This window comes from Vigna angularis, chromosome 10 (genome assembly GCF_016808095.1).
Source record: "Vigna angularis cultivar LongXiaoDou No.4 chromosome 10, ASM1680809v1, whole genome shotgun sequence".
NCBI lineage: Eukaryota > Viridiplantae > Streptophyta > Magnoliopsida > Fabales > Fabaceae > Vigna > Vigna angularis.
In genome coordinates, this window is record NC_068979.1 from 28,236,831 (window position 1) to 28,308,919 (window position 72,089).

A 72,089-nucleotide genomic window follows, 5' to 3' on the forward strand; every position below is an offset into this window, starting at 1 on the left:
CTTTTTGTAGTAATGTTTATAATTTTATAATTTCGTAAATTCAAATTTTCATAATTTTACAATTTCATATGAAATTATAAAATCATAAAAATATAAAATCATAAAATTATTAAATTATAAAATTATGAAGTTATTAAGTTATTAAATTTTAAAATATAGAGTTATAAAATCATTAAACCTCAAAAATATCTAAGTTTAAAATTAAGATAAAAGATTTAAAAATTTTATGGACAACATTTCATTTATTCAATACAGAAAAAAGTTTTCCAAAATTGCAGCTCTACGTGGTGATTCAGATTGCATGCTGCAACTCTGCTTGCTTCTTCATATCCCTGCAAATTGTAGAAAAACATATACCAAAGAATAAATATTTATGCAAAATTTAGAGGAAAAAAAAAGAGTGTAGATCGAAAGATGTAAAAGTAACCGACATGCAACGAGGAACGCGACATGCTGAGTCTCTACAATTCCTTGAGTGTAAAGCTATTGCCTGCCAAACCTTCTTACAATGTTGACATCCTCCAGAAACTCGAACAGTACACCTACTTGCATGAGAAAACAACTTTCTTATTTTAAGGCAGTTGGGGTACGTGCATGGTTGAGTTTGAGTTGAATGACACTGTGATGCGTGCTTTATAACATCCAGCAGTTCCTGCAACTGCATAGTAAGGTTGGCTCAGCAATCATGCATTCATGCATATTATATCATAAGAACGGAAAATAAAACTGAGGTTCACTCATACCACTGCTGTATTCTGCTTTAATTTTTCACTCCCAGTAGAAGATAGTGCGGCTGAACAAGTTTCACTCAACGTGTGTGCATGGCATTTGGAACCTCTGGCGATATGGCATGCAGAACAGACAGTGAACTCCGGGCAATTCCCACATTTCCAGTAACACTTGCTAACAATGGGTTTACAGCAAACTTGGCAAATTATTCCAATAGGCTTGCTCAAAAAATGGAGGATCATCATTGAGGAATACTTGGCTCGACGAAGTGAATCAAACTGAAACCTATTCCTTTGGCAAAAGCTAAGAAAGTTATATCTGGTATCAAATAACCCATTATTAAAGATGATATCTTTCTCCTTAGTTGTATCACGAAGTATGCGTCCCGTAAGGACCTGGAACACACAATTCAAACATGTACGGTGTCTCAAAAACTCACCAAGGGTTGATGAGAAAATCATATGAACATTTCTTAAAGTCTAGGAAGTACCTCACAAAGTTTGTGCTTCTCGCCTTTCACAGAAGTGTGTGAATCAGCAGTGTGACATCTGCAATGTTCACATGAAAAGCAAATGACATAAGCACTTTTGTTTCTTATCCTGCTACCAAATATAAAGCCAGAAAGCTTAGCATACGCAAGACATAAAATCTAGGGGGAAGAAGACAGCACAGAGAAGACCCTGAACAATAAAGCTATAATAAGTAATATAATTCAAGTTGTGGAAGCAGTATTTATACATAATCCTAGTTTGTATATTGTATTTAAATAAACCTACTAGAAAAGTAGTTCGAAATAATTGAAAAAAACTTGGACAAATTATAAGAATAGTGAGTTACTCGTTAAAAAAGGGAAAACATAATAGTAAGAATGTATAAGTGGTAGAATGATAACAGTATAGTCTAAAAGTATATACGTAGGGGGCAATGTTTATATTTATAGCAAGCTGTTCAATGAGTGAATTAAGCATTAACACTTGTTTACAAGAACATAAACGACATAAAAAAATATGCAAAGTCCGTATTCTGGAGAAGAAAAGTGTTTTTCTATATCAAATTTTCAAATTCAATCATATATAGAACCCATTTATATGGGTGAAAGGGGAAAAGCTGTTCAAATATTTGATGTTTAAGGGATCTTCACCTTTCACACTCCTGAAATATCTTGCACTCCTTGCAAAACCATCGCTTCCCACACTCTATCACTTTATGGCAGTGGATGCAAACATACTGAAGTTGAACTACAATAAAATCTTCCTTGAAAGGTGATATGGTTTGTCTCAGCTGGTTATAGGGTGGTAAAAAGAAAAGGAAGAAAGATCAAATACCAGCAAATAAATATGGGTCAACATTTCATTCAAACATGTATAAAAGCATATATTCCACTGGATAAGATTCATTTACGTAAATATAGAACAATGCAACAGGGAAAGTGCGGGACTAAGGGTACCTTTGTTTCAGTAAGAAAAGTAAATAACTAATAGTCTGACATGATATCTATCTGTGTTCATGAAGAACAGCTTCCTGTTAGAAACTTACCTTCTGCATCACTAGAATATCTTTGGCAGTTTCTTTAGAAAGATTTACCAATCCCATCGACTTCAAAGATCTGTTTGGTATTAATTTCAGCATCTTTTCACGGTTTCCTGCAGTATGCTGTTCAATCTGGCTGGCTTTATCCATAGCAGCATCAGACCAGAAGTCTCCGTCAAAGTAAGGCAAACGAGCAGCTGTTACCTTGGATTCACATTTTCCAGTAGGAAGAAAGAAATGATCGTATAGGTTAGATAAACCAACAACAATATCCTCTTCAACAGCTTTTCTTAGAGCTGAATGATACCTGCATGATTAAACAAACAATATATATATATATATAGTGCTAATTTTCCAGAGACAGTTTTACAGTGATTACATGAAAACTAAAAACAGATAAGGAGAAAAAAAGACGTACCAATGTCGTAGTTGATTTTTCTTCGGAGTTTTTTGAGATTCAGGATGACAGTAGAATATATAATCATCTCCCTTTATAGGTGGGCAGGACCATATGTAACAAGTTGTAAAACCTCTTTTCTTGCAAAAATCAAGATATCCAATCTGCGGACAAAAAAGCAAAACATGAATGGAAAAATTGATTGTTTAAAGTGCTAACCATATTAATTGATATAATAAACACGGGGATTTACAAAGATAAAATGCAAGTAATTAGAAACAAAATTTGAAAACACATACCAATATTTCATGGTAAACAAAGGTACGGAGAGATTCTCTAGCCGAGATATGTATTTCGGGTCTAAAATACTTAACCGAATCGAGATATGAAATATATATAGAACGCTGATTTGGATAGCCGCATTCTGAGCCGAACTCTTGAGCATACATTGCAAAGAGGCACACATCCACTCCATCAATCTTTTGAAACAGAAGAATAACCTGAACCAGAAGCAAATGCTGCAATTTTGGAATAGAACAATGTAATTAAAAGTAAATATATTCATTGATTAACCTGTTTATTTACTTTTGAAGCATAAGAAAACTCTGCAGGATAATTATCCTCCTCAAAGATATCGAGAAATTGTTTCTTCACTTCAATATGTTTGTCCACAGATAGCACAACCCTAACAGAAAGATTGTCTGCTACAAAAACCTAGTATTTTGATTGGCACGTGACAAATCAGAAAATATGAACTTTCTAAATTAATATCTAATTTTTTTAAAGGGAAGTAGGATGAAGTAATTGATAAAGATCAATAATAAATATTATCTGTTAAGAAGTAGACTTAAATATGCATCGTCTTATTTTTAGTCGGACTTACAATATGTATGCTTTTTGGGCTGAAGAATAGCTACTATAGTATAAACTGTACCAGAGTTCTTTTAAGGATACAGATTAATAATTTACATCGCATTTACAGTTTACGTGTTTACATAAGATTAAAAAAATGTTAAACAAATTGGGCAAACATAGCTAATTAAAATTCGTTTCTTGAAAAATCTTACGTACCTCTGGATTTTTATTCCTTTCAATTTGACCGAGACGCTTCAAAAGCCTCCCTTCTATGTGGTCACCTAGCATGGTTCTCGGCAAGTCTTTAGCATCATAGGGTACACGCACATCATTTCTATTTTCGTTTAGGCAGCATAAAAGGCAAAGATATTCAGCACTGTTGTCCAAATCTCTTGTATTGTTATAGAGTGCGCATATGTGATGCTGCCAACTTTTGCATTTACTGCATTGAACCCACTGGAAGAAACAATGGTAATCAAAAGTGAGTTTAAAGTTATCTACATTCAGATGAATATAGTACAAAGATATTATTAAATTTACCGCTTCTTCACATTCTCTATCATTTTTATTTTTGATAAGATCGGTCTTGGAAACAGTTGTCCCGTTGAATGTGATGATCCCACCTCGGGTATTCTTATAGCATGTTGTACAAAAGCAATTCTGCGTGTCCTCTTCTTCTCTTCTATAGTAATAACATGCATTACGCCTGATGCTGGTGCCGCAACAAAAGCAGTAAATTGGCTTAGGGTCAAAGTACAGTGTTGCCATTGAACACAAATGGCATTTGTAGATATCATTTTCTCCTGATTCTCTGTTCGTTATATCCTATTAAAAAAAAGGGTTAGTATATGCTTGAAAAAAAATCCAAAAGCAAGCTTGTCAATTCTATAAGAAATTCACAGATACTCGTAAGAGTATGGGAAGAGATCAGAGTAATCAAAACACAATAGAACATGTATAATGACCTTATTATTATCTTGCTGTCTGAGACTTCTAATGTGTTCCTTTATTCCACTTCTTGTTAAAGATTCAGTTGTTGAGGAAACAGTTGGATCTGTGAACTCCTTTTTCTTTTCTTGAGATTTTGGTTCAATGACTTTTTCAATAGCATTGGACTCATATTGGTTGAATCTCCTCCTGTCTTGTATGTCCTCTGTATTTGTAGCCATAGATTTTTCACAAACAGTTTTCATATTATAATCAGATCCACTATAGTTAACTATCACATCATGATCTTTTGTTAGTTGCTCTGAATTTAACAGCTTATACACTTGTGTACCTTCATATAAAATTGGTTTGTTCTGAAGAGGCTGTCCAAATGTATTATTCATTAAATCATCTTTTATCCAAGTATTGCTTTCAGATATGGGATTTGTAATTTGTTCCACCTTGCACTCAGTTTCAGAATCCACTTTTCTTCCTTTAGTTAGTGGTTGCTCTGAATTTAACATGTTATAAGCTTGTGTACCTTCATATAAAATAGGTTCCTCCTCAAGAGGCTGTCCAAATGTACCGTTCATTAAATTATCTTTTATCCCAGTATGGCTTTCAGATACTAGGTTTATAATTTGTTCCACCTTGTACCCAGTTTCAGAATCCACTTTTCTTCTTTTGGTTAGTGATTTTCCTGAATTTAACAAATGGTAAGCTTGTGTACCACATAAAATTGCTTCGTTCTGAGGTTGTCCAAATGTATCATTCAATAAATTATCTTTTATCCAAATATCGCTTTCAGATACTGGGTTTGTAATTTGTTCCACCTTGTACACAGTTTCAGAATCCACTGTTCTTTTGGTTAGTGGTTGCATGACTTCAGAAGGACAATAAAAAAAATGATTAGATACTTCTGAAAATTCAAATCATACATCATATAAAGTTAGTAGTTTTGGAAAAGGTAAAACAAAAACAAAACATGATAGTAAAAACAAAATTTGAAGTACCAACCAAATGACTTGGAGTTAGCTTCCAAATGGCTTCCCCCAACCAAAGCAACAGGAAATTCAGGAAGCACATCCAAATCAGTGCATTTTGGGATTGAAGACAGCCCTCTTTTTGGTAAGTCATGTTTCTTATCTTCAGTAACTACACCAGTTGCATTAATGCAAGGAGGGAGCACTCTCTGAAAAGCATGTCCGGGTGGTTTTCCATTAGACAAAGAATGCGAAGATGGTAACATGTTAGATGTGAAAGAAATAATATTGTCTGCTTGACAACGTTTGTTTGCACGAAACATGACGACTTTTGTCTTCAAGCGCTGAATCAATGTCTTCCTATTCCTATACTCCTCCTGTTACGTCAAACATTTAAAAAAAAAAACTTATCAAATATCCTGAATACTTAAATAAGAAAATTTAGGCAAAATTTGTATTTTATCCTCTCATTGCCTACTAATAAATGGAAAACTAACATGCTTAGACAGTTTCAAAACATACCAGTGAAGCAGCATCCATAAATAGTTCGCTTTCCAGAATATTTGCAATACCAAATGACTTTATCCGCTCCCAATGCATTATGGTTATTAAAATTTCAAAACTAAGTAAAATTTAGGTAGTATCAACTCAAAACTAAGTCAGCACTAATATCTTCAGCTTCTTTTTATCTTATCGGAGTAAATTTTATAAAGCTTGAGTTAATGTAAAAACTTACATGTCATTTCTAATACTATTACGGTGGTGGCTGATTTCAGGATGTTTACACCAGACTTGATTCTTTATATTATATTGATGTCTTAAATCCAAATCTTCATGCAAAGGAAGGTTTAAGACTAAGGATGAAGAATATTCTGGATTACATTTGCTGGAATTTCTGACATTGGAATCTTTGACATACATCATCTTGCTTTATTAAAAACGGTTTATTCTACAACAACTATAAGCCATTATAAACTATCAGTGAGTGTTAGAAATAAAGTCTAAGTTTTGATATAATATCTTTACTTAAAAAAACATAGGGAAAACAATTAAAATACTCTAAGGACCACCACCAAATAAAAAAAAATGAATTCTTTTATTAAGTGTAGCAATTATAGAATTAGCATTGCATAATCATGAAATGCAAAAGATTCCAAACAAGTAAATGGAGGAAAAAATATTATTGGCTCACATCTAAATCAACAAATGTCATGCAAAATCTAACAGAAATAACCACAAACTAAGGTTAAAAGTTTTGAGAAATCTAAAATTAAATTAAAAATAAAATACTTTATTCACGATTTTATTTAAAATTTATTTTTTAATTATTCTAAATTGTAAGTTCTAAATCCTAAAGCTCTCAATTAGTATTCTAAATTCTACACCATTCTAAATTCTAAACCCTAAATATCGGTCCATATATTTTATTTATAATAAAAAATACCTTTTTAAAATCAAGATAATTAAACCAACTAATATTATAATCAACCCAAGCAAAGCACAAATTAATTATAAAATTCAATTGTTGGTTTTATTTGTTTAATTTCAATGTCGAAAAGAAGAAACTACTTGAAAAGGAAATTAGGATTTGGAAAAAAGCAAAGCACCAAGGCTTGATTACAAAAAAAATAAAATAAAAATAAATAGATAAAAGAAGAAAAAAAAACCAAAAGTAGAACAAAAATAATAAATTATAGAACAATGATAAAGAGAGAGAAAAGAAAAACCTTATAATGAATCAGTAGTCCATCGTACCTTTCGGGACAAAAAGTCTTCTATTTTTTCTGTGTTATAGAATGTAATTGGATGAGAGTGAAAATGTGGATGAGAGTGAAAATGAATGAATAGAAAAAGAAGATCTATTTAAGATTAGGAAAGACCACATAATTAAAATCATTTAATTTCTAAATGAATATTTATATAAATTTTTTGAAATTTTAAAAAATATATAAATTTTACCTTTCATTATATAATTAATTAACACACTAATTACAATTAAATAAAGTAAATGATAATTAATTAATTTTGTAAATTTTTGAAATTTAAAAAATATAAAACTGTTATATTTTAGGTTTAATACAAATTTTGGTCCCTAATTTTGTTAGGTGTGTTCAAAGTGGTCCTCCTATATTTGAGTTGTTCAAAGTGGTCCCGTGATTTGTAAGAATGATTCAAGTTTGTCTTTTTTTTGCTGATGGCGGTAAGAACGCTAACTTGTCCAGTTTTGAAATACTCGTGACTTGACAATAAAAGTTTTTATTTCACTTTTTATATTTTTCTCTTAATAGATTTACATCTTTTTCTTCGATCGGTCTACCACTATTACCGCAACAACCACCATCTCCCTTGAACCACCACCATGTCGGCCACCACGAAAGCTTCATCTTTGCTCTCTCTCCTGCAACTACGAATCTGAAACAACAAACCATACTTAAATCACAACAACCAATAACCTCGTTCCAGAACCACCTTTGCGAATTCCTTTCTCCTCGGGATCTGCAAGAACGAGAGAAACCTTCGTTCAAACCTCCATGGCCACGATTCAACCTACAAGAAACCACCACAAAATCCAAATTGAGAACGTGAAACCCTAATCGCGATCATCCTCTTCTCGCGAACAACAACCAAGCCACAACAGTGTCACCACCGTGAAATGCCTTGCTCCTCTTCGCTTTCGTCACGAATCATAAAATCGCAACCTCAATCTCCTCCTTATTCAACCTCAATCACGCTACCTGCACAAAAAACCCTAAAATCCTAAATTAGAAAACCAAAAATCCTAAATCAGAAAACCCTAAACAAAAAATATGTAAATCAAAACTATATAAGTATGAACTATATAAAACTATAAGAGTTATTGAAATTAAAAACATGTCTAATATGTAAATCAACAATAAAAAAGTGTGTAATAAAAATATTGAAATTAAATAAAATTGTAATAGTTATAGAAATTAAGAATATGTCAACTATATAAATATATGTCACAAAAAATAGTTAGTTATATTTTTAATATTGAGATAAAAAAATAAAATTATAAATATTAAAAATTAAGGTTAAATAATTTTTTGTTTTTTTATTTTTTAGTAAAAATTAGAATTAGTTAATTTTTAAAACTTTAATCAATTTAATTTAGTTTAATCAAATTTTATTAAATTGATTTAACGTTTCAATAATGAAATAACTAATATCAAGTAAACATGTGTCAAAAGTTATAACCAATTCAAATGTTATTATGAAACAAAATTAAAATGTCAAATAATATTAACAAAATTGGATTAAAATGATTAAATTTACATATGTTTCTAAATATGAGGAACTTGATCCAAAATTTTGAATAATAATTAATTCTATTTTTTTAAATTAATAAAATCAAAAATATATTTAACCTTAAAAATTATATTTATATAATAAATAATAGTTAGTTGTATTTTTAATATTGAAGTAAATATAATAAATTACCAATAAGAAAAAGTATATAAGTATTAAAATTAAACAAAACTGTAACAGCTATTTCAATTACAAATATGAGTTCTATATAAAACTGTAGAAAAATATATCTATAATAAAAATATTAAAATTAAATAAAATTTTAATTAATATTAAATTAAAAATGTAATATCTCATTCAAATAAGAGCTATCACATAATTAATAACATAAAAACACTTAACAAGATGAGGAAATAAAAGTTCATTACAATCATCTATTATAACCATAAATTAAAACTTTAGATACAAGTCAACTACAACAAAACTATATACTTTGCAACCAATCTAAACTTGCTTGAGAGAAACATCATCACCCTATGCTCACATCCACTAGATAACAAAAGCACAAGAACAACACAAACAAAAGAGTAAGTTAGTGAAAAAAAACGCATCATAATATATATATATATATATATATATATATATATATATATATATATATATATATATATTGGCATATCAAACATGGTTCATATATTACATAAAGCAATCCAAACATCTTAATCATGCCAAGACCTACTTATATTGGTTTTTGATGATGAACAATTTTAAATGATTAGAAATGGTTTTAATCTTTTTTGCATAAATAAATGACATCACAAGTGTTTAAATCATTAACATGTTAGTGCTAGAAGTATTAATCCTTTCTTGATTAGTGAAACAAGTCTAAACAGATTGAAATTCTAGGTTTGGTAATAGTAATCGATTACATAAGTGATATCATCTGTTAGACTAAGCTAGATCATTTAGAAAGCAAAATAGGGGTAAAACACTATGTTATAATCGATTACATTAGTTACATAATCGATTAAAACAGAGAGAAAGACATAATCTGTTATACAGATAACATAATATGATAATAAAGGCAAATAGATGACTAACAAGGCTAAGTGGAAAAATAATCTATTACATAAGTTCCATAATCGATTAAAACATAAACAAAGATCTAATCCATTATACAAATAACTTAATGTATTAGATTAGTTCAAAGAGGAAGTTATAAGCATAAATGTCTAAATAATCGATTAAAACAAAAGGAAAAGCTTAATAGATTATGATATTAACATAATTTATTAAACTACAATAGGATTTGGTTTTTCTATATAAACCAAACTTGAGGCCTGATTCTTTAAGTTTTAATTGACATATAGTAACATTCTCTCTCAGTTTTGAGTACAGGTTTTCTCAAGAAGTGTTCTTGGAGGATTTCAAGCTTCATTGGTGATCAAGAAATCAAGAATCATTCAAGATCAATTGGACTTCATTTGGATTGATACATCTGCACTATAAGAGTGTGTTCTAATAAGTTTATCATTCATTTGAGTGTTGTGACACCTGTGCTGAGTTAGCCAGGTTAGAGATTGATAGTTTCATCTCTTGTATTGGTGGAGAGTGAGTGTTTTCTCTCTTGTTTGTGTTGTATTCAGATTTGATAGTGGTGAGGATAGCAATTGAGGGTTTCATTGTATTCTCAAACTCAAATTTAATTTAGTGGATTGCCTCTCAACTCAGGTTGTTAAGAGAAGACTAGATGTAGGCTTGTGAGAAACTGAACCAATATAAATCTTTGTGTGTTTTGATCTTTCTTTCATCTTTCTTTACTTGTCTGATTCATTTATCTTTGTTTATTGATTTCAAGATTCAAGAACTCTTTAAAGATTTGAAAAAGGTTTAAACCCAATTCACCCTCTCTTGGATTGAGATATAAGGGCTCTTACTTTTAACATAAGTTACTATTTTATATGTTTAGATGTTTTGCAAGTTTCATTACCTTTGTTGTTTTATCTTTGCATGCGAGTTAGTGGTCAGAGTCGAAATATATAGAAACAAATTAAAAGACTGAATCAAAATAAATCAAGATAAATAAAAACTGAAAACAATTAAAAGACTTGTATTTAAACACATAAACATATTACATGAATGTAAAGATGAACTCCTAAGATGAACTTCTAAGAATCTAAAAACTCCTTCTGATTTTGTGCTATCTTAAACTGTCCTAACTTATAGTGTACTCCCATGAGTAAATGTTCCAAGATGTTGACGTGTCTAATCTCTCTTTCTCCCCCTTATTTGATAAACATCAAATGGAAAGGAGAGAAAGGACATCACCGCCCGACAGAGATGGAGTTAGTGAAGGATGGAGAAGGGAAGAGAAAAAAGGGTTGAAGAGGAATTGAGAACGAAGAAGAACAGGGTAGATACAAAATGTGAAAGAAAATATGAAGAGGGGGTGCGGCAAGGTCTGACCGTGAAAGGTGCAGGTAGGTGGAAGAAATACTTACGTAAGGCATGTAAGTTTTGAATACAAGAGTAGGAAAGTAGGCTGGACTATCATATTCATCTTGGTCTAGTGATCGGATGAGATGATGATGATGGTCGTATGAAGGTTTGGAAGAAGGCTTCATTGATTTGGATGATTGAGAGTTTAAGAACTTAAGATTAGAAAGAGAAGGATCAAGGTTTGGAAATCCTAGACAACTTCTAGAGATGGGCTCAACATTTAGACACCACCTAATGCATGTATGCAAATGTCTTATAGACGATTTGTCTTAGACGATGCAATATATGGCGTCATACAAACTATGTGTCCTAGACGTTTGACTCTCTAGACGCTATACGAACACATTAACATATGTTGAATCAAATTCATTCAACGATTCTCATACCAATAAGGGTGATAGACGATAAAGTTTATCTTCAACTAATGACTTAGTGAAGATGTCAGCAAGCTGATCTTTTGTGTTTACATATTGTAAATCCACAGTACCCTTGTTAATATGATAGCATATGAAGTGATATTTGACCTCAATATGCTTTGCGTGTGAATGCAATGTAGGATTCTTAGACAAACTAATTGCAACATTATTATCATAGAAGATAGAAATCTTACCTTCAAAATAGTTGCAATCTTCTAGCTGATTCTTGATCCATAAGAGTTGTGAGTAGCAGTGGGTGGCAAAGATGTATTCAACTTTTGTTGTTGACAATGCAATCGTATTCTGCTTCTTGCTCAGCCACGATATTAGGTTTCTTCCAATGAAGTGACAACCTCCACTTCTACTCTTACGTCAACTTTATCTCGGCATCGCAGTACCCTTCCAGCTTGAAGCTTTGGCTTCTCTTATAACATAGACCGAGACTGGTTGTTCCTTTGAGATATCGAAATATTTGTTTAACAGTGCTTATGTGGGTTTCTCTTGGATCTGACTGAAATCTCCCACACAAGCAAACACTGAACATTATGTCAGGTCTAGACGTAGTGAGGTACAAAAGTGAACCCATCATTTGTCGATATAGGTTGTTGTCCAGTTTCGTTGAGCTTTTGTCTAGCCTCATGCTAGTTGGTGGATGCATTGGAGTCTTCATCTCCTTTTCTTCATCCATTTAAAACTTTTTAAGTAGCTCTTTGATGTACTTCGTCTGGTGGATGTAGATTACGTTCTTTTCTTGCTTGATATGCAATCCAAGAAAGAATTTTAGCTCCCCAATCATGCTCATCTCAAATTCTTCTTACATCATGATTGAGAAGTCTTGACATGGTTTTTCATTAGTAGCACCAAAGATAATGTAATCAACATATATCTGAATGATAATGAAGTCTTGATTGACATTTTTCCTAAATAGCGTGGTGTCTACTTGACCTCTCGTGAAACCATTCTTTATAAGGAAGAGACTTAACCTTTCGTACCAAGCTTTGGGACCTTGTTTTAATCCATAGAGTGTCTTGTTAAGTTTGAAGACGTGTGTAGGATTCGTTTGACATTCAAAACCCGTAGGTTGTTCCACATACACTTCTTCCTTAATGTCGTCATTTAGGAATGTACTTTTGACGTTCATTTGATATAATCTAATTTTGTTGAACGCCGCGAATGATAAAAGAATGTAAATGACTTATAACCTAGCTACTAGAGCATAGATTTCTATGTAGTCAATTTCTTTTTGCTGAGAATAGCCTTTCGCAACAAGTCTTGCATTGTTTTTGATGACTTTTCCATCTTCATCTAGTTTGTTGAGATAGACCCATTTTGCTCCGACTACATGCTTTTCTTAAGGTAGCTCAACGAGTTCTTATACCTCATTTTTCTTGAATTGATCCAACTCTATTTTTCATGGCTTCAACCAAAGAGTTATCTTCTAAAGCCTGATTGACATTCAGTATATGCTCTTGTTCTCACATGCTCATCCAAACATCCCATGATCTTTTCTGAAGGGTGATCTTTGGTGATCAAATGTTGTAGGTTGTTTGGTTCTCTTCTTTCTTCGGAAGTATTGTTGAGTGACTCTTCTTATTGACTCTTTTCTTTATCTTTGGGTGCCTTCTATGCATTTGCTTCTTTGAACAAATTATCCTCTATCTCTAATTTAGAGAAAGAGTCATCTAGGTTTGACTTGTTTAGGTCAGGCTCATGGTTAAATTTAACATGGATGACTTCCTCAACTTTCAAAGTTCTAAAGTTATAAACCCTAAACGCTTTTTATGCTTCTGAGTAACCAAACATGGTTTCTTCATCCCGAGTCAAACTTCCCCATATTATCTTTAGTATTTAATATAAAATATTGAATTAAATGTTTATGTGAATGAATATAAATAAATTAAATTTTAAAATTGAATTTATATTAATTTTTTTATTCATTTGTATTAAAAAGTTTTTTTGAAATTGAGTATATGTTACTTAATTTTCCATTAAGGGGATGTGACTGTTAATTTGATGTATAATTGTTATTTTGATTATGTGATTATTATTTTGATGACATAATTATTATTTTGTCTCGTTGTGAAATTTCGAAGTTATAATAAAATGATGCAGTGGTTAATGTAAAATTATTTTTATAAAAAAACGTTTTGGATAATGAGTCATTATGCTTTTCAATGATTTTACTGTAATCACCACTATTAATGTAGAATATAGATTGTCATGTTTTAAATAACTTTCATGTCATTACTTTCGTGAGACTCATCACCACTACCATTGATGTAGATGATAGTTACAATACTTTATTATTCAACACATTTTAAAATTAAACAATAAAAATAACTTGTTATTTTACATTAATATTCTTATATTAATTTCAAATTTTCATATTCTTTAATATATAGAGAGACATTTAAATAAAATAAGAAAAAATATAAGCCATGGTTAAACAACAAAATATTTAACTGGAAACATATAAAAATTGAGTATTAAAAATAAAAGTTAATAAAATCCTATAATTCAACATTCTAAATACAACCATAAGATGAATGTAGAAGTTCTTCAACGACTTCGAATCAATAATTAGTTAGAACTATTTTAGTCAAATTTTAATTAATATAAAAAGTAAAATAATATTTTATTTAGTATTTTACTTTGTTAATTTACTTTTTTTATTAATTGAGATTTAATTAAAAAGAACTTTAATTCATTATTAACTTGAGTGTCGAATAACTTACAGAATTTCCATCCAGTAAGTGTGTTTAGAGTATTTGGAAGACAGAAACCAACAACTATAAGACCAGTGTCAGACAATGAGAAGGACAATACGTAATAGATAAATATTCAGTCAATAAAAAACATATTCATTTTTTCATAACAGAACTTACAAATTAAAAAAATAAAATAAAAAAGCTCTGGTTTGGCATTACTAGCCTTCAATGTTTTAAATAAAAGCACAAAATAGTGAAACTCACTATTTATTATGTTTAATGTTGGGTTTGTTGGAAGTGGAATTAGAAAATACTATCTTAAAAAATATAAAAGAGTTACAAAATCAATGAATATAATTTTTTTTATTTAATTTTTAGAAGTAAATAATTTTCTAATATTGAAATTATGAAAAAAAATCTATAGACTGTTTACTTAATTTTCTTCTTAAGTGTCCTGGTCGCAAATTCAGAAGCAGGATGTTCCAAATTATATTTACTGCTAATGAAGTTAATATTGTTGCATACTTTGATTCAGTGAATATTATTTTTTCCACCATGACATAATGCAGATTAATAGTAGCAAGAATCAGTAATTAACCATAAATAGACAACTACTTGGTCCAAAACTCGAACTTTTTAGGATTTTTTTTTATATTATATTAGAGTATTGATAAATTTCATGTGAAAGTCTCTAAATTATTTTAGTTATTTAAGTAACTTTTGAACTATTACACATTCTTATGAATATTTTCTAAATTCATTTCTGTTTTGTCAGAAATCCACACATATAAGTGTGGATAATACCTAATTGGTTATGGAGACGGATAGATGTATATACATGTATATTCCGTTCCTATTCCTATGTCACAGTATCCATTCTCATTTATATTACTAGAATATTAATAATTTATTAGATAATATACATATATATATATATATATTTATCTGTTTGACTTATTTTATATTCAAAATATTCTAGACATTTTCAAAATATTTTTTCTTTTATTACAATTAGTGAATCAAATAAACTTTAGGTCTTATTAAATATAATTTCTATTACTTTTTAGTTTTTTAGTTACTATTATTTTTTTTCATACGATGATTATCTTAAATTCAAGTACTTAATATTTTTTAAATATATATATATATATATATATATATATATATATATATATATATATATATATATATATATATATATTATCTATTTGACTTATTTTATATCCAAAATATTTTAGACATTTTCAAGATACTTTAACTTTTAACGATCTTGATTATATGTTTTTTTACTTGTGTAGTTATATCCAAATAAATTTTAAGTCTTACATTTAATAATTTTTACTACTTTTTAGTTTTTTATTTACTATTATTTTTTCACACTATGATTCTCTTAAATTCAAGTATTTAATATTTTTTACCTTTATAAACTTTATTTCATTAACATTTTCAAAATTAAGAGATGTATTGGTTGTTATCAAATTTTAGTTAAGTGTAATACATAATATTTTATATAATGTTTTCATTTTTTTTCAATTATTATTTATGCAAATATAATTTAATTCTAAATATTACATCAAATATGATTTTTTATATTGAAATAGTAGGAAAATATTGACATTAAACACATTTATATGTATTATCCAATGAAGACGAGGATAAAACAAAAGTTTCATACGTAATAAATATGAAGATAAAGATGGGTATGAATATTTATTTTGAAAATGTGATTAAATAATAAAACTCATGATCGTCCATTGCCATCCCTGCACAACTATAGTTAGAGAAAAGTGCAAATATAACTAACATTCCTTAACCTTGCAATTTCCTTGGCGTTGTAAGAAGACAAACTTCTGCATGCAAAATGGTTTTTAAAGAGGTAGTAATAAAGGTAACTGTTTCATCAGCAGTGGTGAATAATCTTTCTACCTCACGTTTTCTTTTTTGCACCTCCATGGAAGGTTGGAAATGTCTAAAATAACAATCCATAATGAATTTTGGATTTTTTAGATTACACAATCGTATAATCTAGAAATTGTTTCAAATTGTATAATCCAAAATATATTTTTGGATCAAAAAATATATTTCAGATTATCCAATATGTTATACATTTACACATTTTTGTGTTCTATATTATGCAATCTAAAACGTTTCTAACCCATGGATAATTTGAACTTTTCCTTATGGAAGTGTAGAAAGAAGGTCCCATGGTGATAAAAGAAATACCCCAGCGCAGTCAGATATAAGAAATGTTAATATGCACTTTGGTTGCATGGATCTCGATAAGATTGCAATTGCAAAATGTTGAAAAACAAGAAATGAAACGACAGATATAAACAAGTACAAAGAAATGAGGGAGCTTTCTAAGGCTTCTTTTAATTCATTTTTTTTCTTCCGTGAGTTGTTGCTATGATTCATCTTAATATTACAAAGATTGCTACATTGAGGCATATTATGGCCACTTGACCAGGCCAGAATAGGGTATGTAGACAACAGCAGGATTTTCAAGATGTGAGGTGAGCATAAACCTAAAAGCTAAAGGTTGCTGCTTCTGAAGGTTTCATTTGATTCATTTTGTGATGTAGGACAAAATGCACATAGCTAAATCATGTTTACACGACCAATAAGAGCCTATGACATAAATTACATTACCAAAATAATGTAACGAGCGGAGTAACTTCTGAATCAAAATTCAATCACCTAGTAGGCAAAGTGGCTGTCTCATGCTAAGCTCCAGTTTAAGCGAAGGAAATTGCTCCAAATCATGAGACGCGCTTAAAATTTTCTGCAATCAGTAAGTTTTGGACAAATGGAAATTATTTTTTCATTTAGTTAAAGAAAAGCATATCACTATCACTAGATATAATGAAATCTAGCATAAAGTAGTTCAACTGGTAAAACCTTATAATCTATGAAGCCTAAATACGGATAAGACTAAATTGAAAAGATGTAACACGGACACAACATGTATATACATATTAGTTTCAAACTGTCAGCTAACATAAAAATAAATCTAATCTATTTATCTAATATCCAAAAGGTTAAAAGTAGTGATGATATAAGATTTGATCCTTCTTTTTATAATCATAAAAGAAACTTACGTAATAAGTTTACAAATTTAAGGATTTTTTAAAAAATCATTGAATCTATGGTTATTAACATTGTATTGGAATCATGTGAAAATCATATCAAAGACAAAAAAGTCTTTCAAATTAGACACTTTACAGATATGTGTGCCATACAAGTATACATGTCAGACACGCGACACGCTATTTATGAGAAATGTGTCGGATACATGAGAAATGTCTGAGCTTCATAGCTTATAATGTCAGTGGGACTGGGGTAATTGGAATGAACTAGAACCCACGTCGACATCAATTGTAAAATCTCAAAAACAAATACCATAAAACCATCATAAGTTTATAGACTCCACACACATCTTTAATATTGGTTTTTTAATTAGTTTTTGTGCTTAAAATGTTATTTTAATTAGTATTTATTCTAAGATAACTAAATGAGCTTGAGATAAAAAACATGTTCAAGATAGCTTCTTAATTGCATATGTTTATTTGATATTCTGAAGTGTTTTGATGTAATTGAAACGTACAAGAAATCAAACCAAACACTACATGAAAAAGACAAGAAAAACATGAAGGAGACCATGAAAAGGGATGATAGATGATAGGAAAAGGGAAACATGAAGAAGGCCAGGAAAAGGGATGATAGATGATAGGAAAAGGAGGTGATGGAACGAAATATATATAAAGGCAGTTCCATCAATTACACTGACCCGCTGCCACATGCGCCCACACGCGCGGCCTCTTTCCAACACGTGCTTTTCACGCACCCGTCTTAGATTATGTCTTTTTCTCTCGTTTCCAGGACGACCCACTTGCCGCCCTCTACCTCCTTCCTCACACCCAGGCGCCCCCCTTTTTAACCCCATTTCATGTTCATTTCCCAGAGCTTCCGAAAGCTCACACTCATGTACCCCCTCTTCAGTGACTTTTATCACTGTTCCGCTGATTCCATGTGGAAAACTGACCGGGACAAGCAACTATAGGGTATTATTTCTATAATAAAGAATAATGCATTAATAAGAAAGAATAATACTAGAAAATACAGATCATAAACAAGAGACTCATTTGGTTGGTAAGAAGTATCTGCGCGGTATAACCAAATGTCTGCGGTGTGACCATATTTGAGAAGGATTTGGCATTGGAAGTTTGCAAATCTGCCACCACGACTGTGTCACTATGTCCATAAACCAGACAATCAGAAGAACAGAAGTGGTTGAAGTTCTTCGAGTGTTCTTGAACTTTTGAAGACAGTTGATAATAAGATTCAGAATAGTTGAGCGAAGAAAGCGATTGTTGCTGGACTCATGGGCAAGGAGAAGAGCCTCTACTGTAATCTGAGGCATTTCAAATTTACTTCTGATGGTTGGGGCATATTCTAGAGAAAGCCCTGCAAAAATTGCATCAGTGTATTCTTCTGGTTTAACAGAACGTCCAATGCTAGCAAGTTCATAAGCAATGGACTTTATGTGTCCCAAGAACTTTCGCATGGTCTTGTTTTCAAGAAAAGTTGGTCAAAGATCAGTTGACGCTGCCTCGCACAAGCCTTGGTCTTAGTTGAGAAGTGGTCATGTATCTATTCCCATACCTGATACGAATCAACAGCAACAAAAATGCATGACAGAATTGACTTGGAGAGGGTCGATTGTACAAAGAAAGCAAGATCTTGTCTTGAACTTCCCATTCTTCATATGCGGGATTGACAACTTCAGCAGCACAATCGTCAATAGTAAGAAATCTTGGAGGAATAATTGGGTTAACAACAAAGCGATGAAGACAATGAGACTTAATAACAGAGGCTCAACTTGTTTCCCATAAAGATAACTGGAATCGTCCAGTTTTTCAACTACAAAAATTGGGAAAAACTAGGAAGCATATGGATGGGAGCTTGGATTGACCATTGCGGATCAATTTGAGGCTCCTGATACCATAATAGAAAAGAATGAGAGAAGAATGTAAACAAGAAATTGATATTGTATCGTATTCCACACTAACAACTGAGAGTACAAACTTTGTATATATAGGCATTAAAGCCTATTGTTTGCATAACAGACTAAGAAAGAAAAGAGCATCCAGTTGAATAACCGAATATTTACATCTCTCTAATAGGCATTATCAGAATCTGGAAATAGAAAAGTCCAAATTACTATGCTTTGACTTTGGTGGAGTATTTTGCTCTCTTTTACCTATATCTCTGATGTTTTTCTGCACTTTCTATTTGTTATTGTCTGCCAATTGAAGATATCTTAAGCCAATTCAATTAAAGAAGACTAGGATATTCTAAAAAAAAATCACAAAGAGGTGCTAACTAATCAAAGAAAATGTAGTTTTGATCCCTATGCTAAACTAAATGAGTTGATGTCCATGACTTATCAAGAATCAAATAGGGAATTACTTGACCAAAATTCAAGTGGTAGTTAAACTCAATGAAAGATTTTCAATAAGAATCTTTTAGATCAGCAATAAATGACCATTTATTAAAATTAAGTTGATTGAGACATGCACTTCGGGCAATTAGTAATTTACTATATAGACAACCATGGCAATTTAAAGTAATAAATCACCACATAAACAATGAAGAATGTGTTATTCAACAATTACCAGTGCAGCAACATGCGCGTCTTGTAAAATATTCCCATCAACTTCCAATCTGGCAATAGGAAACTCAGGAAGATGTCCAGATTGTTTCTTTCCAAGCAAGTCACCAGGTCCCCGTAAGAGAAGGTCCATATTAGCAAGATAAAACCCATCTGATGATTGTTCTAGTACCTTCAAACGATTTAGGCTACTGACAGTTGATGTTACTAGTATACATTTTGATTGCTTTGTACCACGTCCTACTCGTCCTCTAAGTTGGTGTAGTTGTGCAATTCCAAACCTCTCAGAGTTCAACACAACCATCATAGATGCATCAGGAACATCAACACCAATCTCAATTACTTGAGTTGCAAGTAGTATATGTATTTCTCCACTTCTAAACTTTCTTAATGTTTCTTCTTTTTCTTCACTTCTCATTTTTCCATGTAGTAAGCCACAATTATATCCTTGAAATCGGTGCGATATAACTCCAAAATCTGCAGAGGCAGCACGAAGCTGAGGCAACTGCTCAGAAAGTTCAATAATCGGGTAGACAAGATAAACTTTTCCTCCATCTTCTAACTCATCCAACATCATCTGTATCAGAAAACGGTTATTTAAATTCACATCATAAGAAAAAAATTGAAAAAAAAAAATCTTTTCTAAAACATAGAAAACTTCGAAGGTCAATTGACATAAAAGGATATTTCTCAATAAAATACATAAGCTACTATTTAGTCATAACTATTAGTTTAGATTGTGCTTTTGAAATAGAAATGAGAATGTTAACACATCACTATGTTGTTTGCTATCCCAACTCTCACAAAGAACATCAATCATACAACACACCTCAATATCATAAAAAGAAAGAAAATACACAAAGTGCGTAAAATATGATATATATTATAAGGTGAGGTTTAACTCAACCTTACAAAACCGGCTTATAAGGTGAGGTTTGTATCCACTTATATACTATAAACTTGGGTTATCTCTAGTTGATATAGGATCTCCAACCCACATTCCTCAAGCTGAGGTACATACATCTCAAGCATGGGACTAGACATTATTAGGTGGTCCAACAACAGCCTGATAGCACGTGACACAATAAGCCAAACAAACAAGAAATCTCCTCATAGTAGGTGATATTAGGTGATAGTAGGTGGCACAATAGGTCGAAGAAATAGTAAATCTCAAATAGGCTCTGGTCCATGACTTTGATACCACCTTAAAAAATGTACTTTAAGCCTAACACAATATTACTATACCGGCTTGTAAGGTGTGAGATTGAACGTTAATTGGTGGTTTGATAGTGGCTTGACATGTTAAGAAGTGAACTTTAAGTCTAACTTTACCCCACAAAACCAGTTTGTAAAGTGAGGTTTGCACCCACTTATATATTATAAATTGATCTTATCTCTAGTTGATGTGAGACTTCCAACCCACCCTCTTCACACTGCGGTATATACATCTCGAGCCTGAGACTAGTCATTAATGAGTGGTCCGATAGGAGCCCGATAGCAGGTGGAACAATAGACCCAACAGATAACAAACTTCGTTAGGATACTCTAACCCATGGCTCTGATATCATGTTAAGAAATGGACTTTAAGTCTAACTCAACCCTACAAAACTGGCTTGTAAAGTGAGGTTTGCACCCGCTTATATACTATAAACTTGCCTCATTTCTAGTCAACGTGGGATCTCCAACAATTTTCTAATTTTGGAAAAATACAAAAAGGGAATAAATAGAATACAAGGGAATAAACCTGTACACTAATCTATCCCTAAAATTCAAGGAAATAATTCTTCCTATAAATGTTGTACCGAGATAACGAAATAAAACTCATCTTATGTTGTAATTAGAGGAAAATCTTCCTATTTAGAGAAAATATCTATAGAATCTTCCTAATTAGAAAAAATATTTGTAGAATCTTTTAGTTTTTTTTTTCAAAATATTGTTTCCTTATTACCCTTTTTTGGAAGATCAGATTGTTGGGGTCATTGATAGGGCAACAAGGTGCACCTGACTACGAAGAACACATTGCCGAAAATCGCTTTGGGAAAGACACAGCCATGCACCACCACCATCGCTGGCGCGTGTAGCCCACGCGCCTAGTTCCTGCTAGACCCACTCGTCGCCGCCATCATAGAAAGGGTTGCCCGAGTCCGATCCACGAGTTTTGAGTACTGCTACTTTTTCGCAGTGTAGTCCACACATCATTGTCGTCTCGGATAGGGTCACCATAGACACCTGATTGTGTTCCAAGGGATGTTTGAGGTAAAAAATTATTCCTTTGATCTTGATATGAAGCCTTATAAGGAGGAATTCGAGCGCTTGAAAGCAATGTTTGAATTTGTTAGATGCTAAGATGTGTGTCTTTATTATTTGGGCTTAGTCTATTCTGTATTAAGGGCATTGGCCCATATCTTACAATATAAATAAACTACCCTATGTGTAGTCTAAACACACAAGGGATATTTTCTCCCAATCTTCTTTATTTCTCACATGGTATCTAGAGCACAGGAATAGTTCCAGTCAACTCCACGGTCTCCGGCATCCATCACTGCTGCTGTTGTCGCAGTCGCCGTCGTTGTCGTCGCCACCGCCACTGCCGTCGTCGCCGTCGCCGTCGCCGGAGTTCCAGAATCGACCGGCGACCACACCATCGGAAGCGTCTCGGCCGGGCGACCACCGTCGTACGAAGATCGCGGCGATCGGACCTCTCACGCGCCTCCACGCGCCGCCGCAAGAGTCGCCGCTGCCGCCGCGCGTGCCGGCGCGTCGCCGGAGCTTTCCACCGCCGTGATCGCCTCCTCGCCCTCTTTCTGGATCTGTGGTCGTTGCGTCAATCAGAGCACTTTGAATTTTTAGGGTTTCTCCCTCTCCATGGCTGCCCAACTTGATGATCGGAGTCAGTCTCGCCAATCAGGTAAAGGACGTCCAAAATGTGACCACTGTGGCAAGCTAGGCCACAAAATTGATAGATGTTATGCGCTTCATGGACATCCTCCTCGACCTATAGCAATGGCTAATTCTGATCCACCTCTCCCATCACCGTCTGCAGACCATCCTACATCAAATCCCATAAATAACCCTTTACTCTTTCAGGAATTTCTCAGATGGTATGAGGACCGTCAGCACTCTAGTTCCACTACATCTGCTTCTATTACACGCACAGGTACTCCTTTTGTTGGTCTGACTCACTCTCTCGGATCTTGGGTCCTTGACTCAAGCGCCACCGATCATATCACTGGTAACAAGTCCTTGTTTTCTTCCTTGTCATGTTCAGTTAATTTACCCTCGGTAACGATGGCTGATGGGTCTAGAGTCTCATCTCGTGGTATTGGTACTGTTCATATTTTTCCCTCCATATCCATTGATAATGTACTTTATGTCCCTGGGTCTCCGTTGAACTTATTGTCCGTAAGTCGTCTAACTCGTTCCCTTAATTGTGTTATTTCTTTTACCAAAGATTCTGTTTGGTTGCAGGACCGGAGTTCGAAACACATGATTGGCACAGGATGTGAGTCTCATGGCCTATATCATCTCAGCCCTTCTCCACATGCTGGCGTAATCATGGAGTCACCATCCCTTCTTCATGCTCAGTTAGGTCATCCCAGTCTTGCCAAACTGCAGCAACTTGTTCCGAGTCTGTCCAAATTATCAAGTTTGTCGTGTGAGTCTTGTCAGTTAGGTAAACATACTCGTAGTTCCTTTCCTCGTAGTGTTTCACAACGAGCGTCATCCCCCTTTTCATTGGTTCATTCTGATATTTGGGGACCTAGTCGTGTTAAGTCAACTTTAGGATTTCAGTATTTTGTTACCTTTATTGATGACTATTCCAGATGTACTTGGTTGTTTCTCATGAAGAATCGTTCTGAGTTGTTTTCTATTTTTCAAACCTTTTTCAATGAAATAAAAACTCAGTTTGGGGTTTCTATTCGCACTTTACGCAATGATAATGGCCGTGAATACCTTTCTCAACAGTTTAAACATTTTATGGCTTCTCATGGCATTCTTCACCAAACCTCATGTGCTTATAACCCTCAACAAGAATAGACACCTTATTGAAACAACTCGTACCCTTCTCATTCATGGTCAAGTACCCTCACGTTTTTGGGGTGATGCTGTTCTCACGGCATGTTATCTTATCAACCGCATGCCATCTTCCGTCCTAGAGAACAAAATCCCTCATTCTATCTTATTTCCTCAAGACCCTCTGCATCCATTACCTCTTCGAGTTTTTGGGTCTACATGTTTTGTTCATGATTTTAGTCCTGGTCTTGATAAGTTGTCTCCTAGGTCTCACAAATGTGTCTTCTTAGGATTTCCACGGTCACAAAAGGACTATAAGTGTTTTTCCCCTTCCCTCAATCGTCATTTTATCTCTGCTGATGTCACTTTTGATGAGTCTTCTTTTTACTTTTCACATCTATCTTCTAGTTCTGTACCTCTCCCTGTTACTGTTGATATTCCTCTTATCTGTGATCCTCCTGGTGATGCTCCACCCATTTTGTCTTCTCCTTCTTTAGACTCTCATTCACCACAGGATCATCCTTCACCTCCACCCCTTTAGGTTTATAGTCGCCGTAATTGTCTCCCTCATGACTCACTTCCGGTGCCGCCTCATGTGTCTCCTCCGGCTCCAGCAACTGAGTCTGACTTGCCTATTGCCCTCCGTAAAGGTATACGCTCTACCCGTAACCCTTCCCCCCATTATACTGTTCTTAATTACCACATATTATCTCCATCTTTTTATACTTGTCTCTCATCCATTTCTTCTGTGTCAATTCCCAAATCTGTGGGTGATGCCTTAACTCATCCTGGTTGGCGTCAAGCTATGATGGATGAATTAAGTGCTTTACAGGAAAGTGGAACTTGGGAGCTTGTCCAATTACCATCTGGAAAGTCTGTTGTTGGTTGCAGGTGGGTGTATGCTATCAAGGTTGGTCCTGATGGCACCATTGATCGTCTGAAAGCTCGACTGGTTGCCAAAGGCTACACACAGATTTTTGGTTTGGATTATGGTGATACTTTTTCTCCAGTGGCAAAAATGACCTCTGTTCGCCTGTTCATTGCCATGGCCACTCTTAATCAATGGCCTCTTTACCAACTTGATGTCAAAAATGCTTTTCTCAATGGTGATTTGCAGGAAGAAATTTATATGGAGCAACCGCCTGGCTTTGTTGCTCAGGGGGAGTCATCTGGATTGGTATGTCGTCTTCGCAAATCCTTATATGGCCTAAAACAGTCTCCTCGGGCCTGGTTTGGTAAATTCAGTTGTGTTGTTCAACAATTTGGTATGTCTCGCAGTGAAGCGGATCATTCAGTGTTCTATCGCCACTCGAGTGCTGGATGTATCTATTTAATAGTGTATGTCGATGATATTGTTCTCACAAGAAGCGACTATCTTGGCATCTCTCAGATGAAACAACACCTTTGTCATCATTTTCAAACCAAAGATCTTGGCAAACTCCGGTACTTTTTGGGTATTGAAGTAGCACAATCCAATGATGGTATTGTCATATCTCAGAGGAAGTATGCGTTAGACATCTTGGAGGAAACAGGGTTAATGAATTGTAAATCTGTTGAGACACCTATGGACCCTAACATCAAACTCCTACCAAATCAGGGGAGCCTTTCTCAGATCCTGAACGGTACAGAAGACTAGTTGGTAAATTAAACTATCTTACTGTTACGCGTCCTGACATTTCCTTCGCAGTTAGTGTGGTGAGTCAATTTCTAAACTCCCCATGTGAAGACCATTGGGATGCAGTTGTTCGTATACTGAAGTATATTAAAAGATCACCTGGAAAAGGTTTGCTATATGGCCCTAACAACGATACAAAGATCGTTTGCTATTCAGATGCTGATTGGGCTGGTTCCCCTTCTGATAGGAGGTCTACTTCTGGATATTGTGTCTCTATTGGTAGCAACTTGATATCTTGGAAAAGTAAGAAGCAAAGTGTTGTGGCAAGGTCGAGTGCAGAAGCAGAATATAGAGCTATGGCATCAGCTACTTGCGAGCTTGTGTGGCTTAAACAATTGCTTAGTGAATTGAAATTTGGAGATGTCACTCACATGATACTTATATGTGATAATCAAGCTGCTCTCCATATTAGCTCTAACCCTGTCTTCCATGAGAGAACCAAACACATTGAAGTTGATTGTCATTTCATTCGAGAAAAAATCATATCCGGAGATATCAAGACTGAGTTTGTTAACTCAAGCAACCAGTTGGCAGACATATTCACTAAGTCCTTACGAGGACCTAGAATTGATTATCTTTGTAACAAGCTTGGAACATATGATTTATATGCTCCAGCTTGAGGGGGAGTGTTAGATGTTAAGATGTGTGTCTTTATTATTTGGGCTTAGTCTATTCTGTATTAAGGGCATTGGCCCATATCTTACAATATAAATAAACTACCCTATGTGTAGTCTAAACACACAAGGGATATTTTCTCCCAATCTTCTTTATTTCTCACAGAATTAATAAGTAAGCCCTCTTAATCATGTATTTTGTCCATGAAACGTAAGATTTATCTCAATACGATTACTCATGTGTCTCAAGGTATTTGGATTCTTGATTCAAGAACAACTGATCATATGACACATTTTCGTGTGTCCTTCAACTCATGGTAAAAGAAATAGAGAACAACTTATTCCAGTTACAAATGGTCAGGGTATACCAATATGTGACTCTGTGAATAAAATTTTGGAATCATCTATTGTATTAAAGGATGTTTTACTTGTTCCAAAATTAACCAATAGTCTTATTTTTGTGCAAAAACTCAAATGATTTAAATTGTTCAGTAACATTTTTCTCAACTTATTGTGTTTTTTAGGATCTTGCCACGGGGAAGACAATATTAACTGCTAAGGAGCAGAGTGGGATGTATCTATTGGAGTCTGATGACCAAAGCAAAACAAAAATCATGAGTCAACAAGCTACATCTGAGCGTGGGCAAATTCCCAAATATGGCTACATCATAAAAGGCTTGGGCATCCTTCATTCAACCTTATCAAGTCCTTATTTCCCCATTTGTTTACCAAGGAGTCTGTTGAGTCTTTCAATTGTTATATTTGTCAGTTGTCAAAACACCATTGTACATCATATCCTATTAGTCATAAAAAGTGTACTTCTCCATTTGATTTAATTCACTCTGACGTTTGTAGACCTATCCTAGAATCTATTTTCGAAGCCAAATGGTTCGTTACCTTTATTGACGATTGTACTCATGTCATGTGGACATACCTTAAGAAAAATAAATTAGAAGTTTTCCAAATCTTTGTTAACTTTTTCTGTCTTATCCAAAATCAATTTGGAAAAAATATTCAAAGAATAGGTTTGATAAGGGGGTACTGAGTATGTGTAAATTTCTCAATTTTTTGTCTCATAATGGTATTGTTCATGAACTAACATGTGTAAACACCCCTCAACAAAACGGGGGTGCAGAAAGAAAGAATTGTCATCTTCTTGACGTAACTAGAGCTCTTCTTTTTAAAAGTCTATTCCAAAAAATTATTGGAGAGAAGCTGTGTTAACAGCCACATATCTCATCAGCAGGTTACCCACCCGTATCTTAAATGACATTAGTCCTATAGAGTCTCCATTGTCTTTTGTTCCTTCTTCCTCCCTAATATCGAGTCTACCTAGTCAAGCCTTTGGATGTACTATTTTTGTTCACTCTCATCATCCCAATCGTAGTAAATTAGATTCTAGAGCTCTTAAATGTGTCTTTATTGGATATCCTTCTAATAAAAAAGGGTTATCATCCTAAGAGTCATCGCGTTTTTATCACTATAGATGTCACCTTTCATGAAACATAATCCTTTTATGCCAGTCCACCACTTTAGGAGGAGAAAGCACTTGAAGTGGATGAGCTCTCCTTCTTGTCATTACCATATTTGTCTTTGCAGAATGCCCAATATCTTAGCAATGAAGCTACCATAGTTCATAGTGAGGGAGAAGAGGAAGAAGACAAATTTCTTGGCAAAATTGTCTAATCCGGAGGTGAGGATCCCTGAAGATAACAGTGAGGAGGTAAGCATTACTGAGGATTTACCCATTGCATTGAGAAAGGAAAGAAGATCATGTGCTAAATATTTTATTTCTCAGTATGCTTGCATTAACAATCTCTCTGATAAGCACAGAAGTTTTATTGTTCCCCTTGATGTGACAAAAATTCCTACCTCAATCCAAAAGGCCATGAAAATTGAACATTGGAATCAAGCCATGAAAGAAGAGATGAATGCATTAGAAAGAAATTCAACTTAGGAGATTGTTGATAAGCTTAGAGACAAGAAGACAGTAGGGTGTAGATGGATATTCACAGTGAAACATAAGCCAGATGGGACAATAGAAAGATATCAAGCTAGATTGGTGTAAACTTATGGGATTGACTATGAGGAGACGTTTGCCCCGATGGCAAAGATGAATAAAGTTCGAGTTGTTCTCGCTTTGACTACTCATTTTGGTTGGGACTTACACCAGTTGGGTGTGAAAAATGTCTTTCTTCATGGAAATCTAGAAGAGGATGTGTACATGCAGATTCCCCCAGGTTTTGAAGTGAAAAATGAAAGAAACAAGGTATGCCTCCTAAAGAAAGCATTGTATTGTCTTAAGTAATCGCCTACAACATGGTTTGGAAGATTTAAAAAAGTAATATTTTCCTTGGGATATAGAGAAAGTCAAGGAGATCATACTCTATTCATAAAGCACTATCTTCTATAGGTGAACTCACCCTATTGCTTGTCTATGTGGATGATATGATTATTGCAAGAGATAATGAAACAAAAGAATTGGTGTTAAAAGAAAAATTGGCAACCCAATTCAAAAATGAAAGACCTAGGAAAACTCAAATATTTTCTTGGAACAGAGGTCGCTTACTCCAAGAACATATTTTTCATCTCCCAAAGGAAATATATACTTGATCTCCCCAAAGAAACATGAAATTGAGATGTAAAACCTCAACAGTTCCTGTAGAACAGAGTCCCAACATTGGAAGTGAAGAAAGTGCTCATTTAGAGAAGGCCCAATATCAAAGATTGATAGGAAAATTGATTTATCTATCACACACAAGAGCAGGCATTGCTTATGTAGTTAGTGTAGTGAGTCAATTTATGCATGATCCAAGAGAGAGACACATGCAAGCAGTTGACAAAATTCTCCAGTATTTGAAGTCAAGTCCAGGAAAGGGGCTATTATTCAAAAGGGAAGACACATTGACAATGAAAATATATATTGTTGCTAATTATGCAGGTTCTATTACTGCCCATAATGCAATACATGACAGAACCAAACACATTGAAATTGACAGACATTTCATCAAAGATAATCTAGACAGAGGCTTTATGATTACAACTCATGTTCCTATAGAACTTTAGATAGCAGATAATTTGACAAAAGGGCTACCCTAAGGTAGATTTCAAGATCTTGTAGGCAAGTTGGGAATGATTGATATTCATTTACCAACTGGAGAGGGAGTGTTGTAATTAGAGGAAAATCTTCCTAATTAGAGAAAATATTTGTGGAATCTACCTAATTAGAGAAAATATCTGTAGAATCTTCTAGTTTATTTTTTAGTATATTGTTTCCTTATTTCCCTTTTTTGGAAGATTAAATTGTTACAAATAGGTGTAAGGAGAATGCAATAGACATGAATGATAATAAAATTCATTCTCTTTTCAAGTATAACAAAGTTGAAGAATCTAGATCAATGAAGAAAAATCTCTAGATATCATCTTAGAGAAACTGAATCGAGAAAAAAGAGAGAGAATTGAAAATGAACTGAATGTTTTTTTATTGTAACTCACTTAGAATCATAGGTACAATGTGCATTTATAGATGTAGTACAACTATTAACGATTTCCAAAACACTCAATCTGTTTTCCATGATTCTGTTCTACCTCCTTTGGATCCGGTAGGTCATACCAAAGTTGTTAGAAACCTTCAAATGAATGTGTAAAACAAAAAGAGGAAAGGTAGAAGCAGTTTTCCATAACTGTATTATTTCTCTGTAATCTTTCACACACATGCACACAAAGGAGATTATCATCTCTGTCACAAGGTGTACCTTGTTACAAGACTATTTTCCTTCCTAATCTCATATACCATCTACAAAACAAAATAAATAGGTTTTCCTTTAGAAAGCCTTATCCTCCAACCCCCAAGAGCTTTCAAACAGCTAACCAACAGCTAAATTAATTTCTACATTTCTTTCGATAGTAGACTTTCCATATCCTCTCGTTATTCTCCTTTCTATTAGTTACATCAACCACATTCTCCTTGTCTGATCACATCAGATCAGATTCATTTTTAGAAAGATCTTTGTTTTGTTTCCTTTTTCTCCTCCTTATTTATAAGAGATTGGTTTCCAGTTAATGTGTTATTTATTTTCCTAATTTATAGCAGATTTGATCTGCACAAATACATGTACCTTCTGTTATATGAATTAATCCAATAAGACAATATTTTTATACACATCCATTGTTTGTTTCCTTAATTGTACCACTACAGATTAGAAATAAAGCACCATATGCGTGGTCTTGAAACACAAACCTAAATATAGCCATTATCAAGATTTCATCAAATACATTGTAAAATTATCAATTAATTTTAAGACAAAGGAATAAAAGGCAAGAAAGAGACAACAGAAAAAAGAATAATAAAGACACAGTACAGTTTCAGTAGGATGGTCACCTTGTAGACATCCTCAAATCCTTTGTCATTTCCTTCAATGGTAAACGTTTGAACAGGAATTCTTCCGGGAGGTAAGTCAGTTATCTGTGTTGAAAGAAAGCATTTGCAATAGAAAAATGGTTTTAAACGTTTAAGTGTGAAAATTGGTATAAACAAAAACATAATATCAGGGTTCTCTTTTTTCCAAAAAATTTTTATACTAGAATCAGAAATGAAATACATGAAAAGCCAGAAAAGTTGGAAGGACAATATCATATCATTCTCAAATTTAGGAAGAATAATATCTTTTTTCTGTATTTCAATAATGAGGCCATTGCTCCTACTAATACATAATAGATTTGAATAAAAACAGGGAAAAGTAGTCCCGTGACTGTAAAACAGTATGTAATATTAAGTGTTCAAAATGAACAATACAGAGAAAATGCAGTTCTCCCAGACAGAACATATAGAGAGGAGAGAAGTTAGGAGCAGTTATCGGGTGGTTACAAATTAGTGTAACCTCCGAAAATTACAAAAAATAAAGAGAAAAGAAAAAAGGGAGAACAGATGCAACAGTAATAAAAGAAAGAAAATACAACAAACAAAAAACAGTAAACATATAATATTAATAGCCCCCCTCAAACTAAGGTGAGGGTTGAGATGAATGAAATCCTTGGTGTCGTTCACTCACGGAGTATGGGAGTAGATTCACGATCATTTTTTCACTCAAATGAAGGCACGTGCAGGTCAATTACATACTGATCTGCGTGCTCAGAATCTTGACAACAAAACTATGAAGCTATTGTTGGGTCAAATAAAGTCTATTAAAGATGATCTTGCTGGCATTGGTTGTCTAGTCAAGCCTGATGAATATGTTTATGCCATCAATGAAGGTCTTCTTCCTGATTATGCTGTTGTGATTTCTGCTATTGAAAGCAACTTTCAGACACCTTCCATCACCAAAGTTGAGGCCCTTCTTCTTGGCCATGAATTTTGGACCACCCACCACCAGCAAAAGTTTTTTCCACCATCAGTTCACTATTCACAAGCACCTTCCAATTCTGCATCTCCTAGATTCTTTAGCCGTGGCAAATCCTTTCAAGCAGGCTCTAATCATTGTGGTAAACATATTCGTGACAGCAGTCAATGCAGTCAATCCACTTTTCAACAACCTGATTCTCTTGTTCTTTATGACTCTGCCACCAATCAGCCTCTGCCCTCTTCCATCCCACCGATCTACTTAGCCAAAGTACAATACTTGGATTAATCCATGTCCAAGGCCCCTTGCTGAAGTTTCCAATGCCATGCTTACCAATTCAACCCCTGAAGAGAACCATGCTCCTCTAGTTGGATACATGATTTTGGTGCTTCTTTTCATGTGTGTTAGGTTTCTAGATAGAGGAAACCAAAAAAACTACTGCAACCACCTATACTCATTGAATAGATCTTCTATTATTCATTCTAGGCAACAAGAACTGCAGGAATGCATCCAAGGGACAATGTTCCCTTCACACAGGATGCTAATGATCCTGTCAACAATTCTCTAAACTTTCAAAAAACGTCCCTGCACACAACGACCCCCCCCCCCCCCACTATATAGAAAGTCTCACTCAACCTAACAACCCAACTAACGACTACTTCTCTATATGTGTTAAGAAGTGGACTTTAAACCTAACTCAACCCCACAAAACCGGTTTTTAAGGTGACGTTTGCACCCACTTATATATTATAAATTGGTCTTATCTCTAGTCAATGTGAAACTTCCAACACACCTCCCTCACGCCGAGGTATATACATCATCTCGAGTGTGAGACTAGACATTAATGGATGGTCCGATAACGGCCCAATAGCAGGTGGAACAATATGCCCAACAAACAACAAATATCGCTAGGATAGACTTTAACCATAGCTCTGATACCATGTTAAGAAGTAGACTTTAAGCCTAACTCAACCCCACAAAACTGGCTTTTAAGGTGAGGTTTGCACCCACTTATATATTATAAATTGGCCTTATCTCTAGTCAATGTGGGACTTCCAACACATCATAGAACAATAAACCACCATAGCAATTTGATATGAACCACTTCAATGGAATTAACAAAATATGTATGCAAATAATAGATAATCCAAATCGATAAAGTATTTGATAAAATTTTAATTAAAAACGTCGCATCACTAAACGAACAAAACAAGAAATTACGCACCAGCCTTCTGGTAGACATAAGTGAGACCGCACTTGTTGTAGTAGTGACGATCGAAATGGTTAGCCATGAAGGTTCCAGTGCTGCACTCAGTGCTGGGGCACTCCTTGCGGAGCCTCTGCACCTTTCGGAGTCGTCAACCTTATAGAACTGCAAGACAGCGAGCTTCACCTTCTTGTGCTTGTGCTTGATCTTCTTAGGCTTGGTATAGGTCTTCTTCTTGTGCTTCTTGGCGCCACCGCAAAGACAGAGGACGAGGTGGAGAGTGGACTCTCTCTGGATGTCGTAGTCGGCGAGGGTGCAATCGTCCTCAAGCTGCTTTCCTGCAAAGATGAGACATTGTTGATCTAGTGGGATGCCCTCGTTGTCCTGGATCTTGGCCTTGACATTATCAATGGATTTAGAAGACTCCACCTCAAGGGTGATGGTCTTCCCCATAAGGGTTTTCACGAATATCTGCATCGTTGCTAAGAGCTAGGGTTTCGTCCCAGGGTTTCGTCATCAAAGCTCTTACGCGCTCTTAGTGCCTTTTGAGTTATGGATTTGCTCCTTTTTCCGTCGTGCATGGTGGCATGCCTAGTACCAATTCAGAGTGTCGAGGTCGCTCGTTTTCCTCTTTCAGGTTCATCGTGGGTTGTCACACGTCTCGTCTCCTCTCAAGCAGCTATTCAGAGCATCGAGGTTGCTCTTGTGCCTTGATTGGAGAATCTTGGATTTTTTAATATTTCTCTCTCCTATTCATCCATGGCTTCTTCCACTGCTATCTTTTCTGACCTCTCTTTTGTCACCATTGCGTTTGACCCATCCATATATGCATTTTTTCCCATGGAAAAGATGGTTTTTGTTAGTTTATTTATAGTCATGGTGGCTCTCCAACAATTACCTCTGTATCCACTGGTGGCATTCCTCAAGGGCAATTTGCAAGAAGAAATTTACATGGAGCAACCTCCCAGATTTGTTGCTCAGGGGAGTCTTCTGGGTTGGTATTTCGTCTTCTATGTCGTCTTGCAAATCATTAGCAATTTGGTGTCACTCGAATGCAGAAGCAGATATTTTCACGAAGACTTTATGGATTATATTAGTAACAAGTTTGGTACATACGATTTGTATGCATTTGTATGCACTAGCTTGAGGGAGAGTGTTAGATATATTATCTTTATTTTATATTTATCTTTTGTTAGTTTGTTATTATTTTTTATTTGTATTTTGGGCTTAGCCCATATTTCTTCTATTATAAATAAAGAATCCTATGCATATATTCAACACAAGGGAGATTAATCCTATACATACTTTTTCAATATATTCAACAATATGTTTCCTCCTCACATACACATTACATATCCTATCACTACGCGCTACTGCAGAAAATACCTTGTCCTCAAGGTTGAAGTCTAGAAACTAGTCCTTAATTGTTGCAACAACTTCCCCATGGTTGCCTCAATGCTTCCTTTCTACCCTTGGATTAACACGTGCTCCAAGACTTGATCTCCCATCAGCCAATTCATCAAACTTGGGGAAGATTCGTCAGCTTTGGAGGCCTTCTTCCCATTACGTCTACCAAACAGCTTGGTAGGTAGAAGCAAGCACTTTATTTTTGTAGGATCGTCATGATAGACCTGAAGATCAGTAAGAATCTTTGCAATTACACCAACATCCATCAGAAGCTTCCTCCACAAAGTAACTTGTGGTTGAGAAGGATTTGTTGATGGAGATACTTTGTCACAATCCTTAGCTCCAATTTTCATAAACTCTCTAACAAGCATGTCCACATGTGCAGATAAAAGAGACCTAAATTGATTTGAACAGCTCTTGTCCCCTTGATCAACATCATGCACCCCACCTTTGGTCAATTAACCTACTTGAGCACCATCTGTGTATGCTTTGCATGCCACCCGAATATCATGAGTTCGATGAAGAATTATCCAACCACGAAGTCCTCAAAATTCTTTGGAGGTCTTCTCATGAAACAACATTGTCCTAGCTGATAGGATGAATGGGTTCTCATTGTAATGCAAGGTATTAAAAACACTCTCTTTAGAACCCATTAGATGGGCAAATCCAAGATCATTATACTATGGCTCTGAATTCAGGATTAGACCCTGTATAGACCTACCTGTAAAATTGTTGAAACACCTGGTTGCCACTTCTCAGTCTCATGGCCAGACCCAGTGTTAGGTAGCCTAAGGCAAACTTTGCCAAAACTATATAATTTTGGGTTGAGCCGAAGCCTACAAGTGTGGTAGTGGACTTCCATGGGTACAGTGGGATAGCTGCTTGGGAAGGAAACATCAACAAAGAAAAGGCCATCATGATAAGATGTTCCCTCTGCTCCAATAATTACTACCCTCAAAAAATCTATTCTTGGTTCATAAACTATGACAAATATTCAATCCAAAAAATCCCTCTCTAATGACATCGACTTTTTCTGGATTCTTTTAGCACAATTCTGTGAAACCCTCAATTTCATCTTTGGTTTCATCATCTATTGTAGCAACAGCACTTTCAGCAGCTGCTCCATTATTTCCATCTCCTGCAGGAAAATGAACCCAAGAATTATCAAACAAGGGCCCCGGACTAGCGACAAAAGGAACAAAGGGACCAACAAAACGTGATTTAACCGTAGAACTAGAGAGTGGTTGAAAACGAAAATCTTTTTTTGACCACATATCATTACTAAATCCAGTTCCGGGAGTAGATTGGATCTGTGACATCTTGTGAGAAAGGAAGCATTGTCCCTTGGCTGTATTCGAATATCCTACTTGTTTTGAAGTAATAAATCTGTTTTTCAGGTTTAAGTCTAAGATTCTTGTGTTTTTCTGGACCAAACCAGAACTAACAGGGTTTCTTGTCACCAAGAAACCTAACAGAAGTGTTGTTTATTTCAGTCTTTATATTTGGCTTTTTATTTATGTTCTGTGTGTCTCATGGAATTCATTTTTTTAGAGTCTCTTAATAAGACTCAATTTTCTGTATATTCACAAGTTTAGTTTGCATTACACACACCATCAGATAATTCTTCTTTTAAAGTATAAGTTGACCTTGATTCAGTCCAAAGTTTATATGAGAATCTACTATGACGGAGTTTTGCATACAGACCATAGTTGTGTCATCCTTTACATATGAATTAGATAATTGATAATTGTTCTTCCAAACAAAGTAGAAATCACTTCACGTGTTCACACAAATTCAAAACACATTGAGGGCAAAAGAACACATCTAGAGGGAGGCAAAAGATCTCTAGCATCAAAATTATGGACATGAAAAATTAAGCACCTGTGTCAATGACATGTCACCATATAAAGCAAGTGCAAGTGTTCTTGGGATAGGAGTAGCAGACATTGCAAGAACATGTGGAGCCATATAAGCATCAATCTTTGAGGAATCATCTGTGACGGCCTCTTCCATGTTTGAATTTGAAGATGCATAGTATAACTAGAAGAGAAAAGTTAAGAGACCACAATGATAACGTTACTAAAAATTTTAGATAAAAGAGGGAAAAGAGCAACTCTAAGACATTACTTCAGGAATGAAAGATATAAGCAATATGCAAGTTGCAATTTGCATTTTGTGCAGCAGCAAGGAACATACATAATTTCCACAAAAACATAACATGAATGTATACGGTTAGATACACTTATCTAATCTATGCAACTGTAAAAATCTTATGAAGACTCACTTGATGATCAATCAGCTTTTTAAAATTATACCACAGAACTAAAATTTAAGTAAATATCTTGTTTAATGGACTACATAATTTAGTTAATGAACTATAACTACTTATATTTCAAAAAACAAATACATTATTCAAAATACTCAAACAGCATAAGTCTTTTTGTCATTTGGATTAATCTAAAATCTATATTTTTACTACACTAGTTAATTGCTAATGGTAAAACCAACATTCTATATCACGAAATATACATACATAAATAACCAAAATATAAGCAACATTGGAAAGGAAGCTACTAATATTTCATTTGATTATGCAACAAAAAATAGCCACACCAATATATAATTGATGTAAGGGAATCTCCATATTAGATATGCAGAATGGAGTGTGACCTATTGTTATTGCTTCGATTGATGAAACATCAAGTTCTACACTGCACTGCAATCCTTTCTATCAATTAAATTACTTCATTCTGTTATGATTTTGACAGCTCAATGTCAAAATGGATGCAAAAGATGACATTTAGTGACATTCACAGTATGGGCACTTGTGCAAGCATAACGAAACCATATATAAAACGTGAAGAAAAAGCTTTGAACCACCTTACTGTTAAATCTTCCCCTTTGAATCACACCAAAGCGATGCTGTTCATCCACCACAGCAATACGTAAGGCTAAGAATTCTACACTTTCTGCTATCAAACTGTGGGTTCCTATGACCATCGAGATTTCTCCAGTCTGGATACCCTTCACATGACAGATAAAATTAAAAGAATGCCACTCAGGTTCAAGAGAAGAATAATCGGATTCACATCATTTGGGCATTACATACTTTTTACTAAAGCATACCTCACACAGGTTCAAGAAAAGAAAAATTGAGTTCACATCAATTGGACATCACATACTTTTTAGTAAAGCATACCTTACGAATCATCCGGGATTGTTTTAGTGAGGTTGAACCTGTGAGTAAAGCAACAGTTGGGTTGCTCATGCCATCATCCAACTTTTCAAGCAATTTAAGCAAACGATCATAATGCTGGATTGCAAGCAACTCAGTTGGAACCATGAAAGCAGCCTATTATAAAACAAGACGACCTAATGTTAGTATAATACAAGACTAATGTAATTCATAACCTTGGGAATTCTTCAATGTGTATCCGCTCATCAAACGTGTGTAAATGTGGTTGCTTAGTAGTCATGCATGTACTTAAGAAGTATTGAATATAGTGAGAAACTATGTATGGGATTAATCTCCTTTGTATAGAAAATACACACAGGTACTGTATTTATAGAGGAAATATGGGTCAAGCCCAACATAAAAATAAAGAATAATAATAAAATAATTGAAGATAAAAGATAAAGATAAGATATCTATCTAAGATATCTAATAATCTAATATATCTAACACTCACCCTCAAGATAGTGCATACAAATGATATGTACCAAGTTTGTTAGAAATATAATCAATTCTCGGTCTCCGTAAAGATTTGGTGAAAATATTTGCTAACTAATTACTTAAGTTAACGAACTCAATCTTGATGTCTCCAGATACAATCTTCTCACAAATGAAATGACAATCAATCTCAATGTGTTTGGTCCTCTCATGAATGACAAGATTAGAACTAATATGAAAAATAGCCTAATTGTTACATATAAGTGTCATTTGAGTGACATCTCCAAATTGTAACTCTCTAGGCAATTGCTTAAGCCAAACAAGCTCACAAATGGCTTAGGCCTTTTGTGAATCTTCCAAACCAAGATCTAGGGGAATGTTTCAGTCCATAAAGAGCCTTCCACAATGTGCATACTTTACTTTTTCTCTCTCTTTCAAACCCTGGTGGAAATTTATGTAGATTTCTTCCTATAGGTCTCCATGGAGAAAGGTATTTTTAACAAAAATTTGTAGAAGTTTCCAATCAAAGTGGGCAACAATATTCATTTTAGCAAATGGTGCAAAGGCATCCTGGTAGTCTATTCCATACGCTTCAAGATATCCCTTGGCAATCAACCTTGTTTTTATACCTTTGTATAAACCAATCAGACTTGTATTTTAATGTGAATATCCATTTGCAGTCAACAATACACTTTTCTTTGGGTTTGTCAACAACTTCATGAGTACTATTGTTTTTCAATGAATCCATCTTCATTCTTTCTTTGTCCAAGCTTCACCCACAATGCTAGGGACATTAACAACATTCAAACTAACTATGAAATAGTAAAAAACTAGGTATAGGAGTAATTACATGATGTAGAATATACACATAGGATAATGTATTTATATATGAACTAAGCACACATACAAATTATATTGTAACTAACAATATCCAATTATATCTTATCAATATCTAACACTCCCCCTCAAACTAGTGCATATAAATCGCATGTACCAAACTTGTTACAAATATAATTGTGAGAAATAGAGAAGATTGGGAGGAAATATCCCTTGTGTTAAATACACACATAGGGTTCTCTATTTATAATAGAAGAAATATGGGCTAAGCCCAAAATACAAATAAGAAATAACAACAAACTAACTAAAAGATAAAAGATATAATATATATCTAACACTCCCCTCAAGCTAGAGCATACAAATTGTATGAACTAAGCTTGGAATAGATGAACTCAGTGTTGAACTAGATGATTTGTCTTCAAGAGTGTGAGGCAAACATAGATGGACTAACAGCAGCTTGTGAAACTTCAACTTCAAAAGTGGATGAAGGAGAGCAGTGGTGGACAATGACAAACTGCAAGGACTGATTCCCAATCATTGATGGATGAGTGACGGGATCAACAGTAGTAGCTGAAAGCTAAGAGCTACAAAACTGCAGGGACTACACTAAATCCTCATCAATGATGGATGGGTGACGGGATCAACAGTAGTAGCTGAAATCTACAAAATTGCAGGGACTACACCCATATTTATATGACTTGCAGTGTCTTGGAAACGTACTCCCCCTTAGTGTGAACGGCGGAAAATGTGAAATATCACAGTTGTTGGACCACTAAAACAAAACAAAATATTATGCTACAATGCTGAAACAAAGGCATCAAAGATCCAAAGACATGTTGGAGGTCCAAAATTCTTTGTTGGACAACTCCCAAGTGGTGATACTTAGCAATGTATCACAAGAAGATCGAGATAAACTCTAGCCCAAGAAGAACTGACGCAGTTGCGTCTGTCTGAGGCGGTAGCGACTGCAGCAGCGGTTGACTGCGCCGGTGCCGACTGCGGCAAATCTAGTGAGAAAGGAAGAAGATGGAGATTCTGTGAAGACCAAAGAAGATGGAAGCTATGGTTGCTATGGAGGGTCAGAACATAGAGAAGAAGCTCCGGCGAGACGACCGGCAGCAGCGCGGTTTAATGCCGATGCCGAGAAGACGGCGCGTGATGAACACGCGTCCGAGATCTACCGAAGAGAGGAGGCGCGTGACAGCGCATGCGGACGAGACAGAGACGGCGACCACCAGGGATAGGTCGCACTTGAAGAGACAATCCAGATCCACTGGTTACCGGTCAGAACTGTGACGGTGGCCGACGACAAGGCGGCACGTGGCAACACACGCACCCGAGACCAGCTGAAGACAGGCGGCGCGTGAAGATGAGTCTGGTCTTGACTCCTGCGGGGTTGGCCGTCGCTCGAGGAGACGCTTCAGATCATCACCGGTCGAAACTGTGACGGCAGCCGCCGGCGGCGGATAGCGGCGATGGTCGACGGCAGAGGCGATTGGCTGCACTGGTGCTGACTGTGGCACAGATTTAAGAAGAAGAGAAAGGGCTGCCCACTGAAAATTTAGGGGCTGCCGGCCGCTGACAGACAGCAGAGACCCCGGAAGAAGATCAGAGAACCTGCTCTGATACCATGTGAGAAATAGAGAAGATTGGGAGGAAATATCCCTTGTGTTAAATACACATATAGGGTTCTCTATTTATAATAGAAGAAATATGGGCTAAGCCCAAAATACAAATAAGAAATAATAACAAACTAACTAAAAGATAAAAGATATAATATATATCTAACAATAATCAATTCTAGGTCCCCATAAAGCCTAAACAAAAATATTTGCTAATTGATCATTTGAGTTAACAAACTTAGTCTTGATGTCTCCAGATATAATCCTTGCTTAAATAAAATGACGAGTAATTTTAATGTGTTTGCTACTTTCATGAAAGATGAGATTAGAACTAAAATGAAGAGCAATCTGATTGTCGCATATAAGGTTCATTTGAGTGACATCTCCAAATCACAACTTTTTAAGTGATTGTTTAAGCCAAAAGATTTCATAAGTGGCTAGGTCATAGCTCTAATTCTGCTTATGCACTAGATCTTGCCACAACATTTTTGTTCTTGCACTTCCAAGAGATCAAGTTATCACCAATGGAGACACAATATTTGGATGTGCATCTTCTATTAGAAGAATATCTTATCCAATCAACATCTGAATAACAAACAACTTCAGAATGATTATTGTTAGCATTTAGCAAACCTTTTCTAGGAGATTCTTTAATGTACATTAATAATGTCTGCATTCGAATAATATGTACAAGGAGAATTAAGAAATTGACTGACTGCACTGATTGCAAAAGAAATGTCAAGAAGAGTAACTATAAGATAATTAAACTTTACAACTAATCTTTTATATTGACTACACTAATTGCAAAAGAAATGTTAGGGAGAGTAACTATAAGATAATTAAACATTCCAACTAATCTTTTATATTTCTCAAGATTTGAGAGACTTCCCCTAACTAAATAAGAGTTTGGCATTGAGATCTATGGGTGTATAAATAAACATTGAACTCATTAACCCAATTTCTCCAAAATATCAAATGCATACTTCCTCAATTCCATTGCTAGATTGTGCTACCTCAATCCCTAAGAAATATCTAAGTTTACCAAGATCTTTGGTCTAAAAGTGGTGACAAAGGTGTTGTTTCGTCTATGAAATGTCATAGTGGTCACTGCTTGTACGAACAATGTTATCAACATATACTATTACATACCCATTTGATAGGTTCAGTGGTAAAGTCTATACTAGGCAAAATAAATAAAGGAGGCAGTTATAACCTCTTATAGTTGTAACCTTGTAAAACAGACTATTATATATAGTATGTCTTTAGGCTGTAGTTTTCTAGTTTTTCAAGTTTTAGGAGGAAAAGGGATTGGGAGAGTTAGGGTCTTCTCGAAAAGACCTTTGTTCTAAGACATCTTGGGTTGTATTCCTGGCACATTGGCAGTACAGCTGTATTCATAAAAAAATCATTCAAAAATCTGTCTTGGATCTGTCTATAGCTACTAGGTGTCCTATCAAATGGTATTCAGAGCTCCCTTCTTGGTCCTGTGGTAGCAGTGTAAGAGGCTTATGGTTAACACCAGAATGGATTCAAGAATAGAGGTTTTGGAACGCTTGTTTCAAAATTTTGTGCATGATGGAGAAAGATTGGAAAAGAAGAAAAAATGAACGTTTCAAGAGGATGGAGAATTTGATCAATGGGTTGTCGGGTGTGGTGACAGAGGAAACAGTTTAGGAATTAATTGTTGTTGGGTAGTTAGAAGTGGGTTGCCTTTATAAGAAGGTAGGGAGGGGGGGTCTGGTAGAAGGGGGCTTTTTGATATGAGGTTGTTCCTGTGGAAGGGAGAGTGCTCCCTTGGGGAAAGATTGTAAACACTTCTTTCTTTGATTATAGAAGCAATATACATTCAAATTCTTTCTTTTGTCTGTGAGTGGGCTGTGAGGAGTAAAAGATTAGTTTCTTGACAAAAGAAACCTAACAAATTGGTTTGACCTATCGGATCATTGGGAGAGAAGCGTGATGGAAGGAAGAATGAAGGATTTGGAGGGAAGGATGGATGGAAAAATGAATGCCCTAGAGGGAAGGATGGATTCGTTGGAGACAACGTTGGAGGAATTAAAAGCAGAGACACAGGGTATACGCCAAGAACTTAAAGAACTCACGCAAGTTCTTGGAACAAGGGCGCAGAACCAGGAAAAAGGATTAGAAGGCAGTCCAGCGTTTGTAAATGGAGATCAAGATTATGTTAATGAAGGAAAAATAGGAAGGAGAGAGGAATTTCTTCAAGATGTCTTGAAAGGAAAGAAAGAGGGGAAGATAAGTATGGATGCTGAGAAAGATATTTTTCAAGACATCAAGAAAGCAAAGCAACCCTCGGATAAAGGAGAAAATTCAATCAAAACTCAACCATCAAAGAACCTGGAAGAAAAAGCAGTCCAGGGGTTCAAGACCTGGCAACAAAAATCCAAGAATTCTTCTTGGGAAGATCTTGCAGAAACTTTGCCAAGGATAGTTGAGGGGAACAGGAGAAACATGGTATTGGATGGTTTATCAGCAGTTACAGGGACTGGGAGTGGAAAAAATTTCATCCAAGAATTCAAGATATGGTTGTCACAAACATGTAAAACACCAAAAGACCAATGGCAGGGATATTTCCTTGCAGGGAAACAATTAGCTCAGCATCATGATGATGATGATGATGATGATGATGAAATTGGATGGTCAGATCAACAAGCTCTTTCCTTTTTAGCTTCTAGGATGAACAAATTTGGACAAGGAGAGGGCTTAGCCAGACTGCTATAAAAATACAAAAAAAAGTTTTGGGGTTGGAAGAAGAGGAAAGAATTCTTGATCATTCCTCAGAAAATTGTTAAAATCCAGGCCCATGTAAGTGGTCACCAAGTCAAAAGGCAGTATAGAACAATCATATGCTCCATGGGAATTTTGGAAAAGAAGCAACTCTTAAAGGAGTCAACAATTCTTTCATATAGACCACCACCCAAGCCTCCAGACCTGAATTGGAGGGCAGTAGCCAGTGGGATTCCTTCCTATGATGAAGATGAGCCATGGGAACAAGCATTACTGTATCAACCTTGAGGGCAAGGTTGTTTTGCAGCAGGGTGTAATGATAGGCTATAATATGATAGGTTATAATGGGTAATAGGTGCAGGACAGAGGAAACAGTTTAGGAATTAATTGTTGTTGGATAGTTAGAAATGGGTTGCCTCTGTAAGAAGACAGGGGGGTCTGGTAGAAGGGGGCTTTTTGATATTCAGTGTATTGACAGGAGGTTGTTCCTGTGGAAGGGAAAGTGCTCCCTTGGGGAAAGATTGTAAACACTTCTTTCTTTGATTACAGAAGCAATATACATTCATATTCTTTCTTTTGTGTGTGAGTGGGTACTGTGAGGAGTGAAAGATTGGTTTCGTGACAAAAGAAACCTAACACATGCACTGCAACATCTGGATCAAATCAGAACACGTTTTCAGCCCGAAAGTCAGGAGAAAATGAGCAAAATTGGTAGATGCCAGGAGGTTCAAGGTCGGCATTTCATTTTTTGCAGGAGAAAATGCATTTGGCTGGACTAATAGATTGGACAGATATTTCTGTTTGCAAGAAGTCTCTAATGTTGAAAGAATGCAAGCAGTAATGGTGGCTTTGGAGGGAACACTATGGCTGATGCATTATCCAAATTTGCTTATTTTAGTAGCATCTCTATTTTGCAGTCCCAAGAATGGGAAGATTGGGAAGACGAGGTGAGAAAAGTAACAAATTAAGTAGTATAATGACAAACTTACTGGTAGACCCTAATGCCCACCCTCTTTACGTGATCAAAAAATGGAAACTGTACTACCAAGGAATATTGGTGTTGCCAAGCAATTCTTCCAGAATTTGTATAATTATTAAAGAGCTGCATGAAACACCTACGGGAGGACATAGTGGTTATTTTCATACTCTTAAAAGAGTCACGGGTGTTTTATATTAGGAGGGCATGAGGAATAAAACTAAGACTTTGGGCCCTAGTAGGTTATTGCAACCACTACCAATACCAACACATGTTTGGTCAGACATCTTCATGGAATTTATTGGAGGTCTACCAAAATCAAAGGGAAAAGACACCATTTTTGTTGTGGTAGACAAAGTAAATGATATACAACTATCAATTTGTACTTGCCTATCTAGTGGTTAAACATACATCACGAATGGTCAATAATATCTAAGATTATTTAAGTTTCTAATAATTAATTGTGTTTTAAAAGTGATTAACTGTTTGAATAGATGTTGGGCGAACAATTCCCAATGGGATAGGTGTTCATAATTTTTAAAATGTAAATTAAATGTTAAAACAGTGTAATAAAAAAAATCTAATGATAGGTACTAAAGACAATTACCATAAGCTAAACATCCAAGAATTTAATGAGAAACCAAGGTGTTAGATGTTAAGATGTGTGTTTCTGTTAATTGGGCTCAGCCCATTCTGTATTAAGAACATTGGCCCATATCTTACATTATAAATAAACTACCCTATGTGTATGCAAAAGACACAAGGGATATTTTCTCCCAATCTTCTCTATTTCTCACACAAGGTAATAAAGAAACAAAAAGAAATCAAAATATAATAGGCACACCAACCTGATAGCCAGAGCCAATAACCTCCATGCATGCAAGAAAAGCTACAACAGTTTTTCCACATCCAACATCACCCTAAAAGTTACAACATAAGATCAGATTATAACATGACATCTTGTTTGTCTTTTCACCACAGTAAGTCAACACACAGTACCTCACTTTAGACAGAATATTAGTCCTTTAGTAAAAAGTGAACTTTAGAAACAGCAAACCACAAATCAAGCAAAATTTACAAGAACATGAGCTATTACTAATTAGAGTACAAATTCTATTGTGTAAACCGGTTTAAGATATGAAGAATGAAGTTCATATAAAGAGCTTACACCAAGTTTCCTTGTCATTTCATTTAATCTTATAATCTGATTTTCCCATAAACAAAGGACCCTTTAAATAAACTTCTCAACAAACCCTTATAACAGAAGAAAGTAAAATGAACCATGTAAAATAAATCAATCTTGTCCCTTATGTTACGGTGAAATTATGTGCAGGTTGACTTGAGGGAAGTTGCAAAAGTTGAGAAGTGCAAGTTGATTTTAACTTACAAGAGAAATTTGATCCATATTCATTTTATCTTAACAATTCATTTAATTTTATTCTCCTATGAGCAATGTTATCAAACTCGAGAGCTAACATAGACTCCTAAGATTGAGTTTATGTCACATTAAAAAAATAATACCGATGACTAGCATACTAATCAAGGTTATCAAACTTGAGAATCGACTTGTAAACTGAGTTTACTATACATGAAAATAAAATTATATGAATAACATCTTAATTCAAATAAGTTCACAAAATTATATAATGAAAATTTTGGAGAAAATCATGGAGGAAAGGAGATCGATTCAGCAAGATTTTCAGAACAAGAATCACAATTAATGAGGTAAGAATTGATGTTGGAAAAATTGTTGGGGATATGGGAAAGGAGCTCTCATAAGAGAAAAAAAAAAACAGATGAGAACAACTCAACAAGGGAAACTAACATTAAGAGACCAGGAGATGATACAATAGCAGATTCAGATGGAAGTAAAAAATGGTGGAAGCCACAGTTTATAACACTCTCCATATCTTGGTGTTCATAAAAGTTTATATGCTGAGGTGATGGGTGTGATTCTGGTTATGGAAGTCACAGTTTATACTAATATATGTCTGAATTGTTTTGTAAATAGTAATACCACGTGTATTCATTTTTTGCATATGTTTAAAGAAGATAACAAATGTGCTGATAAATTTTCTGAATTTGGCACTAGATCTAAAGATTATGTTGTTGGAAGTCCTACATCGACTAAAGATAAGGTCAAATTATAATATATAAGTGGGGTGCAAACCTCACCATACAAGCAGGTTTTGTGGGGTTAAGTTAGGCTTAAAGTCCACTCCTTAACATGGTATCAGAGCTATGGTTAGAGTCTATCCTAGCGAGATCTGTGGCATTCTGTTCCACCCGCTATCGGGCCACTATCAGAGCACCCATTAATTCTACTCTCAGACTCGAGATGTCTATACCTCGACGTGAAGGGAGAGTATTGGAAGTCTTACATCGATTAGAGATAAAGTCAAATTATAATATATAAGTGGGATGCAAACCTCATCATACAAGTCAGTTTTGTGGGGTTGAGTTAGGCTTAAAACCCACTTCTTAACATATGTTTGATGGGATAATGTTCCTAACTTTATTTGTCCCAAAATTTTCAAGGATAGATTTGATTTACCCTTTTATAGGGTTAGAGATTAGGCCAGGTTTGGTCCCCCAGTTACTTTGTATTTTCTTCTTTCTTTTATGATATTTTGAGGTGTTACATTCTATTGATGTATTGATGTTGTTTGTGGTGCCAACATAGTTCCGATGGCTAACACCATAGTGATACCTTAGCACTTTCATTAAAAAAAGTTAGGGGAACACTGTACTGTGTGAATTATTTTTTAAATAAAAAATAAAAGAATGTTATTCCATCACTATACAGGTTGCGATCCTAATTTGGTTAGCACCAGAACTTGACCAATCATATGCACCATTCTTAATACAATTAAAAGAAATACAAAACTGGGGACACAAAACCAAAACCCACTAATAAAGACTATAATGTGGAGACCACATATCCACAAAAATTAGAGGAAGCACTAAAGCCACAACAACAGGACACAAATCCACACCTGAAGAAGCCGATTCATTGGAACTGGTCTTTTTAGATCCCAAATAATTTCTGAAACAGCATGTTGTTGACTGGTTGTAAGAGTATATGGAAGGACCTCAATAACCCTCTTGGTGAGAGAAGACCATTCCTCAGTGCCCATAACATTATTTTCTGGACTTTTATACTTATCAAGCAATCCATCCTTTTCTATTTGGGTACCAAGACTTTCCAGCATTTGGAATAAGCGTCCTAACTAACAACCAACAGCAGAGATGTAGTTAGAGAATGATTGAAGCATTTAAAAAGAAGGATAAAGTATTACAAGAAAACATGATAGAATGCAATAAACCACTTGCGATATGGTCAAACAAGTACTTCACAACATACACATACGGTATGTATTTATAATGAAGAATCAACCAGGAAAATATGGCTTAAGCCTAAATATAAATAATATTGTCACTAACAATATCTTAACAATACCTAACATTCCCTCTCAAACTGGTGCATATAAATCATATGTATAAAGCTTTTTACAAATATAATCAATTATAGGTCTCAGTAAAGATTTAATGAAAATATTTATTACCAGCTCACTTGAATTAACAAACTCAATCTTGATGTCTCCAAATACAATCTTTTATCAAATAAAATGACAGTCTAACATTAATGTGTTTGGTTATTTAATGAATAAACTAAAAAGCATATCTTCTAAAAATTAGGTGAATAGAAAAATAAATGCACCTAATTCTGAATTGATTCATTCAGATTTGTTGCTCTTAAATAGGATCCATGAATCTGCATATTCATCACTATAAAAAAGATATAATGAATCTGGACAAATTCTTCTACCAGGTTCAAAAGAGCACATAAAATTTTGTAACTTCTAATAAAAAGTTCACCGATAATAATGTTTAAGAGTCTTAGAGAATGCATTGCTAGTATTTCTCACAGTGGAAAAATTTTAGAGTTGTCAAAATAAAATCTGAAATAAAACAATGACCTCACCTGCAGGTAAAAAAACGCATCAAATATGAGTCTCTTGCGAGCCAAATCAGCTTCACTTATATCCTTGGGTTTGTGGATTCCAATATATGCCTACATGGTTATCATTTAAAAATTTTAACTTTCAGTAAAAAATATGGGGAACAGCTGGGATAAAGTTTCAGAAAAATAGGAATGAAAGAGCATTTGATTTTCAAACATCATAATTACAAATAAATTATGACATAATAAATGCACACAACCGCCAAGTCCAAGCCACCCCGTTTCCTTTATTAGAGCAATTCTACTCCAAAAATCAAATTTGCAGCCCAAAATATGTAGAACACTTCAGAAACAGAGAAATACTGAAAGAAAAAAAGACAAATATATAAAAGATTCAGGGTTTCAGGTTTAGGTTTATAGAGCCCAAAACTGGCCAATGCAAGTTGATTTTCAAGAGTACATGTACGTCTTTCCTTAACTTTTCAACCCTCTTTCTCTAATTATTTCTAAGTCAAATACTCACTAAATTTCAAATTCCTCTAACACCACAACACTTTCAATTCATCAGCAAGCAGTAGAAAAAATGTTAATTGCAGACAGATTTGTATATGTTTTGGGAAGTTGTTTCATTTGTTTTATATGGGTTTGGTCTAGTCCCCCATACTTTTTGTTTCTTCGATTTTCGTTGTGTAATAAATTATCATGTGATGGCAAATGATAGATACCCTTCTGAGTTATCAGCATAACTAAGATATCAAAATACATAGTGATAGCTAACATGATTTTTAAACAAAATATAAAATAAAAAGTCTATACTGTCAACGTAGTTGACGATACTTATATGGCAGGTAGGAAAATAATTTCATAAATAGAATAAAGAATTCTTGAAGTTAGAGTTCCTTACATCATGAAGACTTGGTAGTCCAAATTGCTCTGTGATACCTTTAGGAATTGGATCTACATTGACAGGCAAGGCTTGTAAAGCTCTGGAGAAGATAAAAGAGCAACAAATTAGTGTAATGCAGTCATCCAATTTTTGGTTCATTAAAACCTCGTTCTTATTGCATTGCAGTCATCCAATTTTTACCCTTAAGAGCTTGTTTAACGCTGGTAGGTTCAGAATGAGATAACAAGGATGGATGAACTCTGTTCTGAAAAATACCAGATTTCGACCTGGTTTGCATGGGATGGGTATTAAAGAAAGGTGCAGGAGGAGACTCTGACACAGAAGAAGATGAAACAAATGTATTGAATACAGTAGGAGAAACTTCTGCTGTTGAACCAGAATCAGATTGTATGGAAGTGTTGGACACTGATTTTCAGTCTATTGAGGTAGTGACAAATTTGGATTTAAGTTGAAATATTGAGGTCCTCGGATTTAATTTATTTGTTCCAAACTCAGTACATACAATTTTTATGATCTAGCTTGAGGTGAAGTGTTAGAATAAATAGTCTTCAATAGGATTTATTGTAAGGTGCTATGTGTTTTGTGCTAAAACTAGTTCCGAGGTGCATCTCTTCGAAATCCCTTATTTTCCCTCTAATACATTGTATGTGGTGTACCCCAAGTAATTATAAATATGTAATCCTAGGAGAGGAGAAGACACTCTTTCAAATTCATTCCAATATTCTTGTGTATCTTTCTTAAGTATATCCATTCACCAGGGCATTGTTGCTAGTAGGATATTAAGTGTACTACTAAGCTGTTAGAAGTTGTTAGAAAATTCTAGAGATTTTTATGTAATTAATATACGGGTTAGAGTTATCTATATATAATGCATTGTTTCAAATAAATTAATTGAAATAAGAAACTTCTTTCATATTAATCTTAAGTAAGCTGATGGTAGTATTTTAGTGAAAGATGTATGTTTGGTTGTTGTTACTTATACTATAGGGATGTTGTGGAGGATGAGAAATTATTTTAGATTTCAATAAAGTATAGATTTGGAGTTATAAAGGTATATGTTAGGCTATTTGGTAACTATGTGGAACGATATGATTAATTTTTCTATATTGAAATTCTTTGATATTCAAACTAGGCCTAGGAAAGCAACTAAGACTCTTCAAGTTACTTGAATATGCATGTTGTCCGATGGATCAAAATTAATACAGATGAAGCTGCTAAAGGTTATCCAGGTCATGTTGCTTGCATAATTTTCAGAGGTAGTCAGGGAAATATATTGAAAAAAATTTTCTTATTATTTGGGTAGTCAAAATGCTTTATATGCTGAGATTATGAGGATTATTTTGGCTATTGAGACATCTTGGGCTAATAGTTATAGCCGGGTGTGGTTGGAATGTAATTCTACTTTGGTTTGCCAAGTCCTTTCATCTCCTCAAATTGTTCCATGGTCATTTTTGAGGGAGATGGCAAACATGCATGAAGAGTTGTGATGCTATAGAGTTCAAAGTAACCCACATTTTTCTTGAATGAAATCTTTGTGCAGATAAGCTTGCAAATTTGGGGATTATGCTAGATTTTTTTCATAATAGATTTCAACTCCCTTTTTTTCTTTTGCTTAATTTTAAGGGAGTTTGCTTTGTATTTTCTTAAACATGAGTTTGGTTTGACCCCACATATTTTTGTTTATTTTTTCTTTCTTTTCAATAAATTGTTTCATGTAATGGGAAATGATTGTTGAACAATGGGGTGTCAACCTAACTCGATTTTATAAAAGGAAAAAAAAAAGTGACCCACTCTGACATCCTTATCATGAGTAATTATCATTCCTAAACAAGAAATATTGTTTTTATAAAAAGAAATTACAAATAAGATTCTGCATAAAAGAATTTGGAAGCCACAAACCTTGCAATAGTGTCCCTAAGAAAATTTGGGTTCAAACCCCCTTTTGAAGGATAGATAGGATATGGCCTCTCTTTAGCGAAAAAGGACAAATCTTTTACATCTTCAAGCACATCAATATTATATTCTCTCATCTCATAGTGATCTTTAGCACGCATAGTCCTGACCTATTTTAAAAAATCAATAATAATGTGCACTCTTAAACAATTCCAAAATAAATTAAAACAGAATATTAATATATCTTGTACATGTGAAGGAATAAGGTTTTATCTGCGTGCAAGAATGTGAATAAGTTAGACAAAAGCAAAGTGTACTCAATCATATTAAATTAAATTAAACATAATACAAAGTTAAAAAAACAAGACAGGTTAGAATATATATCTAGACACACAGACATATTGAATATCTTAGAGTATGAGAATGATGCATAATATCTATAACTACTAATACTTAGCAATAATTATTTTTAGGGATCTTATCTTATTAGAACCTTACCTTATACTAGAGAATTTCATTTTTTCTTCGATGAGTTATTTATTCTTGTATTTGACCATGGCTCAGAATCTAGAGCTTAATCTAATTCCTAGTATAAATAGCACTTGATGCTTTGTCTTTCATCACAATGCAACATGCCCATTTAATATCCCATTAATTTATGTCTAAAACTGATCTCTTCTTTCATCGTTACTTACACCCTTACTAAATTGACCAAGGTATTTGAGCATGACCTAGGCATGTCACCATGGAGGGCAGGGCCAAGGATTCCTCCAAGCTCCCATATCAACATTCCCAATGTTCCCATAACCCTAGCAGTATCACTATTCCCCACCTCAAGATCATTTTCCCCCATCCCCATTTTCCAAAGCCCATGGATCCTTACAAGGACCCCAACATTAATAATAATAATAATAGTAATAGTAATAATAACAATAATTATTATTATTATTATCATAATAAATTTTCAATTAAAAAAAAGGCTGAAATATGTTTCTATTCCTCAATTTTGGGATAAGTTTGTGTTGGTCCTTCAAAATTAAAATTGATCTTTTCGACTCCTTTAATTTGACAAAAGAATGCTTTAGTCCCTCTGCCCAAAACCCTTCCACCTAAACATTATCAAGACAAATACTTTGACAGGCACCAATGGAGAGGGTGCTGAGGGTAAATAAATAATGACAATTTGTTTTAAGATGAAATCTAATATTAAGGTTTTGTATGGGTAAACAACTTCAAACACACTCCCACATAAAGAACGCAATATAGATTATTTCACATAGTCCATACATTATCACCTTCTTCAACACCCATATTTATGATATCTGTAAGAAGTTGAGGAAACTACAATCCCTCCACACATTGAAAACTTGCAATACAATAAGGAAACTAGTTGGGCAAGAGGGGGAGAACCAAACTCACCTTGCCACCAACACATACTATGTCTCCCTCTTGATACTTTTCTGCAAGCCTTTGAAGAAAAGCTTTGAAGGTAAAACGTGAACCACGAAAAAATTTCTTTAGATGTAAATAAATTGTCCTCTCTTGCACACCAATAGCATCAGTGGTCACATGCTCAAAACCACATTCACTTTCAGCAATTTCGCAGCCCACAACCACCTCAAGAAATGACAATGAATAATTAGCTTTGACACCCCTGCAAAGGAAAGACTAAAAGTTATCAACTTAAAACATTATAAATCACCATCAGTTTCTAAATGTAATTTACACACAATAACAGGCATGTGAATAGATGCTAGACTCAATGATGTCATGAGCCTCAATGGCTTACTACCCCAAAAGCTTAAGTGCCTAGGTGAAGGCACATTAACAGCTTTTGCCATCCTTTACTCCCCCTCACACAAATGCTATTTAGGCTTGAAGAATAGACAATATGCTAACCATTTTTTTTCACAACATTGAAATTCATAATTTTGTTATTTAGAAGGAGAGCAAGGATTAAAATTTTGATCACTTGGTCAAGGAGGTTGACCCCATACCATGTCATTAACTAACTAAGGTGTTGGGTTTAGGCTCCTGAAAGGTTCCATTCTGTCAAAAGAAATGAAAATAACGGTTTAAAAGTTAAACATTTCATAGTTCCAAAGTATGATTAAGAAACCAATTTAACTAAATCACTATATAAAGATGCTTAAGCCTACTAAGGAATAAAGCAAGAACAGTTGATTTAATGGTTCCCTGGCCATATGCAGGTATATATGTGATAAGTAACCATTTTAGATAGGCATGATATGATAAAACCATATGTTTTAATAGCATCAAATCAAAATCAAGACTTTCAGGATCAAGTTACTTACCGTTACTACAGAAAGTTTTAGTCCTATGACATTATGCTAACTACAATCATTGTTTAAGCAGGTGGAATGTGAGAAGATGGGACAGGTATTAAGAAGTGGACTTTAAGTCTAACTCAACCCAATAAAATCAGCTTGTAAGATAAGATTTACACTCACTTATATATTCTAAACTAGCCTTATCACTAGTTGATGTGAGACTTCCAATACATGAAATAAAAAGTACTTTATATCAAATAAAAAAACATCTCAAAGTCATCCTCCATTTTCCACCTTTCAACCAATCACATTAAAGGATCTACAAAGCCATTAACAATTGGATAATGACAAATGTGCAAGCATACATCAGCCACAATATTTAATTCAAGTGACAAATCAAGCACCAAGAAAACCTTATGCCAAGAGAAAAGGATACAAATTTTCATATGAAATAGATTCACCTTGAAGATAAGACTTTTCCAACAAAAATCAAATATTGCCCATCATCAATTTTAATATGTCCATTCTGCATATTAGCATATGATCGTGGAAAATGGAGCAGCAATTTTCGTAACTACACATAAAGAGAGGCATTAATGTGAATCCAAGCCATCCTTTCAAAACAGAAAATCAAAGAACTTTGCAAAATACACAATTTTTTCAGGAACTCACAGTGTGAAATCCGCAGTCCTCCAGCTTCCTGTAGTGCCTCTTACTCAACCCAGGTATGCAATTTATAGACTTGTCAAGAAATAACTCACTTAGTGTAGGATTTGGCTGTGACTCCATTGCCACTTTCATTTGACAATCTTCCCCGGTGATTTGATCTGAATTTTTTTCTTGTATTGAAGACATTAAATCAGGCAGCAAAGAATCTTTTCCTGATGTGGAAGATGATACACTAGAATGCTTGACATATAAAGAAGGCCATTCTTCAGAAAGAGCACTTTGAACCCACCTTGTCTCTGAAGAATTAGAAAAACAATTTTCAAAATTTTCTGTTGTCAAAGAGTTCATTGTTTCAGAACATGATGTAGTCCCATCATACAAATCCACTCGAGCAGCGCTACCCAAGGTAATTGATGGAAACCTCTTACATATCAAAGAGATGTCCACATCATCTAATGCATCTTTGGGACTCATTTCAGATTTCATTTCATCACTTCCATTACCAATTAGGTCAGAAAGGTTGTAATCCATGACAGCAATTACCTGTAAGTATAATTAATTTAAATCAATGCTACATTCATATGGCAGCTGTAGACATTTATAAACCAATTATCAGCACATCTAGTCAGACATTCAAAGTGATAAACTATAAAATCAGCGTAAGAAACAACGTTTCTTGAGGCACCTCAATGCCAATCAATTAGATACCATCAACTTGAACTTTTGCATAAACAACATTACGAATAGGTTCTTCAATCTTCAGCCAATATAGGTTTAATCCCTACCCCTAGAAACTACTTCAAATTTATTTACTTTATTTTTTTTATTTCAGCCTAATATTAAAATCACATCAAATTTTCATCAAACACTATTATTCCTACTTTTTTCCGCAACTTGGAACAGCTTCCGACCCGTCGAATAGACTTCTTCTCTGCGAGCTTATGCTTTAGCCGGTAACACATTTTCCAAGGTAGAAAATTGCAATACCTGCAACAAGGACACATGCCTCAACTTCGCTCACATAAACCTTCAAAAGGTTAAAATGCAAAGAATAACGAGACTCACCTCATTTTTCTGTTAAAGAAAGTACCTTGAGAGACCACAACAGTTGCAATTTGCTTGCCACAAATACACTGAACACACGCCGGAATCAGTGACTTTAGGAACAAAAAGATCAAAGAAAGGAAGTGTAAAGAGAAGGTAAATGAAAGAAATAAGAATGCGAAACCTAGAAATTACCATTGCGGTGTTGTTGGAGCCGTCGTGTCCAGCGTTGGACCTGACGGGTGAGAAAGAAATTCAGAAACTAAAACCGAACTGCAAGAGAATCAATGAAGTGTCTGTGTATTCTTTAGCTGTTGTGAAACTGAACACAGGAAAACAAATATTAAAAATTGTTTTTGAAAGTTCTTTATTTTAAAAGATATAATATTCACATATAAATTAGTGAAGGAGGTGAAAAGATATTATGTGATGATTTGTAGAGCACAATAGCACAATTGTTTGAGTATCACTTACACCATTAATGCATGGAACATACTTCCCAGATTTTATTAATATTGAGTTTTTCAAAGGATGGAAGAACTTATCATTCTTGCACAAAAAAAATATGTGAGAAAATTAGTGGTGTTTCTTTCTTTTTGGAGTTATGTATAATACTCACCCATTGTATATATTTATTTAAATATAAAAATAATTAAAACAAAATAAATTACTTTTTTATAAAATTATAATTTATTATAACTATTTTTATATTATTATATCTAATTTCGTAAAAATTATCAATGTTAAGTAAATATTTTTTATAACAACATAATTACCAATTTAAATATATGATATCTTATGTCAGACTTCATTAAAAATGCACCCAAAATCTCTCTGAGCGGACGTCAAGTGTCAAGCGAAGAAAATCTGGAAATCAAAAAGTGGAAAACAGGTGGTTGCGGGAGAGTGGAAGTTCGGTCTTGGTGACGGTAGTGGTAAATGCTAAATTCCAAAATCTCGTGTCACTTCTCTGCATGCTCACCTTTTTCTCCAAATCTCTGAACCATTTCCTCCTCCTTCTCTCTAGATTTCTTCATATTCTCTCTAAGAAAACACTCACTTTCTCTTCTCTGATCACCATTCAGGCACCGCAGAAGCACTTTCGGCATCAAGAGCTTCCAGTTAAACCGTTCGGTTTGTGAAGCTGAACTAGTAAGTTCTTCCCTTCATTCAGTCGTGCATTTTCCTGGACATGCAAACCAAGTCCTGGTTTCATGTAATGATCACCCTTCTTAAATGAGTGGTTCTGATAGTGTTGGGTTTTCACTTGGTGTAGTTTGGATTGTTGAGCGTTGAGGGTAGAAGGACGTATAGAGGTGAACCATATACACTATCGGAAAGTGTTCTGTCACGTTAGAGGTAAAGGAAGCTTATATAATTTGATTGTATGTTAGTTTATACGTTCGTTTTTTTTTTTATGGATGCATGTTTGTTGAGTTGCGGAATGAATACGAAGTATGATTGTTGATATGTTTTGACTATATGATGTATGAATATTATTATGATATGGATGTTTGATTTTATGAAAATAGATGTGGAGAAATGAATTGCTATAAAGAATTATAAGGATGAAATTCCCTATGAAAGTGTACGTTCGTCACTGAATGGTCTTTGACCGTTCGGTTTTTCTAGTGGACCTGGTTTGAATTGGATTCTTTCATTTGGGAAGAATTCTAGTTGAGGACGAGCGTCTTCGTTTTGTAATAATTGTACATGAGCGTTCGGCCAAAGGTAGTCGTTCCTTGGTATTCGATTGTAAACTTAAGTATATTTATATGTGATTATATATTTCGTTCGTTATTGGAAACTATTTAAATGGTATCTTATTATATTTATCAAGCATTTCTTCTATAAGTTTAGTAGTGTTCGGTCTTACACCAAGCGCTCGTACTAAGTAAGTGCTCGGTCTTACACCAGGCACTCGTTCTCATTTCCGTAATCTATCTTTATAATAAGAACGTTCGTCCAAACTCAATAGGGACCCTTTTCAGTGCTCGGTCTTTGACTGGCATTCTGATTGTTCTTGATGTTTAACTCATTCAAAAGCTAAGTATATATTGACGTTCGGTTTATCCACCGGATCCAGTTAAGTACCCTTATTTGATGTCCCTCAGTGTCTCCTTAAATTGGTTCCAGCCTAGAGTTTTAGTACTCGGCCTAGGCTTGTTGGTGTTCGGTCTAACTCGTGAGTCAGTTCATCCAATTGGCTCACTTAGTATATAAACGTTTGGTTCTAGTCGTTCTCGAGAAATATTATGTTAATCACTCCCTTTCTTAAACTAATGATTCACTCTCTCTCGGTTTTGATCCGCTTGGAACTGAAGACCTTTGGTCTCACTCCAAGCGTTCGGTCTTGTTCAGAGTCGAAGTTAACGTTCGACATTTGGTATTTTCAGAGACGTTTATTCAAATTGATCTCATTGAGGTCTTATTAATGAAAGATGATGAAATATGATATAAACGAAATGAATTGGATTATGAACGAGCGTTTCATGGAGGAATAGCTCATGAATGAATATTGGAATTGGTAAAGTATGAATGTGGGCATGCTAAGCTGGCAGTTCATCCTGATATTCCATGAATACTCGTTCTCACTTAGGGAAGGATAAGTCATGCGTGAGAATAGTAGGAGGTCCTAGTCCTTATGGTTAATTTGGACAGATAGGACTAACCTCGAGTGGTAGCTATTGAGGGTATCCCAGTTACTATATCACCCGGGTGCACAAACGTCGTAGCTACACAAAGTTCATACAGTTCGGACAGTCAGAGTCTAGTCTTAGGCTTTGCATGTATAAGTGAATAATCTAGCTCGTTTATTTTGAATTGTGTGAAATATATGTTGATACTTGAATTGAATTATATAAGCTTACCTTATGTTTCCTATCTTGTCTGTTTTGTACGTTCGTTTGTCTTTCTGTTGCAATGATCATCCATGCGGATGTGAGCAGAAGGAGACGAGCTGTTGGAAGAAGCACTGGAAGAAGAAAATTTAGTCGAGGTAGAAGTTAAGACCGAACAGTAAAACCGTTTGGTCAGTGTATTAGTTTAGTTGTAAGATGATCGTTCGATCATCTTTTCCCTTTCCTTTTGTCTGACCGTTCGGTATAGACCTTTTGTAAACCGTTCGGTCGGGGTTTGCTTATTTTGTACGGTTTTAACTTTCTTGTCTTTCTGTAAGGCCGTTCGGCCACAAACGTACGTTCTTTATTTTGTAAGACTGATCTATAATATTAATCGATGTGATTATTCTATTATATAGTTTTTACACTGTATTTTGGGATGTTACATCTTACAGTTTAATAAAGTAATTTATTGAATATATATTCATATAAAAAAATATTATTCATCTTCATTGATATTTTTAAAATAAAAAATGATTATTTTTCTTAATAACCATTGAAAGTATGTGTTTAATTTATAATATATAATCATAATAATATTATTGTGAGCGTTTTTACATTGATATTATCAATATGAAGAACGAAAAACAACATGATCTTTTCTTTTTCGTCTTTTGTCTATGTTAAGATGAAAACTAAAGTACGTAGTAAACAAATATCAATTAATTTAAGAATTGAAGAAATAAAAATATAGTTAAAAACTTAAAGTTACACGAATTATAGTATACTTACATTTGTTTGTTGTATGTGGTATGTAGCATGTGTTTTTGATTATTTTGGAAGCAATGTCGTTTTTTATTATTGAATATGTGAGAATATGTTTGTGTATTGTGATAGGATTTATATTATGTTTGTGTATTGTGATAGGATTTATATTATGTTTGTGTTATGTATGAATTTGTTGAGCTTTTTTCATAATAATATATTGATGTCAAAAGGAGTTAAAGGTATGTTATTGGGGTTTTACTATGCAAGTATATGTTTTAAATAGTAATGTGGTTATCATATGCAGTATGTTGGGGTTGTTAGGTTGAAAATATGCATGATGATGAGCTTTGGATGCCAGTGTATATTCATGTATATACAAGGTTGTATGGATGTATGGTGTGTTTTGCATGTTTTCATGTGTTTTGGAGTTTATCCGTATAGGTTTTGGATTTTGGGTTTCTGTCTAGAATGTGATTATTCTCGAGAATAATAAATTATTTGAGATGATAATCAATTATTATTTCATATTTATTATTCTGGGAAAGTTAATATGTTAAACCCAATGAAATAATCAATTATCATTAGTGATAATGATTAACCGTTGTGGTAATCAATTATCACAATATGAAATGTGCAACTTTGAACCTCTCTGGAATAATCGATTATCACTTGCGATAATTAATTATCCCACTATTATTTTGTGAAAAACTTTAGTTTTGGTTGGAGATTGGACAAGCGTATGAACTACAAAAAGCAAAGTTGCACAAGGAATGAAAATAGTTTATGTGTTCAGGGTCAAGTTTGATTTTTGGAGTGGTGATAGAGCATGAATGAATGATGGAATGCACAAGAGGGTGTGTGTGGTTGATCAATGAGCATGAGACATGGAAGATTAGTCCACTTGTTGTACCTAGTAAGTCTTGAGACTATTTGCATTTAGCGGCTTTCTTTGGCATTGGTTGTTGGAAAGGGAGTACTCTCTTTGGCATTGGTTGTTGAAAAAGGAGTGATAATGATGTTCTCTTTGACAAATAGTTGTAGAAAAAATAATAGTGTTCAAGTGTTGAATCATTTTTGGTTGGGGGATAAACGTTTCGCCTCATGTGATAGGGGTATAGGTCCAAAGCCAAAGGAAGGATGACTCAATCAAGCCTATAGGGGAGGCTATAGGTGGGCTCGTAAGGGGGCTACAAGTAGGAGAGGTAGGGTACATGAATGTGATTGAGTCTTTTCATGATGAGGTTCTTGGATGGGTGATGTTCATTGTGTTATTCATGATAAGAATAGTCATAATGGTGGTGTATCTATGATGATGATCATGGTATTGAAGATGTCCCTGGTTGGGATATGATTGATAGTGGTGTTACTATAATGGTGATAGTAAGATAGTTAACATAGGTACTAATGAATGGAAGGGTTATGTGTGAGATGTTAGTGATGACATTAAGAGTTAGGGATCAAGGATCAAGGATTGAGAATTGGATATCGAGTAATCCAACATGTTTGAGTTGTCTGTGTTAAAGGATTATGAATCTTATTGTTATTACTACTATGTATATGGTGGTTATTTATGGTTAATATAATTAGTGTGTTTATATAATGTTATTATGATTGTTTTAATAGTAATTTATCCTATAATGTGAACTACTCGATCATAAGTCGACCCGTCCGACTATCTTTCAGACTACCAAAACTAATAACATATTACTTTCTAACTTAGTAAAATCTAGATCAAACAACTAACTCATAAGATAAATAGACCATTGAACACCCATCCAAACTCATATAAGTAAGAGTCCATACATATCATAATTATCTTATAAATAGTATTATTATAGAGATAAATAGTTTACGTTCATTAGTATTAATTATTATTTCGCGACTAATTTAGACGTTGTATCTCTCAGTTGAAAGAACACCCCTTTTTGATATCAAATTACCTCTAAATCCTCAAATGTTTCGATTTAAAGAATAAAAAATCTTTGTTGAAGAAAACTTAAAAGAGTCTTCACATAATATACTGGGCCTCTTGTAAAATTATTGAAGGAAATCCTTGTATATCTTTTCACTTTGAATTTGCATGTTATTAAACTATCTTTAACTAGATGAGAATTTTTTTTACAGGAAGTTTACGAAAATATTTTGGTAGTTTGTCGGTCAACTTAAAGTTGTGCCTGATTATCTTTTATCAGAAGTTAATTTTACGAAAATTCATCACAATATATCTATTAAGTTAAAGTATTGCATAAGAGTTTATTTAAGTTATATTTTTCAATCAATTGTTTATTTAAGTTTATATTTTGAAGAATTATATTAAAATGATTTATTTAAATTTATGAAAAAATATTCGTAAATATTGTGGATATTACTAAAAAAAATTATAGATATTTTTAAAGAAGATACTCAACAGATTTGCTTAGAAAATGTTTGTGTACCCGTCGTGTTCGCTGAACACAAAGGTAATGATTTGACTATTCCACCATCGCCATAGCTCACAGAAACAAACAGTTCCACTTCACCTTTCATTACTGCAATAGTCTTTTTTTCCTCTTAGTCAGTCTCACCATCAAAAGTCAACGCTCTTCTCCTCTTATTCACTCTCTTTTTTTAACCTCTTTTCATGCTTCACTTTTGTCTTTCACTAGCAGATTAGATCAACATGAATCTTTTACTCGGTGCCGTAGTTCTCCTCGTTTTCTTCGCGGTGAAATTTCTCTACGCAAATTTGTGGGTTCCCCGGCGAACGGAGCGTCACTTCAAGAAGCAAGGGATAGGAGGCCCTGGCTACTGTCCGATCGTGGGGAACTCGTCGGAGATCCGACGGCTGTACGCGGAAGCGAAGTCAGAGGCGACCCCTGCGTTCGAGCATGATAACATCTTGAGGCGCGTGGTTCCATTTTACGAAAGGTGGTCTCGCGCGCACGGGAAAACTTTCCTGTACTGGTTCGGTTCAACACCCCGGTTGGCGATAACTGAACCGGACATGATTAAGGAGGTGCTGACGAATACGCGCGGTGAGTATGGGAAAGTTCCGTACAACCCTCAGTCGAAGTTGCTGTTTGGACAGGGCCTTGTAGGCCTGGAAGGTGAACAATGGGCTTTGCACAGAAGGATTATAAATCTGGCCTTTAACTTGGAGCTGGTTAAGGTAACTTATTCTTGTGGGGGCACTTTAGACGGAAAAAAAATTTAAATTATCAATTTTTCGGACATTTTTGGATCTTATAAATTAAGTTTGAATTACATAATTAGAACTTATAAATTAAAAATTATATTTTAAATTATAATATTTGAAACTACAAGACATATAATTAAAGTTATTTTTAATTTAGAAATATATTTTAAATTCTATACTTTAAAATATATTTCTAGAGACTGTAATTTAAAAATGTATTCTAAATTATAATTTAAAAAATTTGCATATGTTTTTGAATCTGGAAATAGATTTTAAATTATAAAATTCATAATACATCTTCAAATTAGACAATCTAAAATTTACTTTTAGATTTGTAAATATATTTAAGATTGTATATTTTAGAATATGTTTTCAAATTTTATGAATAAAAAATGTAAAAGGTCAGCATGAAGGTGCAAGAAGAAATAATAAGAATGCAAAAAACAATTGAATTATTGTGTTGGATTGGAAAATTCAATTTTTTTTTTACAATTTTTATTTGGTTTTGTGTTTTTTGGTATATTATGATATTATTTTTAATTTTTTGCAACTTTGAATTTTTGTCATTCGGTCCATATTTTTTTAAATGAGTTAATATGATTTCCTTTTGTAAAAATTTTTCTTTGACAAGTCACTGCAACATAGTTTGTGTCACGAGATATATAGACTATTTTCTAAAAATAGTAAAACCAAATTCAAAATGTGAAAAATAATAGACAAAATTGAAATGATCATAAATGAAAGAGTAAGATAACAACAACATTAGTCCTTTCTCGTTTTCAAGTTTTATATTAAGAGTAAAAGAGTAGTATAAGGGTGTAAGTAAAATATTTTGAAAACTTAAGGTATGCGTATATACTGTAAAGATGAGTGTGAAAGTATTTTTTAAAATGAAGGAACGAAATAAATAAAAAAATTGAAATGTTAGTGTAATTGGAAAAATTATATATATATATATATATATATATATATATATATATATATATATATATATATTATAGAGCGTTTGGAATCTAAGCGTGAGTTGTCTCATGTTTTATAGGAACGGGAGAGTAGAGTACCAAACAAAGGCTAAAGAGCCGTTAACTAATTGTTTTTAAAGTTTTAAGTAGAAAGTGGTGGAAATTTTGTACGTAGTTAAATTCATATCTTATTTTTTTCTCGATTGACCTCGCATGTAACACTCTAGTTTGGTTTTGGTAATTAGAATTAAAGGAGAAAACAGTTGTGAGTGGAGGGAATAAGTAGTTTGAAGAGATGAATCATGAAAACAGAAAATATTAATTAAAGAGTAAATCATGAATCTGTTGCAGGGATGGGTGCCAGATATTGTGGCAAGCGTGACAAAGATGGTGGAGAAATGGGAAGACCAAAGAGGAGGAAAAGATGAATTTGAGATAGAAGTGCACAGAGAGCTTCATGATCTTTCTGCTGATGTTATATCCAGAACTGCTTTTGGCAGCAGTTATGAAGAGGGAAAGCATATTTTCAACTTACAGGAGCAACAAATGCACCTTTTTTCACAGGCTATTAGAAGTGTCTATATCCCTGGATTCAGGTTACTTTCCCAACTCTTAAATTTATATATATATATATATATATATATATATATATATATATATATATATATATATATATATATATCAAACTACAAACTTGCTACCAGACCTATGTTTCCTCAGGACAAGCCTTGCTAATAAAAAAATAACCATCACAACTTAATTTGTTGTATTTGTTAAGGAGTGGATTTTAAGTCTAATTTAACCCTACAAAACCGTCTTGTAAAGTGATTTTTTCACTCACTGTATATTATAAATTGACATTACTTTTAGTTGATGTGAGACTTCCAAGAGTATTGTACTAGTAGTGAAATAACAGGTAGGTTGTTCCATTGCTTTAGCTTAATTTAAGATGAGAAGTAAATTGCATATGAATATTTTGTTCCAGAACTGGTATTTTCTCCAAATGAAGTTCATGTCATACCAGGTATTTTTCCCTCTTCAGACATAATAATTGAGTTTTAGTGTTTGAAAAACGAAACAATAGGTATTTGCCAACTAGGAAGAACAGGGAGAGGCGGAGACTAGAAAAAGAAACACGTGAATCAATTCTGAAGCTTATTGAGACCAAGAGCAACACGGGAGAAAATGCAAGAAATGTACTAAGTTCTTTGATGTGTTCCTACAAGAATGAGGTTGGTGGAGAAGAAAAGTTAAGGGTGGAAGAAATTATAGATGAATGTAAAACCATCTACTTTGCTGGGAAGGAAACTACAGCTAACTTGTTAACTTGGACACTTCTTCTATTAGCAAAACATCAGGAATGGCAAAGTAAGGCACGTGAAGAAGTTCTTCGTGTTATTGGACACAATCAACTTCCTGTTGCGGACAATTTAAGCGACCTTAAGATTGTAAGTTCATCTATTGTTTGATTTTCCGTCAAGAGAATCAGTACAATGCATTTGTTATTGTTGAAATGAATATTACAATACATTTACTCTGTTGAATACTGGTTAGATCATAGATAGATGTCTCTGCCTGTTAGTCAACTGATCTACTATCGAGATTCAATCTAGATGCTACGTAACCATTATAAATTGAACCAGAGATGCAGAAAAGTTTGGACATGGAGATAGAAACATAAATGAAAATTTATGATTTAACTTTCTTAATTAGACTTTAAGCATAATTCAATCTTACAAAACTGGTTTAGAAGAAAGATTTTCTCTTAACTTTGAGATTTTTAACACACCTTACCCATATTGAGACATTTACATTTCGAGTATAGAATTAGATGCTAACGGTAGTCTGATAGTGGGTAGCGCAATAAGTCTAACAAACAATAAATTTTGTTAGGATAAATTTTAGATGACTTTGATACCATTTTAAAAAGTATATTTTAAGTCAACTCAACCTTATAAAATCAACTCTGGTGAGGTTTGCACTTATATTTCTAATCAACTCGGTGAGGTTTGCACTTATATATCTAATTGACGTGGAATCTTCAACCACAATGAATCAGGAATATGGTTAAGAACTGTAAAATAGTGTAGTATATTGTGGGAGACAAAATGAATCAAACAATTTAGATCACAGAATAATTAATATTTGAGTGCAAAATTATGGTCCATTTTCATTGATTATTGTTGGTTGACATTTCCCAACAGGTTAGCATGATAATTAACGAAACACTTCGGCTCTATCCTCCAGCAGTGATGCTAATGAGGCAAGCCTCTAAAGATGTGATGCTTGGAAGCATTAATGTTCCTGCTAAGACTCAACTCTATTTGGCATTGACTGCTGTTCATCATGACAGAGAAATCTGGGGTGAAGATTGCCATAACTTCAATCCAACAAGATTTAGCGAGCCTCGGAAACATTTAGCTGCATTCATTCCTTTTGGATTAGGCCCTCGAACTTGTGTTGGGCAAAATTTGGCAATGGTTGAGGCAAAGATTGCTCTTTCTTTGATCATTCAAAGTTACAGTTTTGTGCTATCTCCAAACTATGTTCATGCTCCTGTACTTTTTATCACTTTGCAGCCTCAGTGTGGGGCGCAAATAATTTTCAGAAGGATTTCATATTGATGATTTGTTACTTCCTTTTCCCTTTTCTGTCCTAATGTGATTTTTAACCCTGAAGCATTATAGCTATAACATTTTACTCTTTTTACTTGTAAACCTCATGTAAACCAGCTTTGATAACCAGTAAAACCTTTTCAAGTTAAAGCAGCATAAGTTTAGTTGCATCATTAAAAATATACAGATTTGGCTTGCATGTTTACTATTTCATTTTACTTGTTTGAAGATCGTGCATAGGAATGTGAAAACAAATCTGCAATATTTCAATTTTAGAATAATTTTCTGTTTTCTCGTAGTTGAGTTGTGTCTTGTCATTATTAAATATGGTCATATTCTTGTCTCCTTCTCATTGTATCAATGTCTGATAGTACTTTAATGTTTTGTGGGTTGACAATTGGAGAAACTCAGATTATAATAATTCAACCACATAGTTGAAGCATAGTGATATACATTGAAATTTGAACTATACATATCAAAGTTGAAGGAACCTTTTCGTTTTATATAATTAATCTATTTTGCTCAATCTACACCTGATAAATTACCCCATGACTGAAGAAACGTTCTACGAGTAAGTATAGCTTGGTCATATCTCTTTTCTCTTATATTATTACGTCACCAATCACACTTGTTATTTTTTTTCTTTCACACCTCGTGATCGGGTGTAAGAAAAACATCATTATTAGGGGATGGAACTTAAAATATAAACCCGTAAACTGACTTTGTGCAACATGACAAACTTTGAGTATTTGACAACTATGCACTACAACTCGGACACTTATACTTACACCATATAAACTCTTTGTGAAATAAGATTAGTGAATTTACTCATTAATATTTTGTTCACTTGAATGGATTTGGAAGAGGTGATTGAATGAATTTGAAGGTAAATTTTGTTGTTGTTTATTTGAGTGAATTTAGAGGTAAGTGAGAGTGAATTTGAAAGTAATTTTTTTTAATCTGTCACATCAATCAAATCATACACTAATTCTCACAAATTTTATTTATAAATCTACTCTCGCTTACCTCCAAATCTACTCAAATAAACAACAAAAAATTTACCTTCAAATCCTCTCAAATCCATTCAATCACTCTGTCCCAAATCTATTCAAGTGAACAAAACCTAAAAAATGAAAGATAATATGTATCACTAATGAAAAAGAAAGTAGATAATTCATTATTCTACTTAGTCATCATCAATTCACATATGATGAGTGTATATTTATGTCCCATTTAGTATTTAATTTTGAATTCTTAATTGATTTTTATTTTTTTAAAAGGTTGTTTTAATTAGAATTTGTTATAATTGAGTTCATTGAGCACGAAAAACATGTTAAAAATAACTTTATAATTTCATAAATGTTATTTGGATATTTTGAAGTGCTTTAGTACACTTGCAGCTAAGTTAAGCTCATATGGACATGTAAAAATAAATTGGTTAAAACTTTATGACACTTTAAAGGTAAAATCAAGAATAAAAAATTATTAAAATCACAAAAAGTCAAGTCAAGCATTGCATGAAAAAAAACAAGAAAAACATGAAAAAATGACGAAATTTAGTTCACTCAAACTGAATATGGCTAAACTAGAAAGAGGAATGAACATAAAAAATTGGACCTTGCAGTTTTCTCTATCTTTTTCTAGAAAAGGGCTTTGGTAATTGATAATTTTTTATGAAAAAGATAATTTAGGACAAATATATCTTTAGGTATTTTATTTGATATTGAAAGAGGTTTGATTGATCTCTGGGAGTGTCTATAATTGAGCTATGATAATTTAGATACTAAAGAAGTTAAATTACTTTTCATGATGTGTTAGTTATAAAAGAGTAAACAAATTTGATAGAAGCACCTCTAAATAAAGAAGTAGTAAATTAATGAATTTGATCTAAATTATACTTAAAAATTAGTTTTTTATTTAAGTTTATATTTTAGAGATTTGTTTTTAAATAATTTCATTTAATTTTTTTACAAAATTAAAGTATAAAAATATCTACTAGTATTTATGAGTATCCACATATATAAAAAAAATACTCAGATGTATTTTTTTTTATAGATACCCGACGAGTAGTTGGACAATTTTTTTAGAATAAAACATGTAGTGAGTATGTTTTATTTATATAGATTAAATATAATTTAGTCCTTGAACTTCGAAACGCAATTGGAATTCATCATTGTCCGAAACTTTAATATATTTTGGTCCCTAAATTTTAGTGCTTTAATTTTATTTATCTATCAAACGCGTTTCACAAATGAAATTAAAATGGAAATGTGTCAAATAACATAAACAATTCAAATCTAGAAAGACAAATTCCATTTATTTTTAAACTTTGAACATTAAAATATATACAAAACTTTAAGAAAAAGACAAATTCTAATTTTGCATAAAAGTTCAAAAACTAAAAAAATATTTAATTCTTGTAATCTTAAAAAATAGATTAATTAATGATATAGGTTTTATATAAACATTTGGCTTAATGCCTATTTTGGTCTATATATTCTGGTCTATATATTCGTCACTTTTTTTCAAAGTAGTCATCGAGTGTTTTCAGCATTCAAAGTGATACTCTATTTTGTAAAATTTGTTTAATTTGATCATTTTCGCTAATGACATCTAAAACGCTAACAGCGTAAAGACCACGTTTAAGACAAACGAAATGAGCTGTCACACAATAGAGCTCATAGTGGCTTCATCAGACCCAAACCGCAAGCCCAGATCGCTATGCACCGTCGCACTTGCATCTCCCTTCTCGCGCAACCACCGTGAGAGCCACCATCAACATCTCACCATCTTGATCTTCTCCATCACGAACCAGAGAACTCCACTTTCGCGAGAACTTGCAAAGTGAAACCCCAAAAATCACACAACCATTGAACATGCAAGGTACCCAGAATTTCCAAGTCTCCTTCAAACATCAACCCTAATTCGAGCAAGAATGACAAATCTTTTTGAATCAGAACCCTAACTCATGCAAATCGCGTTCAACCCCCAAATCGAAAGAAAGATCCTCTATCGCGGTAGGTCGGACATCCTTCATCATCTTCCTTGTGCACCATCATCAACACAAATTGCAAAAACCCAATTCACGATGAACCCCAATTTGCGAAATCGCGCCTCCTCCATGGAAACCTACAAAATCCCAAATCGCACCACCATTGAACTCGTTCAACCTTTATTGATGACGTGAAACCATATGCAAGAAACGAAACCCCAAATCGCTTTCATTAAATCACAAAAACCTAAATAAATTAGGGTTTCTAATTTGTGAAAGACGATGATGACGTGACGAAATAATCATGTGAGTCAACAACTGTGAGCTCTACATGACAACTCATTTTGTTTTTCTTAGGTGGACTCTATGCCATTAGCGATTTAGACGTCGTGAGCCAAAAAGACCAAATTAAACAAATTTTACAAAAAAAAAAAATTGAAAATTACTTTAAATAAAATTAAAAAGTATAAGACCAAAATAAGGATTTTAAATAAAAATAAAAAGTATAAGGACCAAAATAAAGGATTAAACCTAAACATTTTTGTTAATTCTAAAAACAATGTAGGATTTGGAAAAAGTAAAATGGCATTGTCCGAGTAATTTTGTCTAAAATTTGTAACATGATAACGTGCATGCTACGCGCGAGAGATGAAGGTGAATTTTGTTGATATTCCCTCCTTTGGACCTTACTTAATAAACCTTTATTGCTTTATCGTACTGCGTTGGAAAAAAAAGTTAAAAAAAATAAGAAATGATGCTTCGATTCATTTCCATAATCTGATCCACTTAAAGTCAACGCCTTCGGTGGTGGTCCCACTGCTTTTTTATTTCCTCCCTTGTCGTTAGTGCTCTCTCCGCGTGTTCTTTTCATTGACTGCGTCACCATCCGCGCACTTTTGCTATCTTGCGCCCTCTTTTCACATCTCACTTTCCATAACCTGCACCCAACCTTATTTTATCCCCCTGAACTCACCCTTTAAAATAATCTCTCATCTCTGTTGATACTTTTTTTTTTCATTAAAAATATCGCATGAAATCTTTTTATTTTTTATTTTTAAGCTATTTCATAAATATAAGTAAATAAATAAATAATCTTATCTTCCATAGGTCTTACCTGCTATGTGAGCTACTGTTTTATCTGTTATTTGTTTTTACGTTGATTTAGTGTGATTTCTCATTTTTCATAATAATTTTGTTTATGGAATGATATATAATTAATTAGTGTGATTTCTATATTTTGAATGTTCTTATTTTTTAGATAAATTTACCTAAATATTTAAAAATGGTGAATAAATACTTATTTGGTTACAGAAAATAATTTTTTAATAAGAAAGTTATACAAACATACTAATATTCTCCTCAAATTAATTTAAATACACATCACAAATTTAAAGCAAAAAATGCACAATACTAAAGCCTCATTTCACCATATAAGGTTGACAACGTTAATCACATAAAAGTAACTTATACAGTAAAAAAGTAAAATTTTAAGATAAAAGAATATGTTTTAATTTTAAGTTGATATATTTAAACTAACTTTAATTTGTATTAAACGTCGTGCTAATATGTTTCATTCTTTTGTTCATATATATATATATATATATATATATATTTATTTATTTATATAAAGTAAAATTCCTTTTAAACTCCATTTGACTTCAAAACTATATTTTAATAAATTCTGTTTTTATTTTCAACTTTGGTAGAGTGAACTTAATTTAATTATCTAACTCAAATTCAAATTCAAACACATAATTTCTACTGCAAGAGTCAAATGTAATATTTTAATGTATTTTTTTAAGTTTCGTTATCACACATAAGTTTTAATACCTTATATTAGGTTTTACATTCATATAGTAATTTTATTAGATTACATTTCAACAATATTTTTCTTACATACGGATATTATTCTTTTATTCTATTAATATATATTACTTTTTTAATATAATTTAAAATATCAAAATTAATTTATATTGTTATATTTTAAAACGAGAAAGAAAAAATGATAAAATAGTAAACGAGTAAGAGTAGCATAACACATATGGACATTGGTTTTGATAGAGTAAAATAATCTTAAAAAAATGAATTTTTATAGTTTTTTGAAAATGAAAATAAAAGGTAAGAAAAGTGGTGTAAAATGAATATAAAAAATTATATGTGATAAAGGAAATTGAAGAAATCATGAAAAAAAAAAAGTGTGGTTTTGAGATGAATAATGAGGAGGTGTTGGTTGGTTAGAAGAAGTGGAAGAGGAAGAAAGGATATAATTGGAAGAAGCATAGAGAAGAGAATAATAAAATGGGAGATTTGGTGAGAATCGCAAACTCCACTTTCCCCTTCTCTCATACCACTCTCTCACTTCATATCATTATTCTTTTCATTCCCATTTTCTCAACGCACACCACCATCACCCTCACTTCTCTCTCTCCTCAATCTCTCTCTCCTCACTCTCTCTCTCCTCTTTCTCTCTCTCACACTCACAAACAAAAGTAAATAAAATACAAAAGGTTAGTTACTCTTCTCTTCCTTCCAACACCAAGCCATGGAGGGTCTTCCACAAGGTTACCGTCCCAACGTTGGTGTCTGTCTCATCAACTCCGATGACCAGGTTTCTAACCCTGTTCTTTTCTTCATTTTTGTGTCTTTTTTTTTACGGAATATTAATGCATTCCGTGTGTTTGTTTTGGTTGTTAAAGTCTCTTCTTTAGGTGACCTCTACGGTCTCTAGATATCAGTGTCATGACCTTTGGTTATGTAGAAAACTTTTTTACAGAAAAAGAAGAAAATCTTGTTTTTAAATTATGGGACACAGTGGTGTGTTTCTGATCTTAAATTTGTGTTATGTTCATGTGGGTTTCCTTTTTTTTTTCTGTAGATTTCTATTAGCGGTTTAAAAGCTGGAACATGGAGTTAAACTTTTGCTTTTTCTTCGAAATGTTTTTTCTTTCTGATGTTTTTGAATTCACCGACCATAAAGTAGGACTTAAGTTGGATCAATATGTTAGAAAAACACTCCCTTGTTGCTCTGTTTTTATCTTTAAATTTTTTAAGGAGATTGTTTTCCAGATTTGAAAATATGGAGTTCTTCCTTGGATGAACTTAGATCCTTTGCTCTGTTCTGTTTTCATTCAAACCCTTTCCTTGGATGATGAACATTTTGAAAATGAGCTAGCGAACTGAGAGCTTGGATTTGATGTTTTTGTGGGTTTTTATTGTACCTTTTTGGGTTTGTTCAGGGTTTGTGTATGATTTTAGCTTGTTCACTGAGTTAGAGACGAACGTGTTTCGAAAGTAAAATACTTTGTTTCCTTTCCAACATAGTGTGCAGCAATTTTGTTAAGTGATGGTTGTTTGTGCGAACAAGGGAATTCATGTTTTAATTTTGTTTTTCAGATTTTTGTGGCTTCTAGGTTGAATGTCCCAGGAGCATGGCAAATGCCTCAGGTGAGCTTAGGTTATGAACTATTATATACACCTTTGCCTAACATGTTTTTTTTTCCTTAACATGAATTCAAGTGATTTGTATAACTTGAAAAAAGATCTTTGATGTGAAGGCATTGTAAAGTGCAGAACCTTGTTTATTTTGTGTAGTATCGTGTAGTTTTTATTTTTCACATATATACTAGTCTGGTCATGCTGGCATTTTAGTAGATGAGTACTTTTGCAAGCAATCATTGCTGTTACCTTAGTGGTGAGAGCTTGCTAGTGCTTTTTATTAACATCCCTGTCTCTCTCCTGTTGATGTTGACAACATAGTAATGTTTACAATGCCAATGACACTGTTGAGTCACATTCGCATATATCTTTACCATAAGGAATCTTTCTATATGTGCTGCCATATTGCTTACATAAAAAAAGTACTTAAATGCATTGTTATT

General features: G+C 33.9%; 4 protein-coding genes and 1 pseudogene across 7 annotated transcripts in view; 2 read left to right on the forward strand and 3 right to left on the reverse strand.

Annotated features, from left to right (window-relative positions):
• Positions 1–292: 292 nt before the first annotated feature.
• Positions 293–6,021, reverse strand: LOC108334965 (histone acetyltransferase HAC1). Its single transcript, XM_052870061.1, has 15 exons — positions 5,944–6,021; positions 5,456–5,798; positions 4,477–5,321; positions 4,052–4,336; positions 3,728–3,967; positions 3,413–3,415; positions 3,242–3,370; positions 2,956–3,156; positions 2,678–2,820; positions 2,266–2,566; positions 1,871–2,010; positions 1,220–1,277; positions 744–1,124; positions 432–652; positions 293–332 (listed from the first exon to the last, which is right to left on the reverse strand). Exons 1-15 carry the CDS (start codon positions 6,019–6,021, stop codon positions 293–295), a joined length of 3,408 nt encoding a protein of 1,135 aa, XP_052726021.1.
• A 10,628-nt stretch (positions 6,022–16,649) lies between these two features.
• LOC108335774 (ATP-dependent DNA helicase homolog RECG, chloroplastic) lies at positions 16,650–55,208 on the reverse strand. 3 transcript variants are annotated; one of them, XM_052870124.1, is made up of 17 exons: positions 55,055–55,201; positions 54,906–54,948; positions 54,697–54,802; positions 53,819–54,358; positions 53,608–53,720; positions 52,275–52,509; positions 50,862–51,025; positions 48,960–49,041; positions 48,077–48,166; positions 47,088–47,321; positions 44,940–45,011; positions 37,438–37,590; positions 37,119–37,262; positions 36,120–36,278; positions 30,667–30,750; positions 19,987–20,559; positions 16,650–17,093 (listed from the first exon to the last, which is right to left on the reverse strand). In XM_052870124.1, exons 3-17 carry the CDS (start codon positions 54,775–54,777, stop codon positions 17,001–17,003), a joined length of 2,817 nt encoding a protein of 938 aa, XP_052726084.1. In that variant the 5' UTR covers positions 54,778–54,802; positions 54,906–54,948; positions 55,055–55,201; the 3' UTR covers positions 16,650–17,000. The 3 variants fall into 3 exon arrangements, with proteins under 3 accessions (XP_052726084.1, XP_017427411.1, XP_017427412.1); XM_017571922.2 differs by having other exon boundaries at positions 54,881–54,948; XM_017571923.2 differs by lacking the exons at positions 16,650–17,093; positions 19,987–20,559; positions 30,667–30,750 and adding an exon at positions 35,240–35,376 and having other exon boundaries at positions 54,881–54,948; positions 55,055–55,208.
• On the reverse strand, positions 20,508–33,317 carry LOC108335777 (ubiquitin-40S ribosomal protein S27a-like; annotated as a pseudogene).
• Positions 55,209–60,847: 5,639 nt separating the features above from the next.
• Positions 60,848–65,321, forward strand: LOC108334699 (cytochrome P450 734A1). Its single transcript, XM_017570614.2, has 5 exons — positions 60,848–60,926; positions 61,116–61,615; positions 62,956–63,200; positions 63,689–64,052; positions 64,809–65,321. Exons 2-5 carry the CDS (start codon positions 61,127–61,129, stop codon positions 65,226–65,228), a joined length of 1,518 nt encoding a protein of 505 aa, XP_017426103.1. The 5' UTR covers positions 60,848–60,926; positions 61,116–61,126; the 3' UTR covers positions 65,229–65,321.
• Positions 65,322–70,521: 5,200 nt separating this feature from the next.
• Positions 70,522–72,089, forward strand: part of LOC108335145 (nudix hydrolase 25) — a 3,918-nt gene continuing 2,350 nt past the window's right edge. The window contains exons 1-2 of one of the 2 annotated variants that reach the window (XM_052869642.1): positions 70,522–70,819; positions 71,605–71,655. In XM_052869642.1, coding sequence (XP_052725602.1) covers positions 70,754–70,819; positions 71,605–71,655 — 117 coding nt within the window. In that variant the 5' untranslated portion in view covers positions 70,522–70,753. The remainder of the gene's footprint in view (positions 70,820–71,604; positions 71,656–72,089) is intronic. The other variant, XM_017571087.2, reaches the window with a different exon arrangement.

Excerpts from the sequence above, each read along its gene's own strand:
- LOC108334965 (XM_052870061.1), bottom strand. The coding sequence starts at position 6,021 with ATGCATTGGGAGCGGATAAAGTCATTTGGTATTGCAAATATTCTGGAA. Across the intron at positions 3,968-4,051 it reads ATAGAGAATGTGAAGAAGCG|TGGGTTCAATGCAGTAAATG; the intron begins GTAAATTTAATA and ends TGTTTCTTCCAG. Across the intron at positions 3,157-3,241 it reads AGTTTTCTTATGCTTCAAAA|GTTATTCTTCTGTTTCAAAA; the intron begins GTAAATAAACAG and ends CTTCTGGTTCAG.
- LOC108335774 (XM_017571922.2), bottom strand. Across the intron at positions 51,026-52,274 it reads TAGTATGTGTTGGTGGCAAG|GTCAGGACTATGCGTGCTAA; the intron begins GTGAGTTTGGTT and ends TTTTTAAAATAG. Across the intron at positions 37,263-37,437 it reads AATCCCGGATGATTCGTAAG|GGTATCCAGACTGGAGAAAT; the intron begins GTATGCTTTACT and ends TGTCATGTGAAG.
- LOC108334699 (XM_017570614.2), top strand. The coding sequence starts at position 61,127 with ATGAATCTTTTACTCGGTGCCGTAGTTCTCCTCGTTTTCTTCGCGGTG. Across the intron at positions 63,201-63,688 it reads GTCTATATCCCTGGATTCAG|GTATTTGCCAACTAGGAAGA; the intron begins GTTACTTTCCCA and ends ACGAAACAATAG. Across the intron at positions 64,053-64,808 it reads ATTTAAGCGACCTTAAGATT|GTTAGCATGATAATTAACGA; the intron begins GTAAGTTCATCT and ends ATTTCCCAACAG.